Source organism: Dunckerocampus dactyliophorus, chromosome 16 (genome assembly GCF_027744805.1).
Source record: "Dunckerocampus dactyliophorus isolate RoL2022-P2 chromosome 16, RoL_Ddac_1.1, whole genome shotgun sequence".
NCBI classification, from domain to species: Eukaryota; Metazoa; Chordata; class Actinopteri; order Syngnathiformes; family Syngnathidae; genus Dunckerocampus; species Dunckerocampus dactyliophorus.
Window position 1 is genome coordinate 5,384,688 of NC_072834.1, and position 69,640 is coordinate 5,454,327.

The following is a 69,640-nucleotide window of genomic DNA, read 5'->3' on the forward strand; positions in this document are numbered from 1 at the left end:
CAAATATCTAAACAATCATACCAACATAAACAACACAAAAAAGGTTGTTTTTTTAACCACAACATAAGCAATTGTTATTTTTACATCAAAATAACAATTTATTTACAAATATAACACCACGAACTATTTACAATTTTCACATTTGGAACTGAACAATGTGTGTCATGTGTGTGCACGCATGTGTGTGTGTGCATGTGCATGCGTGAAAATTTCCCTACCATGTATGACCTTCTGCACGCTATACTCCTCCACGCTCTCTCACTTCCTCCTTCCTGTCATGTGTGATTGACGAGCTCTGCCGAACTCTTATCAAATGCACTTCTGCCACCTTGTGGCTGTTTTTATGGCTTAAAATTGCTCTGAAGTGAAATGCATTAGTGGAGCGTTGCGTCATCACCTCTTTTTGCCTCTCGCGCAAAAAAATGTAAAAGACGTACTGTATCAATACGTTGTCGCGATCGGGCGTTCGGGTTTATAAAAACGTATAACTACGTCTTTGGTATTGAATGAGTGAAAAAAAGAGCTCCAGGCTGAAAATGGCCCCCTGGCCGCACTTTGAACACCCCTGATTTACGCTATTAAATGAACGCATATCTCCACGCTTGTTATTGCGTCCTTTGGCAAGTTACGGTACACAAGATGAATCAGATCCATTCTCATGCTTTTTTTGGTTTTTAACACATTTAGCTTTCGTTCATTGTTTGCATATTTGCTACTGGTGCCGCTCTGCCGAGTCTAATAAAACACAGATGGCAAAGTCTGTCGATAATTCACAAGAAAATGCTGCAAAATTAGCTGTCTGGCGAGTTATTGATTCTGCACCAAAAAAAAAAAAAAGGGACTCATTTTCCTGGGAAGGGACTTTAATATCACCCAATTCCTCTCTCGCGTTGGAAATGAATGTGTTCATACGGGGCCTCAAGATTTGTAGTGAGTTATTAAGCTGAATGCACGTACTGTACACCAGGCTCCTCGGTCACATACGTTCTCTTGAAATGGACGAAATTGAAAATAATAAAGGCTCTCTACCATTGCACTAGTAGCCGGGTAACGTCTGTGTTTTGACTTTTGATGTTGGTTGATGTGACTGTGTGCAAGCTTGCGGTTAAAATGCTCAGGAACAGGTAACAGGTAAGCAGAATCCAGCCAGGCCTGGAGGCATATCAACAGAATAAGGGTCATATGCATTTCAGGGGACATCGACATCAACATTTATTAGAGGGGGAGGTTAACGCTAACGGTAACGGTTGTTGCTCCTATTAGCTCATGAGATCCCTCGCCTGTTTATCACCTTATTAGCATTGTAGATTAATGACATCTCCAATAACTTACAGGAATATCAAGAGGCGCAGGAGGTAATCAGTGCTGGTAATAAGCTGTACTTCAAGATAAAAAGTTGCTTCATTTAAAAAAAATATGTCAGTGCTGCGTGCGATTGACCAGCCAGGGTCTACCCCACCTCTCGCCCGAAGTCAGCTGGAATAGGCTCCAGCATACCTCTGACCCTAGTGAGGATAATTGGCATAGAAGATGGATGGATGGATGGATGGATGGATGGATGGATGGATGGATGGATGGATGGATGTCAGTGCTGCGTGACTAAATTCTAGACTGCAATGCTGCCCCCTATTGATTACGTGACCATGAAGAAGTAAGAAAAGGAAATAGTAAAATTCCGATGAAAAATGGAAAGAGAATGAAGTCATATTTTTTCCAACAAGTCTTCAAATTATGATTTTATTTCTTCTTTTTTCTTCTTGCAATTTTTCAACTTTGTTTCGCATAACTTTTCGACTTTATTCTCGTAATAGTTCATAATGAACATTTTTCTGGTACAGTTCGAGTGTTTCCTTCTTGTAATATTTTGACTTTATGTATATTATGTAGTAATATTGTAGTGCTACAAAACTTTTCTCATAAATGACTTTGTAATATTTCAACTTCATTTTTTCTTTGTAATGCTACAATATTGTTGTTCATAAATGTACAACTTCATACTTGGAATATTCATTATTTATACTCTAATAAACAAAATTTTGAGGCTTTATTCTCATTTTTTCCCTCCTACTTTATTCCTCTAATGTTATGTCTATTTATTGTAAAATTACGACTTTATCTCTCTTCTTTCTTGTAATATTTCAAAATTGTTCTCTCTCCGCCTGCTGCTTCTTAAGTGTGCTAGCCAATACTTTTGTTGCTTTAGGTCCAGCCTAATAGTACGATTGTCTTGGGAATCTTAATTTCCACTTGCATATTGTACATGCTTTTCAAGTTTTTCTTATAGTCCTGAACTTTGGGAAGAAGCCCAGGATCCTGGGTGCTCTTATGTTGTCGCTCAGTTATAAGTATCGATAGCTTTTCCTTTGCGCTCTCTTTTTTTAAGGGCTGCTGTTTTAGCAATGCATTTTCCTTTCACGACTGCTTTGAGAGCATCCCATAAAATATTAGCTTTCACCTCACCATTATCATTATCCTCCAAGTATATTTCAATGTCTTTCTTAGCTTCTTCCACAAATGTTTAGTGATTTAGGAGTCCAACATTTAGCCTCCATAACGGATTTTTCTCATCAGGCTGCAAGTCGACCATTAAATGTATCTCACAATGATCTGACACGTCCGCTACTCCGATTTCACACTCCTGTATTCGATGTAAATTGTTTTTTAGGTTGAAAAAGTAGTCATTGTAGCGTTTCAAAATTATTATTATTTTTTTTTCTAGTTTATCCTTGTAATTTTACTATGTTTTTTTAAACAATTACAGCTTTCTTGTAATATTTAAGTTTATTCTCATAAGACTTTTTTATATATATAAAAAAATCTTCTTACAATCTGACTCATGTATATTTCATTTCTCGTATACTTTATTCTTGTAAAATTGAAATTATTCTACAGCATTTTAAAAACAATTTTACTTTCAAGTTTGTCATACTACATTTATTTTCTAGTAAAATTGTAATATATGCTCGGCACCATTCTTTGTGCTCGTAATATTACTGTTTCTTTCTTTTCAATGTGGCCCTATTACCGCTACGTACCAGTCCAACACAGCACGTAATGGTAAAACACATATCCAAACTGCATTAAAGCCATTAAAGCCGCAGATTCACAGTGCGAGCCATTCATCACCGGCTGACCATTCAGCCACCAGCCCAGACGTGTTATTAAATATAATTAAGAGACTTGGGAGTAGAAATTATTGAGCTTCTATTTTGGTGTGCTTGTTTTTTTATTATGATTACCGCATGGGCTACTGAGAGCACAAATCACAATATTTGATGTAATTGCGTGTTGGACACAAATAATAATAATGTTGACGCAGGATGCAAGTCACTCTTTGGCTTAATAGTTTCAGTACTATTTGCTGTGACAGAGGACTCGTGCTATTGTGTTGCAGTTGTTTCAAACTCCATGACAGAAATCACGACCACTTCACTAAATACAGTATATTACAGACGTGCAGATGCCAACAGTGTTCCCGCTGCCCACGTCGCCGGCCACCGGCGTGTTGCGCAGGGAGTGCGATGCATGCTAAGCTAGGATGCATTGCTACGTTTTGGTTTTTGACTGAACGATCACACGCACAATAGGCAGCAATGTGATGCATTTTAAACGTCTGACAGACCACCCACTAACATTGTCGCCCCGTCTCGTCTTGTCAACCAAAACTCACTCACGACTCGTCACGTTTTAGTCGTCAAAGAGACATGTTTAGCTCGTCAACGTCTCGTTTTTGCCATGAAAAAAAGCTCTGCCAACGAAAACATCTTGTCATCGTCGTCGTGGCTAAGTCGTCTTCTCTTATGAAATGAATGTTAGGAGCGGCGCCATGACACTCCATGGAGACTGCCGGTCTGGTACCTTTTGATTTTACGTGAATAGGTGCTCGGTACTACCCATGAAACTTGGTCGGTGCCTATAAAGGTACCGTTTCCGGTATCCGTCCCTTGAGTCCATCAGGGTTCTGTTCTAGGACCACTGTTTTCCCCTCTCTAAATCCACGAGGGTCAATTTCTGGCCTCATGGCTTCTTCCAATAAAACTACACTGATGACATTCAACTCAAATGATTGTTTTTTCCCCCTTCAAGTAACATATATACAGTATAAGAACGAGAACTGGACTGTTTGGAGTTGTTGCGCTACCGGGGGAACTGATTGATGTGACAATGAGAGATTGGTCTGCTTTATGTTTTTCAAATGGATTCTAGCTGGTTGTAAATTATTTCCTTGAAGGAGACTCTGAAACATTACTTTTCCCCCCACGCCCTCCTGCCTCCTCCCTCCCTCTGGTGGTAAAAAATGATTCCAAGGACATAAAAAGTGAAACTAATGTTGGCAGAGAAGTTTGTTTTCCAGGGAATTGTTTACCTCTGGGTAGGCTGATGCAACTACAAAGCAGCAGGCAGGCCAGATTAGGCAGGTGATAATTTGATCAGCCTCAGCACCAAGCAGCTGTTCTACATGATGTTCCCCCAGCGGCAAAAAAACAGCTCCGTCCCATTATAGTGGATCTCTTCACATTCACAATTCAGCATTCGCAACCCTGTTTTTTTTGGCAAAAAAAGTCATTTTTTTTAATTTACAGTCATCCCTTCGCAATATTGCGTTTGATTAACGCTCCTTCTCTGTATCGTGGTTTTGCGGTAGATCGCTGTTTCGTGGTAGGCTACGGTCTATTATTAGTCAAAACATATTGAAATACAAGTGATTTAAGTCTAGCATTCTGGTCACTAGGTGGCAGTAATGATATTACCTTACCTTAGCACTGCATGAAGTCATAAAGTCAGCCACAGCATGTCTAACATGATAGAATGAAAAAGTTTTCTCCTCCCATTCTGTGTGGAAGTGGTAAGTTTTTGTCTTCTTAGCCGTTTAAGCAGGCAAAGCCAGAGACTCTAATGTTAATTTAATAGGAGGAGTTAATTGGTGCTTTGATGCCATTATTGTTATAAATTTTGTTGCAGGTTTGAAAAAGTAAGTACAAAGATTAGAAGAAAAAGTACTGTAATAAATAATTTCGGCGGAAAAATATAAAATTGCTTGGTTATCAACTGAATTGAAGACACATAATGTAAGAAAGTAAGCATGGCATCCTCACATTTAAAAGTTAGCATATTTTACAGAGAAGATGAACATAAACGTTTGCGCAGTTGTCAAATTCATCAAAAAGCATCTCCCATGTTCCCCAGGTGTTTGCAATAAAGGAATTAGCACATCACTTTTTTCAGGTGTAAGAAATCAGAACGTATAAGTGCTGCACCTGCTTCACTTTCCTGCAGACAACCGCCACCTGTCTCTCGGAGCTTCCGAAGGCCTGCTGTGTGCGCCGCTCATGTGATTAATGTTCAATCATGGCCGCCAGCGTCTCCCGGCAAAAGGCGAGCTCGGCGTGTGCGTCTCACGGCATCTGCAAGAGAAGCAAACAAAACCTGAAACGTTGTCATTTTCCATCTCTGGAGTTTTCCCGCCCCGCTTCGCCTCGCCTCGCTCTCCGCCATCCATCACGTCTCTTCTTCTACGTCGGTGTTGCAGTTTCGTTTGCACGTTAGTGTTTGTGCTACTAATGGGGAAAAAATGGTATGTTTGGTAAGTGAAAGGGCATGAGTGAACTGATGCATGTGATTGTTCCTCATTGTTAAGAATGCATTTTTTGCTTTTCACATATTGGAGGCACACAACATGAATAGAAACTGCAAAACAACGTAAAAGCCAGCAGGGAGAGTTTTCCAAACCTCGGCGTGAGTTAAACAACGTAAACTACATTTTATTGGTCATTAACAGTAATAAGCCATTAAATATTTTGACCAGAAAGATAACAGCTACCTGGTGTTCACCACCAAAGCAAAAAAGAAGGCATTGGAAGGTTGTCAAAGGGAATTTGTTAAACCTCCCCCCCGTCAATGGCTGTGAAAAAGCAATTTATAACATCAAAAAGATTTTGTCCTTGCTCGGAGTTCACGCTCACTCTCCTTACCGTCTGACATCTGATGTGGATGTAAAATCAAACAAAGCCGCGAGCTCTGATCATACCTGAATTCACACACTTTTGATTAAGTCGCAGCCAAACAATAAGATGGGTCTGCGGGTTCTTTGCTCATATAGTGACAACTTTTTTCAGTCCAGCCCTTGACTCAGACACAGCTTGTTTGTTGGAATGCCATGAGAGAACCTCTAAATTGCACTCAGAATGTCATAATTATATCAGTGGTGACATCTACAGTTATGTTACACTATCCAATTTAGTTTTGGGCCTTTTCGGTACTTTAAGCTTTGATTTGGTTACAATACGCATATTTAGCATTTCCCTTGTAGACGCTCCCTAAATATCTGACCTATGCCATCCCAATTTTCAGCCCTCCTTTGTATGGTTCCAGTCGCAGTACTTTTCTTTTGTTTAATTCACTGGCGAGTTACGTATCGCCATCCTGCCAACAATCTGACTTACCATTCTGAACCACACCGTCACAAACCCAACTGAACTGTACTGCAAGGTGGAAACTGTGACTTCTGGCTGACACAGAAATGCACTGGTCATTTTTTTTTAAATAAAAACGTATAAAGACCGTGATCAATTGGCAATTTGGCTGTACAACAAATTGTTTTGGAGCCTGAAACATTTGGAAACATGTTACAAAATATGACGTTTTTGCAATTTACACCACTCTGTCATTTTCAAGTAAATGCTGAAAATGGTTGTCTGATGCCTGTTTAGTGTTTAAGATAATGTCTGACAATGCTACTAGTGGAATTGTATTACTTTCATCCATCAAATTAGAAACCCCCACATACGGTATTCAGAACACGATTTTGGTTAAGACGCAGGAAGTTGTTGCGTATGCTTGTATTAGTGGAGAATAAGCTTGATCAATTGTATAAAAACTGACTTTTTGGTTGTTTCTACACAGGCTTTTTTAAAGTTGCTTGTCAATGCCGTCCTTCCATAGAGCGGAAAAGTTTGTGTTTGTTGTAGTTTTTGACAACAGCAGCACCAGCTGGAGAGCAGCAAGTCAAATGTGAGCTATTTTTATGCTCTGCTGAGTGAATGAATGAATTTGACTGCCAAAATGGAGGATTATATATCCGAGCTCAACGGATGGTGATCAGACTGTTACAAAAAGTATCAGAACTTTTCCTGGAGAAGGATAGGGTGCATGTACTTCATATACAAATAAAAGACCACAAATGTTTTTCAGTTCATAAAAAAATGAATAATTTATTTCCATCAGAGTTCAGTCAGCTGCCGCCATAATAGTTTCCAAGCAGAAGCTGTAATAATTCTACATTTGATCAAAGTTACTTATGATTTACCAGATCCAAACACATACAGTTGCTGTTCAGACTTGTTTGCAACCTTAATCACAGAGTGGTTCTATTTACGCTCGTTACATTTGACTGAGCGCCAACTTTACAAGCACCAGCAATCACTGGTTCCGCTTCATAACACACCTCGTATGTAGAAGAGATCCGTGGGTGCTATATTTAGCCAGTAGGGGTGCGCATTAAAAGTGAAAGTCAGGAAGTGTTTCTTGCGTCATTCATTTATTCCATAACTAAATACAAGCGATCAACAAAAGTGAAGTAAGTATCCGCCACACAGGCGAGTGGGAGTGGAGCTTCCCGCCCGATTGTACATAAGTATCGCCGTGCAATGAAAGCTGCCATTGGAAAAGGACCATCTGTGGAACGTGGCTCATTGCAGAAATAAAAAATAGAAAAATGAAGGGAAAATGGAGCAAAAAGGCATTATGTAATTAAAATGCTCAAACGTTGACATTAATAACTAATAAAAACAAAGATTTGTCTTTAAATATACTGTATGTATATCATTGTTTTTTTTATTATAAATTGATTTATTATTAGGTTGGTTTGGAGTTCTTCACTTTTGTCTTATTTTTTCTCTCATGCACATTTCTGCAGTGCCATCTATTTTCGTACCGTTTTTCACACCAAGCAAGATGCAGTGTATCCTGTTGGGTTATTTCCTAAGCGCTGCATTATTAAAGACTCTTTCTGACTGAAACGTTTTGGTCTGGCTCTGCATCTGGGATCCTGATTATCTTCATTAAACTTAACACGCATAAAGTTTCTTTACAAAGTAATATCGCCAGCTACTGGCCTGGCATGCATATTACAAATTTGTAGACGTTTTTACAGGTCCATGTGAACAAGAATCATTTAAAAAGTTTTGCCTTAGGAAGTTGTAGTAATAAAAAAGATTTGCTGCCACGGTGCATGTTTGGTCCTGCAGACGAGTGGTCCAACTTGTACTTGGGTGTAAGTAGTGTGTCAGAGGAGGGAAGAAAATACAACATGAGTGCCCACATCCTAACTAAAGCCGCATTTATAAACGTGTTATGATACTGCTACACTTGCCCAGCAGTGACGAATGGTAAGCCCGAAGGTTCTTGTGAGAAGAGCTGCATGGAAATGGAGGAGCCAGCCCCATGAGTTTGAAATGCATCATTAACAAACTCTCATCGAGACCACTGGAAAGACAGAAACCAGACTGGTCGGGAAATCAATAGATCGAATCAGTATGAGCAGAGTAGATGATGTGGCAGGGAACGCAGGACTCTACGCTGCAATACTGACGGATGGTTCATCACTTGAACTCCTACAGTGTTGTTTGCAGTGGGTATATAAGAATGATACAAATTTGTGTTTTACTTGACTTGTGGAGATATTTAAACACAAAAAATGTGAAATCTCCTAAGACTTTTTAAATAAAACAGCCTGGAAGGCACTAAATTATATTTAATTTCAATAAGACTTAAAAAATCATTTCCATGTTGATGATTTTATGAGAATTGTGTCAAAGGGTTGCTACAACTTCACCACTAGGCAGAGCAACTATAAAGAAATCCAGCCGATGTCCTGTGGGTTACCTTGTGGTTAGGGGTGTCACCGGACTCCCAACTCAGGAGACGAGATGATACAGGAGATTGGGTCCACGAGAAACGAGGCGAGATTTTAACATTCATTTTAGAAGAGTCACAAAACAATGCATGTTTACTGTCACACAAATTTACGCTAAACAACATCATTGTCAACATTTTTGGAGGCCAGATAAATGACTAATGTTATGATATAGCGTAGCAGTGTCACGAGATCACAACATGAAGAGAGTTCTTGTTTGGAGAAAAGCTGTCTCACAAAAACAGGGCAGCCAGAAGACAGACTGAACGATGGCATCGCTACTATGAATGATAATACAGTATAATATTAAAGTGACAGTGTGCGAGGCAGTATTGGGACTGTACATTAAGTGCCTTACGCACACATTAAACCCTGCAATCCAACCTACCTGGTGTTGTCAGCGTCAGCGAGTAACACGTGGCTGATTTTTTTTCCATCACAGTTCAACAGCTGCGGCGCCAATGTCTAAGCAGAACCTGTAGTAATTCTATATTTGATCAAACTTACTTGAGATTTGTCAGATCAAAACATGCAGATGTCCGGACTTGTCTGCACCCTTAATCGCTGCTACCATTAATCAACATCAACATTAAAAGGGATACTTTGGATTTTTTGACATGAAGTTCTATGACATCCCCATCAGCAGTGGAGTGTATCAACAGCGACTCACCCCCCACTTGGTCTCCTAAGTCTAGCTCTGGTCGGATTTCTGTGATCACTGGGGTTTCACAAGTAAGGAGTTTGGCTTCTCAACAATATGCGTTCAAAAGTGTAAAACATTTGCATCACAAAAATGCCTACTCAAAAAAAAAATCTGACTTCACTAATCATTCTATATTTGTCTCCCGCCGTATCCTTTGTCGCCTCTCCATTCTTGTGTATGTAAGGAAGATGCTCGCAGCTTGTTTACGTGTGTTCCACAGGGGAAGAAGACGAGAGCGTCTTTGTCACGTACACTAGAATGGAGTGTGCAGGGAAATGGCGGGAGGCAAATATAATGCTGAGCAATTTTTTTGGAGTAGGCATTTTTATGAAGCAAAAAAATCCAAACTATCCCTTTAATAATAATACTCTGACGACCATAACGCCGCTTCATAACACACCTCATACAAAGGGAAGATCCGTGTTGACAATATAGCGACATGGTCGCTATATTTAGCGAACAAGGGTGCGCGTTAAAAGTGAAAGACAGGAAGTGTTTCTTGCGTCACGCATTTACTTGGTAATTAAACACAAGCCGTCAACAAAGGTGAAGTATCTGCCGCGCAGTAGCTGCATAAACCCCTCCACAATGCAACACAACCCCTGACTAGCAACAGAACCAAGAAGGCAGAGCTTGGACACAATTCTCCGTCGCCTGGCAGCACCTCGGCCCCTGTCCAAAGCGCACAGGGACCATCTGTGGAACATGGCTCATTGCAGACATAAAAACGAAAACCCAAGGCATAATGTAACTAGAAAAAGCAACAATTTTGACACTAATAACTAATAAAAACACAAATATTTGTCTTTAAATATATATTTAACATTATAAACCAGCATTTCATGAACATTTGACAGACATTACAAATTGCCTGTGAAAAAATACATGTCATAAACGCCAATTCCACAACTTTACAGACAGAAAGATGATATATTAAAGGAAATATTGCATTATTATGATATTATTTATTATTATGTAATAAACAGTGGTTTATGTGGTCTCAAAAATGTTCGTTAATTTGTGGGACAATGTTTCAAAATGCACCTGCATTGTTTTGTCACTCAGTTCAATTAAAAAAGTATGTTTGTCCAGGCATATTTTTTCATTGGACTTTTCTTAAAATTAATGTTAAAAATTTCATCTCGTGCATCGTCTCGTCACTTGAGCTGGGTGTCTCGTGGCGCCCCTATTATTAACAAAAGGTTCTTCAGAGAGCCGGTGGAGTGTACTGTATGCCTAATGCTAGAGATAAGCTTTTTGTTCAATATGTGTGCTGGTTGAGTGTCGTTTCCACTGAGTAGCTTTGCTTATGATGGTGTTTGCGCAAGCTGTTGCTCCCGCGTGGTTGCCATCGCGCCATCTATTAAAGCCTTCGCCGAAGAAAAGTCAATCTGGTGAGAGTACTGCCAAATGAGCAAACACACATTGATGATGTTTGTCTGCGGCCGATAAAACAAAGCGGCAGATGAGACAGCTGCCAAGAGACATTTGGTTTTTGACGGTGGGATTTTTTTATTCCTCTAGTTCTGGATAAAAAAAAAAAAGAATGATTTAAAATGTCACATTCATGAGATTCATTGCAGGAAATTGCCACACAATTAAGTGGCACTTACAGAGAGAGGTTGGATGTTATGTACTGTGTGTTGTATAAAGTGCCAACGTCAAACATGAGCAGCCAGTCGACGGAGCCTAATGCGAACACGAAATGAACCCGAGGATGCAGATGTTCTCGCATTAACATGTAAAAGCGGAGAGAACGCTCGGCTTTCATCTAAGAACATGAGCGCTGCACGCTTCTCGTCTGCTGCCATATTCCCGACATCCTGTAAATACCATTTTTAGGGCCCCAGCACAAATTATGTCGGTACGATGCAAATTCCACTGATGCAAACGTAGCGCAGCTCATTAGAGCTCATTTCAGCCAGCATTAAGCGATTCAATGCAAAACCTACACGCACAACAAGCAACAAGGACGAGTGACTAGCTACCTAGCGGCTAGTGAGAGTAGCTAAGGTAGCAGTTTACTTCTTTATTCAGTTGCCGTACTTCTTCTCAAGTACCAAGTTCTCAAGCACATCTGAATTAAAAGCTGCCCTACACCGTCTAAGAGCCGCATCAAGCCAACGTCAATGGGAACATAAACAGGAAGTAAAACCATAATAAAACCAGTAACAGCACTAAACACTTAACAGAACTGTCTTATGTTGATGTCAAGTGTGATGGATTTGTTTCTATGGCTATATAAACATGGAACCTACCAGAAGAAAGATTAGATTAAAAGTTAGTTTCTGTTCTTTAGTAAGCAGCAGTAGAACGTAGGTAAGTTTCAGGAAAATTACCAACTAGAAAAGTTGTGACAGCTGAAATATCTAAACAACTACACCAACATAAACACAAAGAAGGGGTTGTTTTACATCAAAATAAGAATTTATTTACAAATATAACACCATGAACTATTTACAATTTTCACATTTGGAACTGAACTGTGTGTGTGCACGCATGTGTGCGCCGGTGTTGCGTTAAAATTTCCCTACAATGCCTAACATTCTACACGCTACACTCCTCCACGCTCTCTCACTTCCTCCTTCCTGTCATGTGTGATTTTTCCATCGACATGATCTCTCCCGATCTCTTATTCAACTTCTGCCACCTTGCAGCTCTTTTTATTGCTTAAAATTGCTCTAAAGTGAAATGCATTGGTGGAGAGTTGCATCACCTCTTTTTGCCTCTCATGCACAAAAACAAAACGTAAAAGACTTATAAATACGTTGTTGGGATTGGGCGTTCGGGTTTATAAAAACATGTAACTACGTCTGTGGTATTGAATGAGTTGATTACCAATAAATAAACCATTACCATTTTAAATGGAGTCTGCTTACACAAGCTAATGAAGAGCTGTACCTAGTGAACAAATGAGTGTTGCTGGTGTAGCGGTATCATGCAAGCTTCCTGTTCTTGTGACTTGGGTTCGATTCCAGGACAACACGTTTGCTTTGGTTAATTGAATCTAGCAGAAGACAAAATAAATTAGCTATTTGTTTGTTTCATTGAACATGGCCACCACAACGGATCCACAGGACACTGGACCTCACTCAGTTGTTCTACCGAGAGGGGAAGTCATTCAATTAAAGTTTCTATCTTAAATTTATCAACGCCATAGCCTATAAGTCACTGGCTAGTTGCCGTGACCCAAATATGACAGAATGTTATCACCATGCATTCAGTACATAGCTGATTGTGGGCCTTTGGCAGACCCTAAAATACCGAGCCTGGCTCTCTGACAGCCTGTCTTAGAGTGAATTATGTAAATACAACCAGATCCTAAAGCCCCATATTTGCATGGCGGCATGAATAGTAACAGCTATTACATTGATGTCACGCAGCCTTATATCACAGACAAGCACCTCCCACCTCCTTCCTACCTGTGTGAGAGAACATGGAGGACGTAGGTCAATACATATTCCATGAGTTTGAATACTGCATATTTATCACGTGTCTGCCATCCTGGGGAGTCCGTATGAGGCTATGCCACAGAGCGATCTTTGACCAATCGGCCAAAAGCGAGGCAGAGTCATCTAATTTGATGGTCCTGCCAATTGAAAATACTCAGAGCCAAGCCAGCAAAAGGCGGAATCACGCTGGCTGATCGACTGTTGCCTGATGATAAGCAAACCACAGCAAGTGCCAAAAAAACAAAGGGATTTAGAGAAAATCTACAGCTATTTTCACACCAGCAGCGATATTTTTAATCTAAACATGTATTATTATTTACATTTTAATGTATTTTTGGTACAGTGAGCTAATATTTTATTTTATTGGTTGAGCTAGGTTACACATGACAGATTGTTAGGGGCTTAAACAGGGGATTTTGTGGAAATCTACATCTATTTTAACATCAACAGCATCTGTATTTTAATACTGAATTTTATATTGATAATATTTGATTTTTATACCTTTTTGGCTGAATTTTTAGACAAAAAAAACAATGTATGTGCTGAAATTCTACAGGTGTTTTCATTATTAACACTATATATTTTGCATATTTAACATTTTATCGCGTTAGCTGGGTTTCACATTGCAAAAGAAAACATTTCTGGACGTAAACAAGACCAGTATCAGTAATTTAACAATATTGCATTTATTATTAATAATGGTAATTCATCATCCATCCATCTATTTTCTATACCGCTTATCCTCATTAGGGTCGCGGGGGTATGCTGGAGCTTATCCCAGATGACTTTGGGCAAGAGTAATGAATCATATTATTATTATTATTTAAATAATAGTGCATATTTTAGGAACATTTTATTGGATTATATGAGTTTCAAAAAGATCAAACATAAACAAGCTGCTTTGTGAATATCTCCAAGTATATTTATGGCGCTTGGCGCAGGTCTGCGGAGGAGGAGTTCTTCTCTAGTTTGAAATACATTTAAATACAATAAAGAGATATATAGAACGTGTAAAACAATTACAAATAATTATAGAGCTTCATTTTGCAGCCTTGATGCTGTTAGTGGCATTTTTTCAGTTCAGATAGCGTTGCTTACTCTAGCCAGCTTTAAAACCTTAACAGCAGCTGCCTACTGCCACCCGCTGGTGTGGAGGGTAGGATCATCTTACGGACACTGAGTTGAGTAAATTGTGACTGTTTTTTATATTGTTGCAAAAGCTCATAACCACAGAAGACTCCAAACATGTCTTCTTTCACTTGTTTGGGCAACAATTTGTACTATGATGGACATGACCGCCACCTACGGGACTGTAGTGGGACAGTGCGATGTAACAGCCTGCATGTGACCGCCATAGCGTGTTTTGCCGTCTGTGCAAGGACAACCAATCTTCTTCATACTTTACATTGAAAATAAAATAACCGAGTTTGTCCTACAGTGTAGAACTTGAAGCAAAGAGGAGCGTATTTGGGATGAGGCCAACAAATTACGGGAGTAAACACACACACACACACAATGATGCGAAGATACAGCTGCTGCAACTAATGAAGGAAAATGTCATCGAGCACATTGTCTCTTTGGCTCTCGTTGCTGTCCTCTAGCATGATTGTAAATACAATAAAACACAAAGCACAGTAAAGGCACGCAGGACAAACACATTTTCATTTCAAGTAATGACTCAGTCATTTATACATGCACGTGTTTTATTTCCAGTCCATGACATCCATTGGGTAATTCAAGTCCTTCAAATCTTCCTTCCCTCTGCTTGAAACTCGGGCTTGGTTTGATGAATGATCTGTAGAGCAGATCAATTCTATTTAGATAAGCTCCCCTCCAGAGACGACAGATCAGGGAATGGGGGATGGATTTTGGTTGTTTTTTTTTCCCTACTTCTCTTATTTTTTGGAGCGATTCAAGGTTATTGTGATTTGCGCTGCTGTGCAGCCTGATTTTTAAAAGCAATAGGGCAGACTTTAACCTCACTGTGGGAGTAATTCACTGGGTTTAGCCTGCAGCAGGGGTTTCTGTCAAACCTCTGATGGACTTCATATAATCCAGTGTTAATGTCATTTACCGATATATAAAACAAAGAAAGGCATAAAACACGCAAACTATGAACTGACTCACCATTCGTGAGCGTCTGTAGTTTGTTTTCCAAAGTGAAGAAGATAATAACAAGGTTCGAAGTGTGTTTTTACCAATTATTTTGTCTTGAGGTGGTGGTGGCTAACATCAAAAATCCAGTTCTACACAATTAACTGAATGGAAACGGCAACAATGCCATTGTAGAAAAGTTCTGGATGGTTCCTTGTAACTTTAATCCACAATGAACTTCTCCCCAAACACAAGACACATGAATTAGGCGTGCAAGCACCAAACCATATTTTAAGAAACTGCTGTCACAATTTCTTTAGAATTGTATTATTTTGTTTTCCTGTGTTCCGGTTATCATCACTGACCTCTGAGGGTTTTATAAAATAAAAAGCATGTTAACGTAATTTGTCTGTTCGTGTACGACGGTAATTTACAATAAATTGTTACACTCCTTGCTGTTAAGAAAATATATATCGCTTCAAAGGAGAAATATCTAAAAGAAGCATAAAGATATAAAGTTAGGACGTTATAGTTCACGAGTTAGGTGAATGAGTACATTTTCAGTTATGCTTTGTGTGTAATGGCGTCTGCTCGTCATAAGTGAAATTTTGACAGCAAAAAAGTCACAAGTAACTGATTTTTAACGCTTATAACGAAATGGCTGCAACTGTTCGACACACTCACCTTGTTTTTAAGTTTGCCTTGCATTGATGTTGAAGAAGAAGCTGTTGATGTCGTAATTGTTCTCAGCTAGGCTAACTTGGTTAAGCTAGTTTCGGCGTGTGACGTAAACGAGCTTGGACGTAAACTAACATGTTAGTAGAAAGGTGAGGTCGCAGACGGATATATGACATAATGAATAAACCTCGACAAACGTATTTGCTCGTCTCCCATATGGTCTAGCGGTTAGGATTCCTGGTTTTCACCCAGGCGGCCCGGGTTCGACTCCCGGTATGGGAACGACGTGTTTTCCTGTTCAAACAGAATTATACATCAAAATGCTTTTACACTTACACAAAACCGTCCAAAATCATTATACTTTACCTTAATGGGGAACTACTATTGGCTACAGGTAAGTACACCCGGAAATCCCACAGAATACACTGACCAAACATTAATTTAACTTCAATTACGTGGTGTCTTTGAACGCACCCCCACAATGCTCAATGACGTGTTAATGTGATTTAAGTGTTCTGCTACAAAAACGACTAGCGTTCAGCATTACCGTCGATGTATTTATTTTTATATTATTTATCGATTTATATTTATAGAGAAATATATGTTGCAAATTATGAATAGGCTTGAACTCTTATTAAAGACCGCTGTTGAACTCTTGGTTTGGCCAACACCGCCCCACAGAGGTTGATATGAGTCACAACACACCACTCGGTCAATGAATCACACTGAAAAACTATTTATAAATCAAGTGCTTTGTCTTCCATTGCTGCGCACAGCACAAAACACATTACAACGGAATAATTGTGAGACTTTTTCTATTACAGTTAACATGTTTTAGCGAGACTAATGTTAAAATGATAACAGTAATCTCTTCTGCAAAAGGTCACTTGGTATTGCGTATGTATTTTCTTGTAAATGGCTTTTTGTCGTGAAGCGCAACCTATAATTAAGTGTTTTGCTGAGTAAAACTGATGCAGAGATCAAATATGCGTTTCCCTTTTGTATGTGTCGGTGATTGACAGCACATGTCGACACAAAAACAAGTGTGGAGGGGGATGAGGGGCAAAGCGAGCACAAATCAACATGAAACAGAAATACAGCTCAAATGGGAGAGGAAAAGAAGTAGAGCTCAGATGATAATAACATGGCTTGGTTCCAGTAAGAGTAGATTTCCCCACCATATGAAATAATGGAGATGGAATTCAAATGTTCCAGGGTCAAACTGTGGCCATCATGAAACCTTTATACGGTATAAGATATATTTTAAGTGACTTTCTTATAAAAAAAAAAATACAAGTGTAAAAATGTGTAAAAAAAACCTTCTGTAACATTAATATGTTAAAACATTTCTTTTAAAGTTTCCTTTGCTGTACTTAATTTTCCGGTAAATAATCCAGCTCATAAAAATAGCACAAAACATCTTTTACTAAACTATTAATGAGCCTTTTAATTTGATTATGTTGTTCATCTATTAATATATCCCAAAGTATTTTTAAAATATATATTACAAAAATAATCAAAAGAGGCAAAATACAAAATGCATTTATTTTCATGTTTACTCATTTGTTTCTTTAAAGTTTTATTTATTTTATCATTTATTGCACTTCACATAAGACAAAAAATATGTATTTATTTTTATATATTGTTTTTCATGTATAAATGTTTTATGTACAGTCATTGTCTTTACTAACAATAATAAAATGTGTTAATCTACATATTAATTCTATGTACTTTACTTTGTACAATTTTCTTTTTTCTTTAAACAATTTAAAGAAATTACTGTATTTTCTTAAAGATTTTTGTTTAGTTTATTCAGATTTTAATATCTGCTATTAACAATCTAGCAGCTTTATTTTTTATTGTAAATGAGGTGCCTTATCTGCATGTTTTTGAATCCGTGAAGATGTTCAAGCTTCATGTGGAGCTTGCGTCGAGTGCACCGCCACCTGGACGTCAGCGCCACTGCTCCCTCCCTCCTCCCCTGATATCAACACCACCTCTTCTTCCTGTTTCTCTGGGAGATCTACTTCCTGCCTGCTCTCTGGAGACTCGGTCTCAGGGTTGATGGCGTCCTCCACAAATGTGCGGCAGTTGAGGATGAGCGGCGGCAGGGGGACGCTGCGTGCCAAATCCTCTATATGCCGCGCAAACTCCTTGGTCTTGAACTGCGTCACCTTGGCCAGCTCCAGCGTCTTGGCCGACGTGATGATGGGGATGTGCTTTGCAATCTCAAAGGCCTTCTGGAGCTTCTCCGCCCCGTCGGTGCGGAAGAACTCGTTGATGGCTAGCTCGGTCTTCTTCAGATGGCTGCTGACCATGCAGAGCAAGGCCACGTTGAGGACTAAGGTGATGGAGAAGGTCACCAGGCAAACGATGACGTAGTACAAGCCCAGGCCACTGTCGGTGTAGGCCACGCGCACCGTGATGGTGAAGTTGGCGTCCCGGACCTCTGAGTCATTAGAGGCGACACATGTGTAGCGGCCACGGTCCTCAAAGGAGATGACACTTATGTTGAGTTGTCCTGTCTCGTCAATGTTCCACTTTCCACCTAGAACAAAAAAACCCACACTAGTTAGTCCAGCTTTAGCCAAGTTATATCACTTGTGGCTACGCAGAACTCTTTAGCCACCATTATTTGCCCCTTTTTTTTTTAATCAACAGCATTTCTTTGGTGACTTGAAGCTCAGCTGGGTCAGAAAGCCAAGAAAAGACAAAGAAAGCCGTCAGGAACGTGGTTAGTCACATTCAGCTAAAAGAACAAGGGCAAGGAACCATATCTGGTAACTTCGCGATGCAACAGTGGTAACTTGGCCTCAATTTTATGCCTTTTCTTTGGTAACTCAAGGCTCAGCTGGACCAAACTGCCAAGAAAGGATAGGGAAAGTCGACAGGAACATAGTCATGCTAATTATGCAGTTAATGCAGACAGCAGCCACTTTTTTTTAACTCCTTAGCTATAAGTCATTTATCCCAATTTTTCATTTATTTGACAGCTTGGAGCTAAGCTGCCTCACAAAGCAGATAAAGGACAAGGAGAATTGGCAGAGAGTCATGTTGATTTATGTAGCTAACATCATCCTACATTTAATTTAAATCAGCACAGTTTCTTTGGTAATGTGGGGCTCAGCTGCCTCATACATTCAAGAACGCACAGGGAGAGCCGACAGCAACAAAATCCAACAGACAAACGCTTCAAAATCTTTATTTAAAACACGACTTAACTGTAATTTACGCATTGTAATTCACACAAAATTGCACTTGTGGTCGTTGCTGTTCCACTTAAGTCCTGTAGATGGCGGTAGTGTGCATTTTTATCAACAACACTGAGAAATCAAAAGCAGCACTTGCGTAATGCAAATTAACGTCAAAGCAGCACTGTTGGTAAGCGAAAAACACATTTTGTGCACTGCGTTTGCGTTTGTTAGTCGGCAACTTCCTTCAAAATGGCCGCCTACCTGGGTCGTCAACCAGCAGGCGTCCGCTGGGGCTGTACCACCTGACGTCATCGCGGACTCCCGTCACGTTACACTCAATCAGGACACTGGTTCCTTCCCTCACCACAATACTGGAGGACGTGGACACTGCTTCCGAGCGCTTCGCTGTGCCATCTACCATCCAGATGCAGAATAGCACGAGTGCTAACTGCACTGGGCTGTTTTTAGCTGTGGACATGCTAATGTTCTAGCTTGACTGCACGTGTAAATATGACATACCTGCAGAAGATGAAGAAATAGTAGTTTAGCAGGTTAGGCAACATTTTTTCAATCATTACCTGTATGTTTGCAAATACTCTAAATGATTTGAACAAAGTTTAGCATACTTAAATGTGAACTCATATTGATTTAGTAAGTTATATCTGAATTCCCCTCAATTTCTAAATCGCGTCAAAAATTGCAAAGGAACACTTGAAAACATATGCCAGTAAATCAGGTCTTCTCACTCCTCCGGCGTACTGTAATACTTTTAAGTATCTGTTTAATTAAAATGCTTACTAATTGTACTCGTATATAATAATTTGGGATTTTAGCGTTACCGTCAAAACCGCTGGAAATCAAAACAACCTTCGGTGCTTCTACTTCCGCATGCAGGTATGAACTGGAGCGAGTGGGTGTGGCTTGCTATCAGGTTAACGCAGTACATTTTTAAGTAAGATTAAATTATGATTGCAGCATCATGGTTTTGCGAATAAATAAATACAATTTAGACAACAAAGAAGACACCAGAATTATGTAGGTTTCATGGATGAAGCAGCGCTGCTTACGGAAATTGTTTTATTTTCAGGGCGGAAGTAGTGTTAATTTTACGGAAGTGTCTTTGACATACGGGCTTTTATTGCGAAGTCTTCCAACCGGATGAGTTGTTTTGCCTGTACACAAACAGGAGCGAGTAAAAACAATGTGACGTGGCTAATCCATCCGTGGAAGACAAAAGACAGAAACACAAATATGAAGAACCACTAGACATTCCACCCCAGATTAGAAGAAGAGACGTGGACTCCGAATTAAACTGCAGTATACTGTAGCCGCGTTAAACGGACAAGGTAACTACTAACCATAAAGACTGAGTCCACTGCTAGCATCAACACAACGCCATTATGGTCACATTGAGATAGAACCGTTCGTTCACTATAACTTCAATATATCAGCTGTCCTATTTCTTTGCATTGAAATAACACATCAGTTAAAAGAGCGAGTTTAGTAAACAACTTGTCTTACGACCGCTTTAATGTCTTCGATAACTCAAAAGATAATGAAAGGACAAGGAGAAGCGACATTAAAGTTGTCAGAAGTTATGTGACTTCCAAATGGAAAGTGGACTGCTTGTACAGGTATAGTCTAGACTTTGTATCTCCACGTATAAAGATACTGTGTGTCTTTTTGTTTATGATTGGCGTTGAGTAAACTAACATCCAGCCATGTTTCTGTTTTTATTTCATTATATTAAGTTGTTAACACCATCCTAAAAGTAGCATAATAATTAAATAAGTCCAATAAAACATCTAATGGTATACTTATTTTGCCTTAAAACAATCACATATACCATATTTCCCAATATAGTAGCTGGTGGCATGTATTTACTTAGCTGCGGACAGTACCAGGCGTCCATTAGGTGTAATGACTTTATTTAGTCGGAGGCTTTGAGTTGTTTCTAATCACAATAATATAGACTTGCCATGTGTCGCTGAGGTTTACATAGTTTGGGGTTGGAGGTCAAACACGTGAGAAGCGTGGCCGAGAATGACAGTAATGCGATCACCCTCTCCAGTTAGATGTGATAACCTACACCTTTTTATAAAGCAAATCAAAAGAAATATTCCGAAATCATCCAGAAAGTCTATACTCGCAGCACGCTCGCTCAACTAAGGATGCGTCATACAATGAATGCGATCAATCCACCCCGAAACACAGCAGCTGTTCAACTTAATGGTGATTTTGTAGTTGTTTAAGGTAATGTGCTAAAGAGCGGACAATGTCGGACTGCAAAGCTAACGCACCTGAGGCGCCCGAGGTGCCGGACACCGAAACAACCGACAGCGCCCCACCTGACGTCATGATGGACGTGGCCCCCACGAGAAAAGCCAGGAGGAGGGTGGAGCCTAAAGCGGAAGTGGAGGAGACACAGAAAGTAGAAGAGCAGCCTCCAAAGGTAATAGTAATGAGAGTTTAGTTTAAGAGTATGAGTAATTAGAGCTTTTCGCTTAGGCATCCGGTGAGTCCACCGTTTCCCAGGGAGGGTGGGGTTACTGGGGCAACTGGGGGAAATCCATCCTGTCCACTGCAACAGCCACTGTGGCCACTGTGGGTAAGTATGGCTGGCTGTCAAAAGACCACCAAGCCGGCTCACCTTTATTGCCTTTAATGCTCCTGTTTCTTGGTCAGGTCAGGGGTTGACCCAGGTCATCGAGAAGGCCGAGACATCGCTGGGCATCCCGAGCCCTACTGAGATGTCCGCTCAAGTGGCGGAGGAGCAGAAAGAAGAAGGTGCAACATCCAAGCACCACCCCGGTCCTGCAAATATCCCTTTAACCTAACACGACGGTGTGGTCTTCATATTCCAGCAGGGGAAACTCCTGCTCAGACTGACCAAGTGGTGGGAGATGGCGCGTCAGCGGTCGGGAGCGCCATGGGGATGTTGACATCGCTCACCAGCGTCGTCCAGAGCACAGTAAGCCTGAAATAAAGCACTGTTTATTTATCTGTACTGTACAAATGGAGCTCGGAACTGAAACCAGGAAAACAAGTGTATTCAAGAGTCAAGTTGCATGTTGAGTAAGATAAATTTGTACATGTTGGCAGGTCTGCACTGACATTGGCTTAATAAGAGTAAGCTTATTCTTTTGACGCGCTTCTTCATTTAATGTCAAGACGTTTAGCTCAAATCGTCAGCTTCTACCGCCTGAGGCGTACTTGATGTCAGGCGCTCGATCTCCTAACCATGAGGACATTTTAGCCAGAAGTCAGAAGCCTCCAAAAACTATGGAAAATGCCACACTTAAATGATCATTAGTCTGTGAAGGTGTCTACAGAGAGTTCTAGCTCACCGATATTGTTTTGCTTGCAGGGCAAGACGGTCATCAGCGGTGGTCTGGATGCTCTGGAGTTCATCGGGAAAAAGACGATGGACGTGATAGCAGAGGGGGACCCCGGCTTCAAGAAAACCAAAGGGCTCATGATCAGGAACTCAACTCTCTCGCAGGTAAACAAACGAAGCAGGTGACTGGGGACAGAGCCCGGCCGATGTCTCCGTCCTTGGTCGTCCAGGTGCTGAGGGAGGCAAAGGAGCGAGAAGAGCTTCAGACATCCAAAGAGGAGTCGTCGGACGCAGAGAAGAAAGTGGTGGCTCATTACGGGATGCTGTTTGACGAGTATCAGGGTCTGTCTCACCTCGAGGCTCTTGAGATGTTATCTAGGGAAAGCGAGTCAAAGGTTGGACTTCCGAAAAGATGTCCCCTTCTACGAGAGCGATGGCGACATGTGTTTATGTTTGGTTCCCTGCAGGTGAAGTCAGTGCTGACAACGCTGTCTGGAGATGAGCTGAGTCAGCTCAGAGAAGAGATGGAGCGCATAAAGGAATCGTTCTCCCTAATGGAGTTTGATGAGGAGGAAGTGGAAGAGAAGAAAGGTAGCTTAACACCAACTGTTGGGAAGGCTGCACAGTGGCCTTTTTTTTCCCCCAAAGAATGTTTTCCATCAGTCTACCCCAGGACAGATGTGGCTACAGATGTAGTTTACCACCACTGAGTGAATGAAGAATGGGTTCACTTCACTGTGAGGCGCTTTGGATACCTTGAAAAGCGCTATATAAGATGTAATCCATTATTATTATCTGTTGTTGGTTTTACACTTGCGTTCTGTTGCTCCTTCGTGAATCAACAGAGCCATATCTGGATTTTCGTTTGTCAATTAACACATACCATTAATTGAGTGGATGGAGTGAGGTTCCCCAGGCTGGCAAAGTTGGCGTGTAAGCAACTATGCATCCCCTTAACTTTGTTGCCATGCTCAAATGCGTCAAGAATTTTAAGAATATTTTATTCTGGCTAGTTTTTGATTTAACATGCAGAGGGTTTGGTCAGAGCCTCAGCTTCTTCTGCTTGGTAATTCCAGACCACGATGGCTCAGAGTTTGAGACGGAGCTCACAGAGGCCTTGGAGGGCCTGGGTGTTTCTGCTACAGCCAGCAAACTCAGCAAGGTACAGCTAATTACACAACACCGGCTTCCACTATTTAACAAATTGTGACCTCTGACCCCTACCGCAGGCCTGTAAGGACGCCAGCAGTGTGATCGTTGACTTGGGCAAACCAGCGGAGGGCGACGGCGAGGAGGACGTGAGGACGACGTTCACCGTGGAGGTATGGCCCTATCTGTTATGTCATTCCTTTTAGCTGTATTATACAGTGGTTAACTTAAGCTTTTATGATGGCGGCAGTCATAACTGCATAAGTAACGAGTTAAGTTTGAGCAGGAGGTGAACGCCGCAGCCATCAGGAGCCTGGCCCAGCTGACCGCGCGATCCATCGAGCTTTTCCACAAGCTAGCCGAGAGCATCCTCATCTCAAACGCCAACGTAAAGGCGGACGTCCTGTCGCTGTAAGACCGCATGAGGTTGTTGCCTCTTTCCCCGCAGGAATTTTTTTTCCAAACACTTTCCCCCTGCCTTCAGGTTGACGGTCATCCTGTGTAAAGAAGTATCGCTGCTTTCCAAGAAGTTCACCGCTTGTTTAACAGCAGCCGGGGTTAGTTTGCTTAGTTAGTATGACGATAGACACAAAAGGCTTAAACAAATGATTCAGTGATGTTGATTTTTTCTCAGTCAAACGAGAAGGGAGAAGTCCTCAACCCACTTATAACTGGAGTATTCCTAGAGGTTTGTACCTTGAGCTATCACAGTAAACCCACAGAATAAGATGTGTCATTTTAAGTAAAATGTCATGTCTTCGCAGGCGTCCAATAGTGCCTCCTACATTCAGGACGCCTTCCAGCTCCTGATGCCCATACTGGAGATCTCCCACATCCAGAGGAGAGCCGACATGTCAGAGCAGTGAGAAACTGCTTTTTCTACGTGGCGTATGCCATCAAGCAGTGTTAACAATTAAAAAAAAATGTATTCAAAGTGTTAAACTGCAGAATAATTCATACCGTTGCTGCTTTATTGTGAACAATCATTCAACAGAAAGACACAATCAGCATCAGCGGACCTTATTAGCATCCATAACCTCAGGTGGTCATACTGTACATGAAGGAACTACAGTAATATACTGCCAGCTTTTGGTTGTGATCGTTTTGCAGCATAACAATGCGGCAGTCTGTAATATGTGCTTTTGAATAAAACATTTTAAAGGCACATTTGCTTTGTGGTTTTCATTCTATGGCACTACACAAAACACCAAAATCCATTAGTTCCACTGCACACAGGTTGGGAATCACGCATGTAGAGTTGACACGCATTTGTGCACTATGTTCTTAAAAACAGCAAAGTGCCCTTTGTCATATGAAGGATCTTTGATGAGAAATGTTGCAGTAGATTCCTAAAAACAGTGCTCCTGTCATACAGAGGATCCATCCATCCACCCATCTTCTATGCTGCTTATCTTCACTAGGGTTGCGGGTATGCTGGAGCCTATCCCAGCTGATTTCGGGCGAGAGGCGTGGTACACCCTGGACTGATCAACAGCCAATTGCAGGACACATATAGCCAAACAACCATCCACTCACATTCATACCTATGGACAATTTAGAGTCGCCAATTAACCTAACATGCATGTTTTTGGAATATGGGAGTACCCGGAGAAAACCCACGCACGCACGGGGAGAACATGCAAACTCCACACAGAGATGCCCAACGGAGATTCGAGCGCAGATCTGGATCTTTGACTAGGGTAAGCATATTACTTGTGTTTTAATTTATGTCTTTATTTATGACTATTTATACATTTGGTGAGATTACGTGGAGAATAAGAATACTTTTGAAGGGAGCTGTCCTTAGTTGAAAATACAGAATGTTGGCGACCCCTGCAAGTGTGGCAAGGTTGCTGTTACACTCCGGAACGCTAGGGGCCAGTGTCCACATTTAAAGCGCTGCTCTACATGTACAAAGACGGAAGTACAGGCACTGGCAGACGCAAACGGAAACCACGAACAAGTCCGGCGCGGCACTTGCTAGTAGCTCGACTGGTAACGTCGAGGAATTCTTCTGGTAAAACTATTTTATTTATTTAGTAAACACTGTGACTGTCTTTGTCTGTGGCGGCGTGCGTATGCACTGTCGTTTATGCATAAGATCTGTTTCATGACAAAATAATATCCGTACTGTCGATAGCGCCATGATGCTTCTAGATAACAGCGATTAGCCGTTTGATGCTAAAAGACTCAGCGCCGTTACTTAAAGAAACATAACTCATTAATATCTTAACATGTTTTAGTATTTAGCCTTTGTAGGAAAGTAATTAATTAATTTTATAATATTTGGCGGTTTTCGAAATAGCCACACATGTTAGCGTGACTGAGATTGTAAACAACACAGATATGACCCATCATGCAACGCGCAACGTAAAGTTGCTGCTTTAAGATTTGATATTTTGTCCAATATTTATTCACACCCAATGAGCATTATTCATGTAAGGAGTGTTTTACAGTCAAAGCGCAACACCGAATTGTCTCCATGATGTTTATATAACTGTCTTCTGTCTTCCCTCTCAGATATTTTTTATTTCCTCATCACACCATCCTCCCTCCCTTCCTTCCTTAACGCCCCCTACCAAAGCGCCGCAGAGTTGTCGAGGTCTTCAAGCTCTCGCCACCTGCCAACATGCCGGCCGCACTTACTGATGCCAGTCAGATAATCTGCGAGGTCTGGGCCAGCAACGTGGAGGAGGAAATGAGGAAAATACGCCAGATAATACAAAGCTACAACTACATCGCCATGGTACGACTTATAGGAGAATGGGTACGGTGGATAGTTGTAGGACGATAAACACAGAAACCCTTTGTCCTTCCAGGACACAGAATTCCCTGGAGTCGTCGTGCGGCCGATCGGCGAGTTCCGCAGCACGGTGGACTACCAGTACCAGCTGCTGCGGTGTAACGTGGATCTCTTAAAGATCATCCAGCTGGGTCTCACGTTCATGAATGAGGACGGCGACTACCCGCCAGGCACGACGACGTGGCAGTTCAACTTCAAGTTTAACCTCACGTATGTACGACGCCCCCACTCTCGTGTTTTGACTAGATCCTAAAGGCATTCGGTGCCATTCAGTTTATTATTTTCAAGCCATTTTGGCTGTGGTGAATGAACAGAGGTTGGATTTGCTAGAGGATATTTAATATTACGTATTAGAATTGCCAATTGTTCTTTAATGTAGTCTAAAATCACAAAGCTGCCATAAAAGTGACGCATTTATTCCTCATGACCAAAAATGGCTCATTGAAAATGCAGTTTTGACCTGTATTTATTTTAGCATAAACTAATGTAATCCTTAATGTTAATATTTCAAATTGGATTGCTGACTTTCCGTTTTTAATTTCAATATTGGTCCACCACTAGCTACTTTTTTTCCCATTCAAAGCATGCAGCAACATTTCACACCTTGTATTGTTTTCTAGCTTTATAAATGTACTTGTCTTGATTCGAGATGTATCATTCAGTCTGAAGTAGTTTTAAAAGACTGACTGACTCACTTAAAAGTGAAAATTTACAGCGGTTTTTGCTAAGCTGCCCGGAGGACCCACAGTGTGAGCTTCTAATTATGCAAGGAGTAAGCAAATACTCCTTCAAATGTATTTCATGAAAAATAACATTTATTTCCCCCAATAAAAGTAGTTCTGTATACATACGGGCCTTTTTAAAGGGTTAAAAATCCAAATTACTATTTTAAATGTATATTTCAGGCTGAAGTACTGTCGTCCCTTGCCACATTGCGCCTTAAATTTCGTGGCTTCACTCTTATCACGATTTTTAAAACATTAATAAATCACCGCTGTGGTTGACTACTGCCTATTAGTTAAAAAAATGCATGTTTCCGCAAAATGTACATACTGTATGTTTGGACAATTAATCATTTTCAAGCATGAAAATGACCAAACGAACTAAAATACAAATATAAGGCATTCAGAAAATGCACTGAAAGACACGCGGTGGTATGTAGTATTCTACCGCGGTCACTAGGTGTCAGTAACGTTACATTGATGAGACAATAGCCACCGCAGGAAGTACCCGAAGTAAATACAGGAACATCAAGGAATGCTTCCAATGCTAACATGTCTTATTTTCTGTGACAATGTCTACCATATTGGGTTGTACGAGTGTAAAGGTGACTATAAGGGCGTTATTTCATGTCTAGAGTACTCCAATACTGTTGAAAAACGTAAACAAAAAAAGGTTTTAGATGATTGATTTGTTGAAAGTGGGGGAAAATAAAGAATATATTTTCACTGAAGTTTTTGGGAAGCATTCCATTAGATGGGCCTGAATTTACATATTGAAAAAGCAACGCAGTCTTAATACGAAAGGTAGATTGAGTCCGCATGATGGATTATAATTGTACTTCTGTCATTCCAGAGAAGACATGTACTCACAGGACTCCATAGACCTGCTGCAGAACTCGGGTCTTCAGTTCAAGAAACACGAAGAGGAAGGCATCGACACGCTCTACTTCGCCGAGCTCCTCATGACGTCGGGACTGGTGCTGTGCGAGAATGTCAAGTGGCTCTCCTTCCACAGGTCGGCTTAGTGTAATGACTCAGAGTAATGGCCGTAGCATTTTACTTGGAATGAATGAATGAATGAATGACCGTCTTCCAGCGGGTACGACTTTGGCTACCTGGTGAAGTTGCTGACAGACGCCCGGCTACCCGAGGAGGAGCACGACTTCTTCCAGATCCTCAACCTTTTCTTCCCCGCCATCTATGACGTCAAGTATTTAATGAAGAGCTGCAAGAACCTCAAGGTAAAAACACCATTCTTATTTGTAGAAAGTACCAGACTTCTATTTGTGCAAATACATTTTCAGAACATAACCCTTTGATTCAGTACAACTGCGTACCGATGTCCTGTACAGTAAACATTTCATTGGGCATTGGGCATTATGATGCACCTCCACAAGCTTGGGTAGTGCTCTTGAACGCAGACGAGGCATTCGACGTGGAAGCGGAGATCGAGAAGGAAGAAAACGGTACGGCTCAGCCTTTGGCAAGAACGGGGTTGTGGCTAGCGATAGTGCCAAGGAAAATCCAGAGCTGAGAGACCCTCTTGCATTGTTAGTCTTCTATTTTTGATCACTTTGCCACCTGGTGAAAGACATAAACGGACAAAGACAAGATCATAAGATAAAAGCAGTGTGCCGTCAGTGTTCAGTAGAGATGGACTTCAGCTAATAAGGAACTGTAATTTGCTAACCACAAAATAATACACTGTTTAAACTGTTACATTCTAAAAAGAAACACTGTAAACCGGGGTGTCTAAAGTGTTAAAGAAATATTTTATTCAATATTACACTAACTTGCTTTGTCACTTATAACACAAAGCATATGTACTGTAGCTAATAATAATAATTCGCCCTGGGAATTGGAAGTATTGAAGGAAGAAGCCTTGGTTCCACTTCATATAACCAATGCTTTGCAGTCATTGCAAGTTTAAGGTCCGAAGGAGACACCACAGACACAGATACATAATGGTAGTCGGGTACAGGGCGAGCAAGCTTGTTCCTAGCTAAACAGGGTTGTTTACACGCTTTAGACATGTTTTGGTGAGGTCATCATTTGTGTGCTGGAAAATACGGGAGCCCATAGGCCTATATACAGCAGTTAAAAAAACAAATCTGTTTTCATTATTGGGGGAAAAAACCTGATACCGATATGACGTTTTTATGCCGACATCAGGCTGGTGAGCCGATATTATCAGACATCCCTAATTTGTTGTTTAATATTCATATCTCATTGTACACCATAGGTTACAATCATGTTTTTAAATGTACAATATTTACCCCATGTATATTGTACGCATCCCATTTCTAATCTACATTTTTTTTTTTTTACTATTTCAAATATACCTGACAAAAACAATGACACCATTGTGTATTATGAAACCATGTATATAAATTAATTTTCCCCAACCAAAATAGCCAATTGGCAATTTTTTTCTGCGACAGTAACAGTAAATGTTAAGCAGTTGGACGTCACCATAAATGTCAGCTTTACAGATGCCACATCAGTGACACTTACCTCAAAGAAATGTAAATTAAAGCAATCTTATGTTACCGCCTGTTATTTTTTTCCACCAAAATGAAAAATCAAGGCATCTGTTTTTGGGTGCAGCATTCATTTCTCTAACCTTTTTAATTCAGAGTCCTCCAGGTGGAACAAGTGGTGATTTTGTGGAAAAACGTCCAAACAAAATGTTTTCGCACTCAGGGCGGGTTACAGGAAGTGGCGGATCAGTTGGAACTGAAAAGGATTGGGAGGCAGCATCAAGCGGGTTCTGATTCGCTGCTCACGGGGATGGCGTTCTTCAGGATGAAAGAGGTAAACTCAAGCGCATCCCATTTTGCTGCACTACACCCTTCCACCTGCAGAGGGCCTCCTGACTCTGTTCTTCTGTTCAGCTTTTCTTTGAGGACAACATTGACGACGCAAAGTATTGTGGGAGGTTGTACGGCCTGGGCTCCGGCTCCAGCCAGCCCCAGAATGGCATCTCCAGCTCGGGTCAGGAGGAGACCAACAACAAGCACTGACAGTTGCACTTTTTAAAAAAACAAAACAAAATCTTCACATGACCAACCTGTCTATTCAGGTCTCTTCACAGCAGACACTTTCTGGGATCAGCACACGTTTTTCTTTTAGAGGCTTTTACCGAGTAAACAGTCAAGTATCCAGAACCCTTTTAAAATCTTTTTTTTTTTTTGGATGTAGCAGTGTGGGACCAGCGCCTGTTTTTTCCACCAGCGGCACTCACTTCTTTTTAAAAGTGAACACGGCCGGAAAGGGCCTGTAAATTAAGAAACATTTTTTTGATGCAAAATAAAAATGTTTTAGCATTTCTCCACAGCCCTTTACATGAAAGGTTTTAACAGTGAGCATGCTTCCTCCTTTGGACAAACTACTGTTCTCATTCATTGTCCAGCGTCAGCTTCACGATGTTGTGGTTACCGTTTGTTTTACGTTCTGCATTGTTTTAAACAGTTGTATATTAAATTGTTTTCTATTTTACATGTACACTTTTTTGCATTTTTTTTCTAAAACTATCAAATGCAGCAAAAATTAAGTCCAATTTTGCCACTTTTTGACTTTTCATTTTAATTCAACAAAGAGCTGTACAGTGGAAGTGCGGGGTTTTTTTGGTGGGGTTTTTTTTTTTGTCAAAAGACTCAGCTCAGGAATCGATTGGAGGCCTTCCGGAGCGCTGGGCTGGTTGCGTATTTTCGCAGCAGGTCTTTAGCCTCTTGCTGCAGAGACTGAGGGACGGACAGGGATGACTGGCTAAGGTGAAGGAGGATCAGGCAGCACTCGGTGACATCTGGATGAGGATACAACTAGAAAACAAAGACAATGTTAGTAGAACTTTGGTTAAAATGGACTGGGTTCGTACCTTGATGGTGTCGGGAATGTTGGCCAGCTGCGTTTGGTGCCTGGACATCTTTGTGGTCAAGGAAAGGAAAGTGTCCTCCTCTTTAGACCTAAGAGTAAACAAAGACACTTGTGTCTCTGAGCCGTTTCCAGCCCTCAATATAATAGCTTACTGCTGGTTAGTCTCCTCAAGATGGTGCTCTGGAGCATCCCCATTGGTGGCGTTGATGCGGCTGTGCTGCATCACCATAGCAGCCAGGTGCTCCTGGATCTCTCTGACTGACCTCTGCTCGGCCTGACAGGCAGCGTGAGCATCGGACAGAAGCAGCGACACATCAAAGCCGAGCTGACTGAGACCGTTGGTGACGATGGCCTCCTGGTGGTGGTCATCTGGGCGGCGCCACCAGTTCTTGTACAGCCTGTGGTAGAGGACCCACGCCTGCAGGCTGTCGGCAGCCGCTTTGGCGTCTTCGGACACGAGAGGTTTCGTCTTCACCAAGGCGCTGACATCACCGCCAGGGATAAGAATCCTGCAGATTTCAGCATAGACAGCGAAGTCCGCAGCCTCTCTGAAACATGCCACTGCCTGCCACAGCTCCTTTATCAGCTGGTCTGCGTCATCCAGCGACCAGCTGAGGACGCTGCGAGCCACGTGGAGAGACGATGACAGCAGCACCTAAAATGGAACCACCATTACTCCATCATTGTAGTCCTCATCTGATGGATCCAGTACTGAGTTTGCACCTGTGTGAGAGGAAGACTGGCGGTGACCCTAGTCGGACTCGCCACGCTCTTGAGTTCCTGCAAGAGATCCTCAAGGTTACCCCGACCCCCCGCTGACTCCACTTTAGAAACGCCAAACTGCTCGGACCAGATTTCTTGTGCCTGCTCCAGGATGTGGTTCTCGCTTGACGGTGACGCCCATGCATGACCTATGATGCCCGACTCGGGGACAAAGCCCGTCTGTGTCAGAGCGGCGTACAGCAGCTCGGTCATGCTGAGGTGAAGTCTGTGCCCCTGCAGAAAGCAATCACTCAAACTCAATTTACAATTATTGGTTTGCAGTAGATTAGGCATACTCAAAATATTAGGTATAGCGGAAATGTGTGTGCACATGAGGCTGAAATAGTAGAAACACCCTAAATGTTAGGGACACCAAATAAATGGTCATAATGCTCTTAGAACTGCTTTTCCTATCTTTACCTGTTAACATACCAACTGTTAGCATGTTAGCATTCTGCTTCAGCACTTCTCCATGAAAGGAGGCCATTTTCACATACTGAATCCATACAGCGATTATCATTGTTTTTGTTAAGCTAGTTTTAACACCCACACACTAACAGAGGTCAGCAACAGGTAGCAGGCCATGGGAATTTTTCTAGACAGTGTGATTAAAGTGTTGAGGCACTGACCAGCAGGCTTTTCTGTGAGGCGAGGACCTGCTGAGCGGCAATCCAGTCCCCCATGGAGGCCAAGTCTTTGGCGCATCGCAGAGCCAGCGACTGGGCCAGCGCGTCCTCGCCCGAGACACTGGCTAGAGCGGTCGCTGTCCTCAGCGAAGAGATGTCGCTCTTGCGGGCAATGACCTTGGCGGCGTCGAAACTGGCGCCGACAGCGATGTAACTATGAGATTGTATTGTAGTTGTAAGCATTTTTAAACTGAAAAGACAGGTTGTGAAAGAAAGAGTGGAGTCACCATTTAGCGGCGGCAGAGAAATGTCCGTCCTTTTCCAGCATGGAGGCCCAGCAGGTGTACAGCTCCTTTAGGACCGGATCTTCCAATGGCAGCCTGGCTTTGACCAGAGCGATGGCCTCCCTACAATACAATATATTGATATTAGCCCTGTCAAATGATACATTGAAATTGTAGTGTTCTTATTATTTGTTCTTTTGTCACCTGTAGAGCTTATGAGAGCGCAGCAGGTCGATGGCGTCGTACAGCTTGTTGATTGACAGCAGGTGAGATGCCGCCTTCAGGTACTGCTCCTGCAGACACAGCTGCTTGACGTAGCGCTCCACCATGCTGTGCCACACCTTGAAGCCCCCTACGAAAAGTGTTAAAAGTAAGAATGAACATAATGGGCGAATTAGAATGTTCTACAGTGAACAACCAAGTCACCCATTGGCGCCATGGAGAGGAGGTGGTCGTTGAGTTCTCCTCTCTCAGCGGCCAGCTGCAGCGCCCCCTCCAGGTCTCCGCTCCACAGACGTAGGTAGACCACCGATTCAAAGTGGCCGGACTCCACGTGACTCTCCTCTGCAAGGACAAGACGCACACAATTCATAACAAACAGACTTTGTTGAGTCACTTCTTCTGTGCGTCGGAGCTAAGAGGGAGCATAAACCAAGCGCACCTTCGGCATCAAACATACGATGCAGAGCTGCTCTGTCAGAGAAGAGGCCCAGGTGGACGTGCTCACCCTGGCCTGGGACACAACCTGCAGGGGGCCCTAGAAACAAAACATATATGACATAAACAAATGGAGCATTGCTATCCAGGAAACTATGGCTGAATCCCATGTATCATACTGGATGCAAGGATGCACACCAACATGCCAATACGGTATGTATTAAATACATTTAACAGATTCCATTTATAATATTGAAACCCAAACTGTGATTATACGTACTCCATTGTGCTACAAATTAATTCATCGGATCCGATAAATAATAATATTAATATTAATATTGGATATTGGGCCGATATCAGCAAATACACATTGGACATCGGATTATATCGGCCTATATAATGACGATGAGGATTCAGATGAATGTCCAAACACTCACCGCTGCCGTGTGTGACGGCCGCCAGGGTGAGGCAGTCCTGCAGGAGCTCCTCTTTGGGCCGATGATCCATGGCGGTGCTGACAGGCAGCAAGGAGCGCGCCTTCTTCCTCTTCTGCAGGTTTGAGTCTGCACATGTAAACACATGTTCATATCTGTACAAATCCATCAATGCATGTTAAGTTATGATCTAAAAATACCTGGTTTGTCTCTGCACTTCACTAGACTCGAGGGTTTCCTTTGAGCTGCTGAGGAGGCTAAGTTGATAGGAGGTGTTAGCGTAAAGGTACAAACCCTTTAAAAAGGTGTGATGTTTTTTGGGGGGTTTTTTTACCTGTTGGAGGCACAGGACTGCTTGCAGAGATGACCTCCACCTGTTCTTCATCTTCATCCGAAGGTCCCTGTCCTGTGCTGGCCACCTCAGCCACAGGCTCACTGTTAACCTCTGGCGTTGGCTTCTTGGTCTTCTTCTTCTGTTTGGCCTTCTCCTTCAGGTCCAGCATCTTCTTTCCTGTGACGAGTTGTACATTAAGTAAACAAACACGCACTTTTGGTTTTGTTGGCTGTCACCTTTGGGGGGCTTTGTGAACTCCTGCTTGGAGACTCTCCACTCCTGCACGGTGAAGTCCTTCCCTCCGGTCCAGATGACATCCGGGTCGACGGGGGACCAGTCCACGCACAGCAGGTACCCCACATGACCCCGGTAGTTGGAGACCTCCATTTCCTGCTGCACGTCCCACACCTGAACGCCACAAAAAAATTCCCAATAAAATGTCTCCATCTTAAGTATTTGACCTACAAAGGGCGGCACAGACCTGGGCGGTGCCGTCGTAGGACACAGTGACCAGTTTGCCGCTGTGGTGAGGACTCCAGGACATCCCAGTGATTTTGGAAGTGTGACCACACAGCCTGCGGTACGACTCTGTCAACACCAGGGGGCTCTCTGGAGGGTTCTCTGTGTTAAGAATCAAACAACCAACACAACCAGTGTACAAACAACATACAGTACATGTGACTCATTGTATTCAGTTGTTTATAAGCCTGTACCATAAAATGCTGTCTGACTATTTGATCAGTTAGCTTTCATCTAACACACATAAACACACCAATTAGCATCGAGGTGTTATTTAGTTCAAGTGCAAAGACTGGTTAGTAGGAAGCAAGCAATAATTGGAGAGCGGCCGTTATCTCTGAAATGGGAAAACTCAATATAACTTAAAGGGGACCTATTATGCTTTTCCTCTTTTCTGACCTATAAATGTTGTTAGAATGTTGGATTCTTGTGTTAAATGATGCTAACGTGTCAGATAATGAGCTTTACACTGAATTGCTAGAACTGAGTCAAAAAAGGCCATATTACGAGAAAAAACAAATTTTAAGAGAATATTGTCCGTGAGATTGAGTCTACCAGAACAAGACGAGACACGATTTTAACATTGCTTTATGAAAAAGTACAATGAAAAAATATGACATTATATTGCAATCTACTAATTTAATTTCTGCTATGTTACACTCATCTGCACACTGTGTGTGTATGCTCGCAGTCCCGCCTCCACCCACTAAGAGACTGTATGACGGACAAAAGAGCTCACTCCGTTAATGCCGCTGTTCTATGGAACAAACACGCCAAGGTGCTGAAACCAATGCACAGAGCGAATCCTCCACACACCTGTTTGGAGGCGAGAGATGAGGAAAACAGAAAACAGACGCATGCACATGGCAATATAACGAGGAAAAATGATCAAGTTCCTTGTCATTTTTGGTGTGATTCATTCATTTTTATGCCACCATCCCAGGCCTAGTGCCCACGAGAGTGTTTTTTCTGAACAAGAAATCTTGTCGCATAGCTGAAATATCCTTTCATAGAATAAGATTGAGGAATGTATTGTGCAGAGTAGAATTGAATTTGCATTTGTTAATTTCCTCGGACAGTTTCCTTTTCCTAACCAAAATTTTGCATTTTACCTATTACAGAGCGTAGGTCGTGCACGTAGACGATGGCATTGCTGGAACCCGAGGCCAGCAGGCCGTGCAGCTCTGGGGGCGCGTTGTGTTCGGGGTGCCATCGCAGCGTGTTGATGATCTTGTGGTGCTGCTGGATGCTGCACAGGAGCTTCAGAGACGGAGCCTGATAGACGTCGATGCACCTGAGGGGGAAAACAAGCGGGATTGGATGAGGAGGACAGATGCTCAAGCACTATATGGGGTCGTCCTTCACGTTACCCGTCCTCGTTGCCAATAGCGACCACTTTGCCATCCGGCTTCCAGCTGAGGTCAGTGTGTGGAGACAGTTTGTGCTGTTAAAAAAACACGTCACCATTTATAACCTCTTTAAGTAAAGTAGCAGTTATTGTTGGACAGGTTTTGCGTTTGGCGCCTGCCACCTTGATGTTGTTGGTCTCCCGGATGAGGCTGTTGATATCGCTGGCGTCGCCACTCAACTTGTACGGGTCATGCTGCAGAATGACGCCCTCGCCGGCGCAGCTGTACAAGCTGTAGGATGGCTTGCCCTCTGCTGACCCTAATAAATCATATTAAAGTCACAATAGGTTTGATTTAAAAACAATAAAATAAAAAAAAAGTCATACTTTTTGCCCTTCTCATGCAACTTCATAAATCTGGACGGTTCAAAAATACCAGGAGATAGTCCGCTGTTATTGTTCATGTTCACAGTAGAGACGTAACTGCATCAGATAGTGATACGGTTATTTTCCTTTGGTAAATTATTAGTCTGACTTTTTAACGTGGTGTGATTTGGGAGTGGGACAAAAATTGATAGTGCATCATTATCGTTCGCAGTACAGTATCACATCAATACCACCCTTTAAGACAAGTTGATGTGAATTTATATAATACAAGTAAGGTGTAAGGTCATATCATATCAGAGTCTGAGTTATCTATGCAGGATTCAGATCAGATATCAATAGTGACCTCTCAAGCTACAGTATCGATACAACCACCTCAGATAGAGCTATACAGTCTAGTCGTGCACTAAATGACTGTTTAATAATGTGAATCGGGGATGGTGAAAAATATCGATATTGCGTTATTATCTCTCAGGCTTCAATATCGATGCATCAGATACTGAAACTCTCAACTGAATTAAGGGTGGGACAAAATATCAATATTGTGATCGTTCCCTCTCAGGCTCATCAATACATCTGTATCAAATATCAATACTGTCCTTCATCCAAGTATGTGCACGAAATGACATGTTAGACATGTGAATCGGGGGTGGTACAAAATATTGATATTACGGTATATCACGCTATCGCTTAGGATGCGATATCGATACTGCATCAGATATTGATAGCCTCATTTTTCCAAGTTGTGCCCAACAAGTGCTGTAATCATTTATAATCAAATTAGTACCTTTCAGACAACCAAGTCTTATGATCGTTAGAAAGGCAAAACTCATTCATTTTATTGCATTTGTAGTCAGTTAGAGTTCGGCAGCTGTTGGACGATGTCCACTCAGCAAGCAGGTGTTCAAAAATGTAAAAGAAAACAGAATGTAACACTCTTAATAAGACAAATGACCTGCCCTGACATTAAAAGATCGTTTTGCTTCCATTAAAAGCCACCAAGCAGATGGTCGGCATGGCAACACTCAGTTGCTTGGACTAATTACAACACCGTCTGCCCAAAGCTGCTTTCAATGAACTCCGCTAATTCAGTAACACCGTCAATTACAAGAATGGCAGCCAGTGTTTGTGTTGCTTGGCTGTTCAAAAAGGCGCTTTACCAAATGACATCGGTGGCAGCGACGGTCCCCAGGCCAGAGAGTACACCGTCTTTTTGTGGTAGGAGCTGGAGATCTGCGGAGGCCTGTGAGAACATGAAGAAAAAAAAAAACAGTAAGTAATGTGCACTAAATAATACTCGACAACAAAAAACAGTTCTTACTTATTGGAGAAGACATCGTAGATTCCAACTTTCCCGTCGTCGGTGCCAAACGACAAGGTTCCCTCTCTTTTCGGGTGCCAAGCCAGCTGCGATTTGGAAACAAAACCTCTTTTATGGGCTTCAACACGTACACAAAATGAAAAACGGCGCGCATTGTGGGACTACTGCGCTAATGACTGCACTTCTCTCGACAAATTAAAGCACTCTTTAAATCTCATTTTCGAGCATTTTCAGCACCCCAGAGCTAGAAAAAGAAAATATTTCAGGCATTATCACAACAAACATGCACCAAAAAGCCCTTTGCCATGAAAGTGCGTGTCTGCTTGATGATAAATAAAACTGCTTATATTTTATTATCATATATTACTACTCGGGCTGTCAAAAATAGCGCGTTAACGGCAGTAACTCATTTATTTCATTAATTACGTTAAAATTGTTTAGCGTAACGCACCATGGAAAGCCACGGCTCTCTGTTATGACGATAGCCGGCAGCATAGCTCCCCACAGAGTCGCTTAGTGTCTGACGCTCTTTCATAACTTTATTCCTACCTGAACACATAAACAGCAGTGCTATTCCGACACCAAACAGTCCTTGCGTCCTTGTCATTGCGACGACACTTCCTTATTGTCACTGGACAGACCACGACATGCATTCATGGACACGCCGAACATCGCAACGTCGTCTTTATTATGCACGCGTGTGTGTGTGGTGTGAATAAACAGCGAAGCAAAGAAAAACAATAAGTGGATATTCTCCATCGCTCACTTGCGGAAGTACAATTTGCTGCATTTAGGTGTGCTCGGAAATCCCAGAAAATTCACTCAAAACGCGAGTTCAGCTTAAATGACGAGGTGTCTTTGAACGCAACTCGTCATAACACAGTTCAAGTCTGATTCCAAATATTCTGCTATTAAAAAGGTGTATAGATTTTCACACGTGTGCCATCTCTTCATTTGATATCAATTTGCAGTTAATGTGGCGCTAATATCTACAAATATATATAATCCTGCCAAGAACCAATTAAACCCATTTTCGAGGGTGATTAACAAGAATGACACAGTTACTCATTACGGAGTCCTTTATATGAACATTTTGTTTCTATTTCAGGGTTTTTTGGTTGTTTTTTTTTATCTCCATTTCTTCTTTTTGCATTGTGAAGCTCTACTTAGAACCTCCTTAAAGCGATAGTTCGGATTTTTTGACATGAAGCTGTATGACATCCCCATCAGCGTTGTAGTCCGATAACAGCGACTCACCCCCCAGTAGACGCGAGCATCTTCATCACACACACGTGAACGCACAGGCGACAGTGCGCAGGGATACGGCGGGAGACAAATATATAACGCCAAGCGTTTCCAGAGGTCTGATTTTTTTTTCGAGAAGGCATTTTTGTGACGCAAATGTATTCGTCTTTTGAACACGTATTGTTTTGAGAAGCCAAACTCTTTACTTAATTGTCCCCAGCAACTACGTGGAACTACGTTCTTCATCACAGAAATCTGACCGAGACCGAGACCCAGTTTTCATACAGAATATTATGAAAAATATGAAAGCTTGTCTTCTTACCGACGTGACCTTGGACTTGATGCCCTGCCAGAAGCAGCGTGTGTCGTAGTGGTTCTGTGTGGACAGCGTGTTCCACACCCGGATCATGTTGTCGCCCACACCCACAGCGAGGCAGCCAGTGCCGACGGGCGAGAAGGTGAGGCTGTACACGAACCCGCCCAGCGTGGGCAGCGTCCAGCAGCAGCTGAGGGACGCCAGGTCCCAGCATTTCACCTTGAAGAAGACAAGGTTATGACAAATACAGATGTGATGTACAGTGAGACATGAGGGACACCTCTCTGTCCAAAGACGTGCTGAGGAGCAGCTCACGGCCGTCCCACAGGGTGACGGACGCCGTGTTGAAGACGATCCTGCTGTGGTTTTGTCCCTCGGAGGACGAGCCAAACAAGGTCCACTTCTGCTTCCCGGTCCTGGTTAAGTCCCACATGAGGAGCTCCCCACTGCACACAAACACGTACGTTAACCACCTCATGAGAACGCCGACCTCCAGCAGGTGTCGTGATGGAAGCACCTGAAGCAGCTGGACACCAGTTGCGTGGGACGTCCTTTAGGCCAAAGGACGTTGAGCCAGAGTCTCTCTTTGAGGGTCGGGTCGACGGCAGAACCTCTTCTCTTCAGATAGGGCAGCTTCAAGGTCGACACACCTGCAAAGGGAAATTTAATTGGTGGATTTATTGGCGTCTTTGTTGTAAATTTTCTTATAACCGACAAGTTTTAATTTTGACAAATTATTCTTTTTGAAGACTTTTTAAAAATGTTTTTCTTCTTTTCCAGGCCGTTCCAACATCAAGGCATTCAACTAATTAAGGACATGTCCTGCTATTTTGCACACACCAAAAATTCCCACTTTTCTTGACGTTCCCATTTTTCGGAATGCAAAATGCCTTTGATCTGAAGAGTTCTAACTACTTCCACATTTTTCAACCGATTCAGACCGTTCCAAAGTTCTGTTCTCAACTCATTCGGGACATTTAGCCTTCCCGGTACATTGCGCTATAATCTTATCATGCTAATGTTAGTATTGCTAGCATGTTAACATTGCATTTTTGGCTATTTTCATGGGTAGACACATAGATAAACACTTAGCACTATCATGCCAGGTTTTAGCATGCTAACGTTAGCATATTAGCAATGCTAGCATGTTAACATTAGCATAGGAGTTTTTTTAGCCATTTTCATACCTAGACACATATGAACACTTAGCACTATTATGCTATGTGTTAGCATGCTAACATTAGCATAGTAGCATTTTTAGCCATTTCCATAGCTAGACACTTATATAAACATTTACCACTATTATGCTAGGTATTAGCATGCTAACATTTAACATTAGCAATGTAAATATGTAGATAAAATATTCATATGGTGTAAATCACAATATGGGGGGGAATTATGGCACTTGGCGGAGGTCTGCGCTCTCCGAGTGTTTTTCTAGTTCATATTTGAATCCGTAAATTATCAAGTTATTTTTCTCAATCATTAATCATGGGCACAGAATTAAAAGCACTGTAGTTCCAGCCATGTACAGCTTTATACGCAAATAAAACTGCTTCAAAAGCGCCTCACCTTTCCCTGTCGCCGTGCTCCAAATCCTCACCGTCTGGTCTTTGCTTCCAGAAGCAAGATAGCAGGCTTTCTCTTCACCTGCACTCATCCCATTGGATGCTGCAAGATATGTCCGCATCACGTGTGAAATAAATGAAATTTAAAAAAAACACATCATTTACCTCGGAGCTCACCGCCACCGTCGCTGGGCTCTGTTCGGCAGTAGAGGGCATCCTCGCCGCCGAGGGGAGACCACGCCAAAGAGTGGATGTCGTCATCGTGCCCGCGAAGACGGTGCGTCACCTCACCTTTCTTGCTCACGTCAATCAGCACAATCATGCCATCTTTGTACCTTTGGAAGAGCGCAACAAAGCGTGTGACTGTGTGCATACATTTGAAAGTACATAAATAATCATACCCGACAGCCACTGTGCTCCACGTGTGAGGGGAGCAGGTGAGGCAGACGATGCTTCTGGGCTCCGGGAAGAAACTTGCTGTGTCCCCTGTGTTGTACCAGTGGCACACCACGATCCCCTTCTCATCCCCCGACACCACCAGGTTCTTGTCCAGAGGGGACCAGTGCAAGGCCGAGATGGGGTTCTGAGGAGGAAACGGGTTTTAAAACAGGCCTGGGATTGGACGTGGAAAGTGACAACCTACCTGATGGTCCGCATCTTCTCGTAGAAGAGCTTGGGTGTTTGTATCCCAGAAGAGGACCACGCCATCGCCAGAGGAGGTGGCGCATAAGTGAGTTTGTGTCGAATCCCGGCAGAAAGAAACGCCCGACACCAAGCCTTTATGGCCCACGAGGACACCTGAATCATGAAATGGCATAGTTAAATGTCACAACAACAAAACTGAGAGAAAACACGTGTCACAGCTAATAGTGGATTGGCCACCATTTAAAGAAGGTGTGCACGTTACTTGACTTTTACAATAAAGTTTTAAGTAATTTTTGTGGCAGTCTTGGACATAAATGAACCAAAAATTAGCTAAGTATGCCATGCTAGCATGCACAGCAAACTAATCATCCCACCTGAGGATGCCAGAAAATTGTGAATTTATTTCACTACTCCAGTCAACAGGCACGAGTTATGTAAGACTCTTAAAATGAATACAAATGACGCTCGCTCACCTACAGTCCTGCAGGTGGATGCAGACACGTCAATCAAATAGAGTAAGTTTTTGGCTCCGACGCCCAGTAAACCGCTGCTGTTGACGTCACAGCACCGCGAACAGTACCAGTTCGGAGAGGCAGGAAGCAGCCTTTCATGCATGTCTGGACTTTATTGGTTAAATAATTAATTGATAAAGTATCTGAAAAGAACTGTACAAATGAACACGCCTCACATGTTTCCCCAAGAGTTCACAACAACGACCGTATGACGGCCCGGTGTCGTAAATACAGCTTGTACGGAAGCTGAGCTAGCCCATACAAGAGGCAACTACAATAACAAGCACAGCACAATGTGCGTGATTTGTTGTGATATATGTCTTTGATTTAGCATTTCATACGACTTTATACAAATATTATTATATTTTAACTATGCGATGTATCACTTATAGTGATCATATAAAGTATGCCGGGGTTCTACATGTAGTGGTTTCAATGACGTCACGACAAACACAACATTGCCGTAAATCGATTCGTTGTAGGAATAGCCATCATGGCCGCCGCCATAACTACGAGCGGTAGGGAACATGTCCATAAAATACTTATTGTGACATTTGAACACATGGTTAACACTGCTGTGTGTGTTTGCAGGTTTTTCGTCAGTCAGAAGTATATTTGGTCGTTTTCATCCCAGGTAAGAATAGTTATTTGTAACGTTAGCGTTGAAGCTAATCAGAAGGACATTGGTGTGAGACAGTAGTAGAAAGGCTTTGCTAGGGTCTGTTATTTCCGGCATTTATGCAGCAGTGGGAGTAAATTAAGTCTTCGGAACAAATACAAGTAGTTATTACAATTTCGCCGTTGTGATAAGTATTTATTTTATTGTGTGTCCAGGTTAGCAGCAGTAGCAGGCGGACCCCAGCAGATGTCATGCCTCCACACCAGCACTCCACTGGAAGCAAAGAACTGGGAGAGGAAGAACAAGATCGTGTATCCACCGCAGCTTCCAGATGAGCCCCGCAGACCAGCAGTATGTCCCCCTGCAGTCTATTATTTGTACAAATATTAGTTGAAATATAAGGGTGGAATCAGCCTCATTCCACCCAAATGACATGTCATTGGCATAAGGTCTCACTCCACTGCATCTTAACGACTGTTGTTTTGCACCACAAAAGAGTGAAACTAGTCCTGGTTGGGGTGTACCTCAACCTGCTTGAATAAATGTTTGGAATTTGTTTGGATCCTGCTCAGTTTAGTCCTATCTAGTCTTTGAACAAGAACTGATGAAGCCTGCTTGGATGAGTTTTCTGGCAGTACAGTTGCGCACACATTTCAGGCAAAGCTGTGGACCTCTGACGGCATAACTGTGATGTGGCCTGTGGTGAAAAAGAGTCTGACGCCTCTGCTCTATTTTGTTTTTCCTACAACAGGAGATCCATCATTCCAGAAGACAGATAAAGTACAGCAAAGACAAGATGTGGTACCTAGCCAAAATGGTGAGATCCAACAACGTCACGCACCCAAATTCTGCACGGAAATCCAAATAAAAATATGATCAAATGTTGCCATTTGCAGATTCGAGGCATGAGCATCGATGAAGCCATCGCACAGTTGGAATTCAATGACAAAAAAGGGGCCAAGGTTATGAAAGAGGTCTGTAGCGGCATATTTTGGCCCGCTTATATATTTAATTCCATGTGCTGTTCATAAAAGCAAAAAAAATGTCACAATTGTCATAATTTCCAATCTTCCAATGCAGGTCCTCCTGGAAGCTCAGGAGATGGCGGTAAAGAACCACAACGTGGAGTACAAATCCAACTTGTATGTAGGTGAGTGTTTGCAGGACGATGATATTTTCAATCATACAGCTAGGAAGACCAGTATTGGGACACTTCGCTCTTACACCAACAAGAAGTGAAAACGGCACGAAAAAATAAGAACTAACCATTTCGTTGCTTATATGGCAGTGGAAACCTGAAAGATGGAAAATTATATAATAATACTAAAATATAATATATAAATATAATAAAATTATATATGATATAACATTTATATATAATATATAATCATTTAAAATGATAATATAACATAAAATAAAAATGCTTTACTGCTTTAGGAATATTATACATTGAAAATAAATAATTGAAAACTTTGTAAAGTTGATAAAATAAAATTAAAAAAAAAACACTTAAAGTAATATATTCCAATACAATTATTGGGTTAAAATTTGGATTTTTTTTTTTCAATGAGTTCCCTATGTGGATATTACGAATAGACAATAAAAACTTTTTAAGATAAAAAACAATCTTAATGTAACATTCTGCAGTAATGCTCTGGGGTTGAAACAAGTTCCGGAATGTGCATGTTTTGCAATATCATTTCTGTCCACTAGAGGACAATCCAACACTACCAACCAACATGCATTTTATGTCCTGTGCGGGGCACTCACGTTTACATCAAAATGACACATGAAAGTAGGTTTTATAATCCCACAAGTATGTAACATTAGTTGAGGGAAATGTTCCTTCACCCTGCCTGCAGCCGAGTCTTTCTCCAGTAAGGGGATGTACCTGAAGCGCATCCGCTACCACGGCAGAGGGATGTTCGGCATCATGGACAAAGTTTACTGTCACTACTTCGTCAAGCTAGTGGAGGGCTCGCCACCCAAAACGGAGGAGAGGACGAGCCTGGACCAGGCCAAGGAGTATGTGCAGAGCCTCAAGAGAAGAACCGTCATACACAGTCTGTAGACGGGACGGGCCGTGTAATACAAGTGTATGTGCGTGTCAGTCATATTTGTAAATAAATTTGTGAAGAGACCCTCTTAGCGCTGTTTGATTATTGTGGCGACTGTTGGAAAAGCCGCAATGTAGCATTGAAAGAGGGCTGTATTGAAAATATGAAAAGACCCGAGTAATTATGCAACATAAGCCGAAATATTACAAGGATGAAGTTGTAATCACGCATTTTATGTGAATAATTAATTTGCGATGTTACATACAAAACTAGATTTACGAGTAACTTGCTATACTTGTGTGGAAATGTCAGTCACTCGACATCATTACTATGACTTCCATTTTCTTCTTGTAACAAACATTTTGCTCTTGTACCTGTAATCTTCGTAATATTAGTTACGAGTTTATCCTTGCGACTTTATAACGTGCTCCATTTTTCTTGTGAGACTTTTTTGTCTGTTTTCTTGCAACATCCTCGTAACATCACATCTCTGTTCCTAACATTTTTTTATAGCATGTGTTTGATGCTTTAAGACCTTTAGAGTGGCTACACAATGTTCTTGGAACCTTACATGTTGGTAACATTACAGCTTTTTCTTGTAGTATTTCAACTTTAACTTACTATCGTTACGCCTTTGTTCCTATGAGTTACTTTTTTCTTGTGACATTCCGACTGTAGCATGACCAGCTTTGTTCTTACAGCATATTTATTGTTGTGTAACGTGACTTTATTCTCGCTGCTTTACGTTTTTTCATAGTGACTACATCGTTTCTCTTGTGGCATTGCAACGTTCGTGTAACATGACGACTCCACGGCTTTTTCCTTCTAACACTGACTTTTTCTTGTAACGTTACAACTTTTTTTTTGTAACAGCCAAACTTTATTGTTGTAACATCACAGCTTTTTTGTAACACTGCTGATTTGATCACAACTTTCTTCTCAAACCTTCCGCTTATTCTTGCTTTCCGACTTCTCGCAACAGAACATTTTTCTTGCAACATGACCTTTGTTGTAACCGTTGCTCGTTACTTCAGTTTTTTCCTCGTAATTGTAATTTTCCCGTATGCCTATGACGGAGTATTAGGGCCACAGTGGGGGAAAAACTTTATTTTCGTCAAATTACGACTTTATTCTCGAAATCTTGGATTATTACTTATTATTATTATTATTATTATTATTAAAGTCGTAAAAAGAAAAAAGTCGTAATATTCCAAGAATAAAGTCCTAATGTTATGAGGAAAAAAAGTCGTACTATTACGAGGGTAAAGTTGTAAATTTACAAGAATAAAGTTGTAATATTACTTGTCTGAGGGAAAACAGAGCATAGCTCATCAGGAAGGAAGGAAACTTTATTCTTGTTTCAAAACAGAGCAGTTGAACACAAACTGATAAGCACGTCTAGCGCTTCTCACTTCCGCCTCCCTTACCCCGCCCTCTCCGCGTGCCCAAGGCCACAGGTGACATAAGTTCTCCCTTTTCATAGCTGTCTCAGGCAGTGCCTGTCACGACGGTGTATTAAAATCTGAGATTTCTAGAATAAAAAAATAAATAAAGTCGTAAGTTTACGGGAAAAAAGTCGGAATATTACGAGAATAATATTCTCGTAAATTTATGACTTTATTCTCTTAATATTACAACTTTTTTTTCTCGCACATTGACGAGAATGAAGTCGTACATTTACGATTTTTTTTCTTGTAAATGTACGACTTTATTCTCGTAATATTACGACTTTTTTTCTCGTAAATTTGCGATTTTATTCTCTAAATAAATGTAGTCCTAATACTCCGTCGTACATGCCACCCTTTTAGCCTAAAACTTTATGGAAAAAATAACTGAACCCAAAGAAGCTGTGGATGATTTATTTATTTGTTTTTTTACTCGTATTAATGTGGTGACCATTTCAAATGTTATTATATCAGTGAATAATGCATGAGTCTGGATGACAATTTTAGGCATACAAAATATTTGATGTATTACTTGTGCAGTTCTTCAGCTGTGCATCATCATCATCATCACGCAAGTGCTAACACTTCACATGCAATGCCATTCGCTGGCATCCAATTTCAGCGAGCAAGCGCTCTCAGTGTCGGGTTGGAAGGTCGGGTCGGTCCCGCGCGGCAAAAGGCGCCAACGATTTCTTTCAAAGTGCAAAAGGTTTCATCTTTTTTTTTCTCCCCCACCTCTAGAAATTCATGACGTGGCTGCCGCTCCCGTCTGCTGCCCTTGATCTGTCTTGCTGAGTGCAAGCGCATACACGCCATTTAGTGGAATGTTAATTAGCCCTCAGCGCTTTGTGTCCACCTCCAAGGTCATGTTGGATCTTTGGGGAGGGGAATTTTGGAAGTAATGGAATATTGAAAGAATGACAGCTCTAATTTTTTTAATTCTACATTTGAGCCCTCTGCATTTTTCATGTGTACTGAATATCATCAATAAGTGGCCAAGGTTTTTTTAAGGACTAAACTGCAGAGAGCGCAGTGTTTATTCATTAATTTAATATTGTTTTGAGAAGCCAAGGTCTTTACTTAAATGACCCAGCAACTAAGCAGAACTACGTTCCTCGTCACAGAAATCCCACCAGAACTGGACTCGCAGGACAAAATGGGGGGGAGCGGGAGGGGGGGTTTAGCATCTGATATCAGACCCAAACTGTTAACAGCCACAATGTCACATTATTATTATTGTTGTTATTTTTCAACATCACACTCCCCACATTCGGGCATTATACATGTCCCCAAAATGTACAGGCAAAACAAACTTTTTCCCTCTAATCAAAATTACCTTTGACAGAAGTTTGCTGTTGGCGGTGAAACATTTATGCGCAGTGGTTTTCATGAGAAGCCACACACGTGAATTATTAAACGGTAGACAAGCTTCTGCTGGCCTCATGAAGCGGGCCACAAAGGACGCCACGGCGGCGCCTGGCTTGTTGCTTGTCATCAGTTGTGTACCGTCTCTCATCTGACAGCAGGACAAGAAAACATGCTGCAAATGTCAGTAATTAACCTGAGGAAAGATCCAAATAGTCTGGGCTATATTATTCATGAGCACTGGAAATACTTTGTATGCACCCCACACACCTGGAGGAACGACTGCGAGGATGCTTCTTTTTGTTGGTGCAACTGTGGTAAGTGCCTCCGGTTGTTTTCATTTGCTTGCAATCTTTCCACGGGGCGTTGCTACGCGAGAATCGAAACGCCAACAAAATGCTGTTTCAAGCTCCCAAATGGAATCTGGGCCTGCGAGCGGCATGTAAGCAGTTGGTGGTCATGTGGGTGCCCTTGAGAAACAAACGCTAAGCAGCTTGTTTAGCTCTCTTGGCAACTTTTAATAAAGTCCTGTTTGCCTTCTAGTTTGCCCGAGTGACGCTCACTGGCGTTTAACTCTTTCTGCATCTGTTTTTGGAAAAGAGGAGAAAAAAAAGCATGTCCAGTGTGATGGCCTTTTCCTATGACCTGCAGGGGCGGTTCCTTCTGCAGGCAGTGTTGGGCTCTTTGTAATTGGAACCTGGGCTCACTATATAGACTTACAACAACTAAAATGATCAATTGTGTTAGAAGTGGGATCACTGTCTTCAAAGGTGACCCCTGTGCAAGATACCCGACAGATGGGTGAGGAACTAAGGTGTCAATGTGATCTGCTTACCATGCTAAGCAGTCACCAGTGTACAGATGTTTTAGCCCAGAGGGTGTGGAGTCGAGGGTACTACAGTTTTGTGACATATGGTGTCAGAGGCGGGATTACCCTTGAGACAGGTGACTCCTGCGTGACAGACCCTGGAGATGGGTAAGATACACAGTCTGGTTAACCTTTTAACAAGTGGTCAGTATCTGGGTTCATATCCAGGTTCAGTGTGCTAATTGCCAGAGCTTTGTGTCAAAATGGTGTCAGAAGCAGGATGACCCATGGGACAGGAAACCGCTGCGCTTCAGACCCTAAGTGATGCAGTCAGATGCAATCTGGTTACCTTGGTAAATCCAGGTTGAAGTTACTGTTTGCTGGACAAGTCAGAAGTGGGGTGACCTTTAGGAGAGGTGACCCCTGCTCTGCAGACTCTTGCGTGAAAGACCATGGAGATCAGTCAGGGACTAGAGCGTCTATGCAATGTGGCTACCATGTTAATGAGGGGTTAGTGTCCATGTTTGCTTGTTTTTTTGAACCCAGTAGAACAGTGTTCTATGATAAATGGTGTCAGAAGTGGGATGACTCTTGAGACAGGTGACTGGACATGGTTCACACTGTATTTATAGCCTTGTTGCACACATTCTTTTTGTCCATTGGTGGTCCAAGCATGTCCAACTCATGTTGATGTCTTGGCGATAGCTACCTGCAGCCGTATAGATGCCAGAGATCAATGAGCTTCGAAGAAAAAAGGAGCTCATAAACCAATAGAACCAACTAGGGGGGATAGACGTGACAGCCAGGTGGCAATCAAGAAACATCTTTATTAACAAGCCCCACAGTTCACTTAATGAAATATTGACTTGCAGATTTGATTGTAAGACCACCGAAAGCTTTCAAAGCACTTTCTCAGAGCTCAACGTCGGCAGTTTTTTTTCCTGATAGTATTATTTGATTAAATAAATAATGAAGAAGGGCGAAGTGACTTTCCGCATACTTTCTCTGACTCCGCAGGCTCAAATCAAGTGGATGTCGGAGCAGATGTTGTTGTGTTATCTCAAAGTCACCCACATCTTCATTAATCACGACACCCGAAAAACCACCCGTCTACAACGCTAAAACTCAGCGCCCGCCCACTTAATCAAGGATCCGCGTGATAAAACAGCAACAGAGTGGCTGATCTCCCTCCAATTTATTAATGATAAGCATCACCTGTTGTCGACGTGAGCGCCGGCACACTCGAGTTGCTTTGTGACTAATTGGTCTGTGCCTTTTTCTTGATTAATTTGATTGCCGTGTTTTTCCACTGTCCCCTCCCTTATGATTGCTCCTGTGCTACAGGTGCAGGACGTCATTCATTAGCTGCTTAATTGCTTTGGAAATGTTGCACACAAATTTGCTTGGAGTGAGAGTGTTTGTTCCCCTCACTAGAAAAAGGTAAGGAAATGTAATATTCTTTCACGCAAATTAAACCGAAAATATGTAAACATGCGGGTAATTTTAAATTGAAATGTTTTTAATGCGGCAGCATTTTTTTTTCCATAAAACATTTAAGATCTTAACCCATGTATCGAGATGCGTATCGATTTGTTTACCACAAAGAGATTTATATCCCTACTTAAAGCTTCTATCTGTGATTAATTGCGATTAATTATCAGTTAACTGTGGACAACACGCGATTAATCACAATTACTTTTTTTTTTAAACGATTGACAGGCCTAGTTTGACTAATAATAGACCATAGTCTACCACGAAATGGCAATCATTTATTAATTAGTTTCTGAAAAAAACACGATACAGCGAGGGACGACTGTATAGTTTCTTTTGTAATTTTCTATTATTCAAATTTTTCACTGTATTGTCTTGTCGGAGGTCTGCATTCGTGCTATTTTGTTCCCCTTTTGTATTTCCTTTCCTGAAAGGCAGAAGCATGTACCATTACATCAATAGGGTTTCGACAGTAGTACTATTGCAGTTCCTATCTGCAGTTATACGTCTTAATGAGGCTTTTCTGTGCCTTTTTTTTGACAGAAAAAGACCACTATCTAATAGTATTGCTCTGAAAACACCTTCCTGTTCCCTCAGCGACTTCAAAGGGTGAGTTGTTTTACTTTATTTGAGTTTTATTTAACTGCATTACATTGTCTTTCTGGACTATATGACAGTGAAGCATGTTCACATCGCTTGTACAGTTAATAAAGGTGATGTTGACAGCCTGGGACAAATGAATCCACTTCACATTTCTACGGGAAATGTGAGTTGTTGGTAGACGTGTCCACCGCATAATGTAGCACACCTTTAAGTTTTTGTCACTCCAGCCACATCTGCAAATACAGAACTTATCTTCTATCAGGGACATTTGGCTTTGACCTCTGTCACTACATTTTGTGGCCTTATTTGCAATAAAACTTTATATAAATGAGGTACTGAATGAAATATGAGTACGGCTGCATTTTTCATTCCTGTGACTTAAACCTGGATGGATTAGAAGACCATAATAATAAAGCAACAAGTTTTGCCTGCACACACTTGACCTGTGCTCCATCTCAACTCCCCTTAATCATGTAATGCTCTCCATGTGTGGACACCCGCAGCCTCTGCAGGCTGATCTCAATAATGCATCTGTGCCCTGCAACGGTTGACCCCCTCCCATAAGTGTTAAGTCTGTGTGTACGCGCTCATTTGTCTGGCCTCGCCTGTGCTGACAACATGACCGCTCTCTCGAGAGGCGAGGCGAGGCGACCAATTTGCTGCTCGCACACTCAGTGTACACAAGACCTTTGGGCCACGCTGCTTGCATTTACCTGTACATGGAGCTAAGAAGTTAAATATCAAAATCTAAATCGCTGACACCAAAAAGGGCAATTCTGAACAGCTAAAAACGGCATCAACACACCTACAACCGTAACTCAAGACTCACCGATCCATCGTCCACTTTCAAAACAGAATTAACTGGTCCTCACATTTCCACCAGCCAGTTCGGTTCACCCCGGCATGATTCGGATTAGTTCATTCTGATCAAGGTTGTGTTTCCATTGCAGTGGCTGGGCTGCATCAGCTACTACATAGCAGCAACATATTGTGTTCTATGTTAGACCCATTTGTGAACTAAAATCTGAGATATTTGTGAAATGAGCAAAAAACAGTGACTTCTAAAACGCCATTTTACTTGGGTCAAGCATTTTGGCCAGTCAGTTTCTTTTTGTTCTGTTGACAGATTTTGTATTTTTGATATTTTGTTTATTTTAAATTATATACAGTAGTAGCTCAAGTCAAGATCAAGTTTTTTTCTAACAAAAATAGATAAGAACACCACCACTGATCAGCAAATGTTACCAATAGCAGGTTAAAGGAACAGATTGAACAAAAAAAATCTGTAAAATTACAAATTAAACTGCATAAAAAGGTACGCGACATTACCCGTAAATAGGCCTGTAACGGTTTTGATCCGTTTCTCCGTTGTCATTTTTGTTTACTTACATCAAGACAAAGTGCTGCTGGAGAAGCTCAGTTTGGTTGATTCATTTACCAAAGTTTTGACACGAGGTATAGAGTTTTTTCCACCCCCGACACTGTCAATCATTCGGTGTACCGAAGTGTACCGCCAGGACCGGCACCCCAACAAAGCGGAAACTGTGGTGGTTTAGATTTCAGTTATATGGGGGAAAATGAAGTGTACCAAAACGAAGCGCTGGGTGGAAGCAGAGCTTTAATAGAAGAACTGTAGGCAGGGCATTGATTGGTTATCGATTCTACAGCAGGTGCAGGAAGACCAGCTACTCTAGAAGAACAAGTACACAACCAAGGACTCAATTTAAATGGCGACCTTGCACAAGAGAAATCCCTCACTGGCAGAACCAGGGTGTGCAGTCGAAGGCAATTTCTGTCATTCAGAGTACAATTAACAGGAACGTACGACATGGGGATAATTCTTGTGCTCCGTGGTAAGTGTTTGTCCCTTTTCAAAGACCGGCAAGGTCCAGGTACTGTATGTTCCCATACTGTGGTCAGTGGTACAATGGTACAGAACCTTTTGAGAATACCACCCATGTGCTTTCAAGACTGATTGGTGCTCTCGGAGCTAAAAGAAATCAATGTAGTGTCCTGCAAGTTCAGCTCGTTACATTTTCCCTATTTTTGTGCAGATATTTGTTATTTTCTCAGGTGTCTTTCCAGGCTGCTAACTTGTTTTTGTCTTGACTTTGTGGTTTACTGAGCAAAGTCATTATGTGGACACCTCGCTCGGGTGCCCGCTGTTGCACGTAGCCGTTAACTCGGCCGTTAGTGGCTCTGACATTCAGGATTCAGGGGGAAAAAAACAATGGAGTGAGGGGGGGTAAAAAAGGGGCTTGTTCTGGAGAGCTAGGTTTATTTGCATCTGACAGCAATCGAGACTTCCAGAGCGGTGACACTACAATCACTGATTTCTGAAGGCACCCACCGCCGGGTTGGCCGGACTCTCCAGCCCGTCACAAGCTGTTTAGAGGGCGACGGATGGCGCCGACCCCTAATGAGCTTTAGGGTGTCCATCGTGTTAGTCGTGACACACTCATACAGACAATCCAATCGGCCGTAATGGACATCAGAAGGCGAGGAGAGGTCGTTTGTGTTGACTTTTTCTGGTGTCGCATGCTCCCAGTAATAAATGTGTGCAGTTGATCTCAGACGCCTCAAAGAGAACAATCACAACCTACATTTATCTTCATGTCTGCCAACAACTTTGACACCAGCCTGCTTTTATTTAGCAACACATGCACCAAAATAATATGATCTTTCAACAGCCACTATATATTTTTCTCTTGGGGTGGGAATCACATAGTAAATTGCAATGTATGTGATATTATTGTGATATTATTGTGATATTTTGCCAATGATAAAAATAATACAATGCAGAATATGCAATAATCAATATATTGGAAAAAAACATCTGCAATACATCATAAAAGCAATATATATATTTATTAATTTTTTTATATTGTGCGAAAGCTAATTCACGTGTCCCCTGCCTACGAGAGTTCCAAATTAGGCTAATCTAATGGTTCGCTGCTGAGAGTATTATGGGTGACACTTAAAAATGACACTTAATGTATTTAAAACTGTAGCCTCTTTTTTGTTTTTTCCTCTTCACCCCTTGTGCATTGATAGATTTTTGTACACTGTAGTATTTCCACCCGCTATTATCCCTGTCCCACCTGCTGTTCCATTTCTCCATCATTAGTTTTTGATAATTGCCTCAACTTCACCTCGACCAGCAGCTACATTTATAATATCTGTCATTCTAATTGCTCTTTTAGCGATTCTATCCGCTCCCTCATTCCCTTCCACCCCGACATGTGCAGGCACCCAGCAGAACCTCATTTCTATTTTTAACATAGTTCAAAGTTGTCGTATCTCCAATAGTAAATCCTCTCGACTTGATTCCATATTTTGAATGCTGTACGGGGCTGCCAGAGAGTCCATACAGCACACCACTCTATCTGCTTTTACTTCCTGTAGCCGCTGTAGGCCGATGATCATTGCCATCATCTCTGCTCTTTACCTCAGTTTTAGGAAATAACCAAATAGGAACATTACTGTGTTTGTGTTAATATTATATTATTCAGTTTGTATTTTGCTGCTTTAACTATGACTTCATGGCTAGCTAAAGGTCGTAACGCACAAGTCCCATCTTTCCGGGCCTGTACAGGCCGTCGGCCGAGACCGATACGATCTACGCTCTACAACTCGCCAATCAAAAGCCAAAAACTTAGCAAGCTCATCGTCAAACGTCAGCTTGCTGCAGCCGAGGTGATTCAAAGGGTGGCTAATGAGGGACGGCTGCAGGGGTCCAGTAGCCCCGCCCAGCTGAGGGTGTGCCAGCATTTGAAACGGCCAACAAAAGAGGCGCGTAAGGAAGCGGCACCAAACACAAACAATAAAGACGAAAACACAAAAAACAAAGAAGAAATGAACCTGCATCACAGCAGACGGTTCCAGATCCGTTACCAGTTCAAACAGATACTTTGATAAAGCATAAATAAGTAACGCTCCCTTCTTGATTTCTTATGCTATTTAATAAATAAGCAAAGCTTCTTGTACATTTTTTTTTTTTTTTACAAATAAACTTATACTTAAAGATAACTGAAGACATATGTAAGTCTGGCCAGCCGTATATGTTTAGTACCGAAACATTGTTTGCTAACTGACCTCATACTTGATGCTAATTTACTGTGCTAGCACCTACAGTACACGCAATACTTCATTGAGTCTGGATAAGCACTGAGGTGGAAGCAAAAGTAGGTCCTGCCAGTTTAGATGAATTCAAATTGTATTTAGCGCAGCTAGAATTGGACAATGTTACATGATTGATTCTGTTTGAATACACATCTCCCCCCGCATGTGTCAAATTATGACGTCAAAATACGTCCCCCAAAATACGTTCAATCAATGAATTACTTCATTGATTGAAGTAGGATTCAATATTAATAAATGCATTTTTTTTGTAGTTAGAGCATCGAAAACCCGTTTAGGATTTTGGAAATACGTTATTTACCTTTTATTAGAGCCCTGTAGACATGAAATAACACCCCTATAGTCACCTCTACACTGGCACTACTCCTTGTTCACATCACAATGCTAATGCGCAAGATACGGGATCACTGCAGGGACACAAGAGACGGCCACGGCTTTAAAAATACAGTAGCATGCTAGCGAGCTAACTAGTGAGCCTCCAATTTATGTATTCTAAACTTAAGAAAAGGGTTTCAAAGGGAGTGGGGAAGATGGACAAAGTAAGACACCAAAAACTTACCACTTCCACACGGACCGGGAGGATATTTTTTTTCCACTCTATCACGTTGGACATGCCATGGCTGACTACATGCAGTGTTAAGCTAATGTCATGTCTAATCAATCTCTTGTCATTACTGCCGCCTAGTGACCAGAATACTACATATGATTTGTCTTTCAACATTTTTTGACTAAAAATGCGCCATAGTCAACCACAAAACAGCAATCATTTATGAATTCATTAATTGTTGAAAAACCCCAATAGAGAGTGAAGGAGCAATGTTCGGACCGCGATGTAGCGAGGAATGGCTGTACTGTAATGCGAGAATCAGTACCAGTATCGGAGTATCAATTTTGGTATCATCCCAAATGTAAAACTGTATTATTTGGACGTCAGTCTATATAACACACCTTTTCTTCCACCACTATTATCTGCGTAAAAGCAGATTTACTTCCTTTGCTCTTGGTTTATCACTTTGAATAGTCATTCCCAACCACAATAACCTTGCAGTTAAAGGTCAATGTCAAGGCCTGTTTTAAACAATTGTGTAATTGTCTTAATTGGTGTTAGGGAGGGAGTAAATCGAGGGTCGGTAATAGTACCATCCAGGCACTCATAGCTGTAGAACACTTTCGACCGATTATCTTAATGGGAAGACCTTTTTCACCAAATGCGATGTGAAGGTGAAAATAAAAATGCATAAAATGAGTTCAATATTTGTACCGTTCCACCAATTTCTAGACCAGTTGCAGGAAGTCGCTATGTTCCATCTGACGCTTGAGGAAAGACGACTGGTAAACAATTGCAACAATCCACAGCGATAACAAAAACAAAAAAACAACAACAAAGAACCAGTGGACCATTTAAGTGTTTTTTCTTGGTTGCGGAGAGAGACCACAATCTTCATTAACAGTCAAGTAAATAATATGTGATAGCAGCCCAAGGCAGCCAGCGGCTCACACAAGGAGCCTTTGTCGCCCGTGGCAGACAATGAGCCCATGCATGTCAAATAGATTCCACTACGTGGAATTGGTACGTCCTTGTTGACGGTTTGCAGCCTTCAAAATGTTGATTATCTTCTGGGATTGTGTGGCAATTTGGACATTCGCTTTTATCTTAATTCTCGTAACATTGGGAGTTTTTATGCGGAATTTTACTCTTTTTTTCAGTGTGACCCTAATATTCCTTTGGGGTAATGAGGAAAAAGAACAAAAATAAGTCGCAAAGTCAGGAAAGTTGTAGTAATCATGACATGAACGTGCTGAAGCGAGGATTAGTGTAGCATGGCGTGAATGCGGGCCAGTGGATGGCGGGAGAACGGGGGATAAAAAAAAGAATAAAATCTGGAATTCTACAAGAAAAAAAACACACTTTTAGGAGAAAAGAGTTGCAGTATTACAAAAAAGATAACATCATTTTACGAGGAGTTGAAGTATTTTGTTTATTTTAGTTTTACGAATATGAAGACAACATAATACGGGACTTAAGTTTTCAGAAAAAACTGTAATATGAGAAACAAAAACACATTCTAGTTGAATTATTGTATTTATGATTGCAGTTGTTGCTGCTACGGGTGCCCCAACCAGGTGTACACAGGTTTAGGGGGGCAATCACTTTTCACACAGGGCCATGTAGGTTTGGATTATTTTGTTTCTCCCTTAATCATAAAAGGTTTCTATAGAAACTGCATGTTGTGTTCATTGGTGTTGTCCTTGACTCGTATTTAAATTGCGTTTGATGATCTGAAAGAAGTCAAGTGTGACAAACATGCAAAAAAAATAAGAAATCGGGAAGGGGGCAAACACTTTTTCACGCCACTGTAGGTTTCGTACGTTATTTCCTGTGTGTTTCCTCGCAACAAAAGGAAGTGTCACGATTGCTCACTAAGTTGACCGGCCGGGAAAACCCTACTCCCTGGCGCTTCGGCAGAGAATTCCACGTCACGCGCCCAACCCCAGTGTAGAGCTACGAAAGGACGAAGTAGACGGCGTGGTGACTACACGGAAGCATAATCCCGGCTTTAGTGCAGCGCAGTGTGAGTGCGGAGAGGCTAACTGTGCTTCAGCGTGGCACAAGACGACTGTGATTCTCTAATCTTTTACCTTCCTTGAGTTGACTCATCCTTGTTCCTCGGCTGGCTTGTTGTCATTTTAAAGGCTCTCAGTGGTTTAGCGAATAGCAAGAGAGACGCATTCAGCATTATCAAGCGAGTCGAACTGATGCTGACCCCCCCGCCCCCGGCCTGCCCTCTCTGGGCTGTCATGTGACAATCAACCACTTTAATGTGGTCGCCTGACACGTTAATCCAGGCAACGGCGATAAGGATATCATCTCCTCGCCGGATATTTTCCATGAGTTTGATTGAGCGTCACGGTTTGACCTCTGGACCGCTACCTCCCACATATGTTTGTTTGTGTGTGTTTTATGTGCCACCGTGTCCTTGCTTTGAACTTCACACTCACCTGGTGCATCAATCCTGACTCCAGGGTTATCTGGCAGTAATGTAGGCAATTGCGTGTTTGTCTGTGTGTGTGTCTGTGTGTGTGTGTGTGTGCGTGTGTGTAAGAGGTGAATTAAGGCTGGCCAGAAAGGTATTAACCTCTGATTGATTCATTTGGCTCTAATCCACCTCTTGAGTGAAAGGTTCAGCTCTGCTTCGTCCATTTAAAACGCGATATACTCTCCGTGCAGACTCGCAATTTGAGCTGCTTGAGAAATATGGAAAAATGATTTCAGCTTTCATGGACGCATTTCGCGAGGAGCACCTTTTAAAACAGCTTGCTAACTTAAAGAGGGCGCTGTTGCCCTGAGAAAATAAATCAAAATAAAGTGTAACTTTGCAAATATAAAGTAAAAAAATAAATAAAAAATACTACGAGAAAGAAATTGTCATTTTAAAATAATAACATTTTTAGAATAAAGTTGTAATTTTATTTCAAAAACATGTAATATTGTAAGAAAAAAAATCTGAGATAAAAATGTCATTTTGTGAGGATAAAAGTATTAATATTACTAAAAGAAAAGTAATAATAAATAAAATAAATATTAATATTAATATTAAATAAAGAAAAAAAGAAATTGTAATTTTACAAAATAAAGTTGAAATATTACAAAAAAAATTTAAATAGTCTTAATTTTATTAGGAAAAAAGTCTTTATTTTACAAGGAGTTGAAATGTTTGGAGAAAAAAAAAGTAAGGATGAAGTTGAAATATCATAAAAGGAAAGAAAAAATGTTCATTTTCCATGGAGTTCAAATATTACCAGCAAGAAATTGTCATTTAAAAAAAATATAAAGTCAAAATATACACTACCAAAAATAAAGTCATCCTTTAGTGAGAAAAAAGTCGTAATATTAAAAGAAAGAAGAATCTGAATTCTACAGAAAAACAGCCTTGATTTTAGAGGACTTGAAATATTACAGGTAAGAAAATTTACATTTTTAAAGTGAAAATATACAGAGAATAAAGTCACACTTTTCTGAAGGGAAAGTCACCATATCACAAGAAAAAAAAATCAGGATTTCAAATTTTTTTTTAAAGATTTTCCCCAAACTGAAGTCAAAATACTCCAAGTCATAATTTAGTGAGAAAAAAGTCGCAACATTACAAGAGCATTACTGGTACGATTTAAGACCCTAAACTGAACTTTAGCAGACAGAAAATGTGTTTAGAGCCAAAATAATGTCACTTTTTTGGTAAAGTTAAGTCAAAATTGTGTCAGTCCACACGCGTCTTGACGTCGTCTTATGCAACACACGGAGGCTGCAGTGAACATGAGTCGTGTCGGGAGAGAAGCCACATTTGTAACGACCTTAAATTGCCATTGTCTTTCTTCTCTCCACATCTCTGTAATTGCTCTCAGTGAGAGGAGAGTGAAAAACACAAGCTGCTATTTGCACTTCATCAGCTCCAAAGCTCTTTGCTTTGCCGCAGCTAGCCGGCACAGCTAGTTTGGCTTTATTTTTCTATTTCTATCGGCCTCCACGTTGCAGGGGTCCATGGGAAGATTGCAGCTGTTTTGCTTTCAAGCATCTTTTCATCCTTTGGTTATTGATCAGACAGACCGGTCCACAAAGGTTCAAACTAATTTTCGAAAGGATGTCTGAGGGTTGTGAGTGGATTCCTACCACAAAAAAAAAAAAGCTATTTCTGTCCAACTATAAAAATACACCAGGATACAGGACTTGCCGTTAGACTGGAGTCCAGTCATTAGTCTAGAATGAAATTCATCCAAAAAACTAATTACAACTTGTTCCTCGTAATATTCTAACACTTTTCTCATGAATGTTTTTTTTTTTAAACATAACAACGTTCTTCTCCTAAAGTTAAGATTTGTTTCCCATGTGCTTATTAGAGTTATTTCCACTCTAAATGATACTCTACTGTACTGTACTATACTCAATTACTTCTCGGAATGTAGCAACAACATTTTACAACTTTTCTCTCGTAAAAAATGATTTGTAATATTACAACTTTTTTCCATATTATTTTGACTCTATACTAAATTGCAGCTTATTTCGCGTAATACGTCAACTACTTTTTGCGTAATATTACAACTTTTTTAAAGTAGTTTTTATATTGTGTATAATAATAATAACATATCCATTTTCTGTGCCGCTCCTCCTCATTAGGGTTGCGGGGGTTATGCTATTTTTCTCCTAAATTGATTTTTTCCCCTTGCAATCTTACTACTTTTTCCTCACAAAGCTATGACTGTATTCTCCAAAATTTTCAACGGTAAATTGCAACTTATTCCTCACAATATGTTGACTACTTTTCACTAATGTGGCTTCTTTGTCGCAAAATGATGTTTATATTATGTCTTGCACGGTGCACGGGTTTTGTGTTAACATTCTAGGGAGGCTACAGCTGAGGACGTCATACACGGGCGACACACCGTAGCTGGCTTCCGCTTCCGGTTACCATTTTGTTCGCAAGCTGAGGTTCGCTAACAGGACATTTTGTGGTAAAAATACTTGAAGAACACAGCTGGACTCACACAGTGTATAAATAACATGACAATGTGCGCAAACCAAGGCAAAGGTTTGCCGTACATTTTGTGACGTTAACCGAAAAACATGCTAACCGGGGCGAATGCAAACTGAGGTTCCGCTGTGTCAATACGAGTTTATATTGCTTATCACATTTTTCTCCGGGTACCCCGCAAAATGTTTCATTACGTCGCGCTTTGCAGTGCCCGTCTCGTTTTACTCCCCCCAAAATGCCCATCAAACACTGCGATTATTTTCTACAATTTTATTATTGCCATTTGTGATTTGTGTTGTCTTTCACGTTTCTTGAAGCTTTCGCGTCAGTTTCACGTATCACAACGTACTGTGGGTAGTTTTTACCATTGTTGATACGTTCCCGTTACCACAAACGATTTACAGGATTGAGATCAGATTTAGTTCAGCGTTGCAATGAGGACAAACTCAATCGATGGCAACTGGACCGTTCAGGTTGTCTCGGAAGACGTTCCGCCTCTCATCCGAGCAGGCTTCATCGGTTCATGCTCAAAGACTAGGTGGGACACACACCAGTCAGACTAGATAGGACAGCTCTAGTCTGAGAGCAAGCTGCAAGCTCCCGGAGGGAAGCTTCACTATAAATAAATACCTCGTGTGTTTTTCCTGGTTTCGTCCAACATGACGGAGGCGAACTACAGCCAGCGGCAGGTAGCTACGTGGATCCGTTATCTCGTCTTTGACCCCGGGAGAACAAAAGAAAGGGGGTGATCACAGTTGCGTTGTAGTCGAGTCCTGCAGCGAGGCGAAAAGACGGCTGAAAGACATCAAAGACAGGCCCGACAGAAAGACATATTTCTCATCCAGGTTGATTTTTTTCCGCCTCCTGACGAATCACTGCACTGTTGGACATCCGCTGCTATCAATAGACGCGGAAGCGCCACAGAAAGCGGCAGGTCCAGATAAGATCACGTTCCTTTTAGGGGAAAATACGCTGATGCAAACTACAGCAAAGGGGTTTTGTTGTAGAAGCACTACATTTTGGACTCCTGGTCCATTTTGCCCGTTTGAAATAACTTGAAAAGTGAGCTACTTAACTACAAGGGAGTATTAGCACATACCGCTGTATTCCCTGAGAATAAATGTATGTTTTTCTGAGAAAAAAAAGTCAACTTACAAAAATAAAGTAGCACAGTCGCCCCACTTATCGTATGATTCGGTTTTCAATAAAAATGTTGCCACAGTTTTCGTATACCGTCTCAGTTATTGTACGGCCAAACATAACTCGTGTCGTTCCGTGCCCAAACAAAGCATCCCACGCGTCGGTGACTCAGTCTCTGCTTATTTTCTTGATGACAACTGCAAAATAAAGTGCAAGTGCAAGTGGCAGTACTTTGCTAAAGTACTTGGGGAAAGAAATAACCGTTGGAGCAAAGTACGAAGGGACCTCTTGGAATAGGTTACTAACTAAACCGAGGTTCCACTGGATATGTTTGAGACAGCTACGTATTTTTGTAAAAGAAAGTTGTCTTATTTCAAGAAAAGGTTGTATTTTGGAGGAAAAAAAGTAGGATTTTTTTATGAATAAAGTTACAAAATATGTACTTTTTAACTTTTACCCTTTTCTTTTACTTTTATGTTTAAAATGGACGTAATAGTAGGACTTTATTTTGTCTAATTAAAGAAAATAGCCTTGTTTGCCAAAATGAACAAAGTGGACAATAGCTTTAAATTAAATCAAAGCTAGCATTAGCAGGCTAAGATGCTAATTATGACACGTCTAGCTTTTTTATCTGTGGCAAAGTCGTAACTCCAGCTTGTTTCTTTTTAAACAATCTATCTTAGTATGACTAATAGCACTACTTTATCCAGTGTAATCACAAACTATTTGCAAATAAGACATAAACTAGCTTTTTCTGCCAAAGTTAACTTGAGCAGCTTTAAAGTAAAGCAAAGCTAGCATTAGCAGGCAAAGATGCTAATTATGTTCTTTCTGCGCATATTTAATGAGAAAATGTACATTGAATCTATGACAGACTTTTAAAATGTATATTTTGTCACATATAGTGCTCCAGTACTGGTAGTTTATTCTGTTACAAACTTGGAAAATTAGACAAAAAATATATATTAAAAAAATAAGGAGAACTAGCATTTTCTCCATAAGGAGAACAATTTTAAAGTAAAGCTAACATTAGCAGGCTAAGGTGATAATGATATGATATTTTAGCCCAATATAAAATGAAAAACTAACCAAATCTATGACAAAGGGACAATTGAAGCTTCGTTATTCAGCATTATTTATTCACTACAAACTGTTAGCCAATTAGCTCATCAAATTAGCCTGCTACTTTTCGCCAAAATAAACAAGGAGGACAACTTCTTTTGGATTCTTTGGCACTTCTTCTGTCGTTTGGTATTACTTGAACAATATTTTCAGGTGGGGGGGAAAAAAAATGATACAGAGTCACAGCACATCATCAGCCCGCTGGAGCCACATAAATTTGAAATGACAGCGACTCGGATACACGAGGAAACTCATCTTCTTAAATATGACATCTCTACCACAATGACAAGATCATGATTTAAATGATACCACCATCCACTTGCCTTAAGTAAATTATTTTTGAATTATGAGACTGGGTGCTGGCACTTATACTATCAAGCGAACATCATTGGCGGCGCACAAATAAATAAAAAAATAAGACAGAGTTGGAGATAGCGAGTATCAGCGTGTCAAACCCCAATATAATAATATACTTGCTGTAATTCATGATTATTTCAGTGATTTGGGGGGGTCTGGTCTGAAGGTGACTTCATTGCATTACAGGTTATTGCCTCATACATCAAATCTGGGCAGGCCTCAGTTTTTAGGCAGACTCACAAAAAGAGTCTTTTGCTGTGAAACTGACCGGTCGCCACCAGCCGGTAATTACATCAACCTGCTGCGTACGTGGAAAACGAGAGGACGGCGTTAACTAGCTAGTGACTTGCGAGAGCAGGGGTGTCCACACTTTTTCCAGCCGGGGCCGCATAGTGAGAAATGAAAGCACGCGAGGGCCGCAAGGCGACACACGTGGATACGCTACCCACTTACGGATATTTCAAGAAAAAAAACTGCATCTCAGCTTTGCGATATCAGTGAAGAAGCCTGTTATTGGTATCATCTTCATTCTGTGCTCTTTTTCCCCCCATTTTTGCTGTACATTTTGAAAATATTTCAATTGTAGATGTTCTTCTTATAATATTATGTCTTTATTTCCTGAATATTTTGCCTTTATTCCCATATTATAACTTTTTCCCCAACCTTTAAAAAAACATTCTTCTTTCATATTCCTACTTTACGCTACTCAAGTGACATTCAGTTCTTCCATATTACAAGCTTATTCGTGTAAAACTGTAATTTTTTCCTCGTTACAACTTTTGTCCCTTAATATTTTGACTTTATTCTTGTAAAATTGCTACTGATTCTTAATAATTTAGGCTGTTGTTGTTTTCTTTCTTATTTCCAAGTGTTTCAGCTTTCTTGCAAACGTTCTTGCAGTATTATGGCTTTATTCCCGTACTACTTTGAATTTATTTGCATATTTACAATAATTTTTCCCGTTAAAGCCTAACTGAGATGAATTAAACTCTATCAGTCTGGAAGAGGTTATAAAGCCATTTCTAAAGGTTTGGGACTCCAGCAAACCACAGTGAGAGCCATTATGCTTTTTGGATAACAATGTCTCAGAATTGGGAGTTGCTTTAAAAAAAGAAAAAAAGAAAAAAAGTGAAACACGAAGAATCTGTCGCTTTTTGGATGAAAAAATAATACATAAAAATTTGGAGTTGTTTCATTTTTAATCTGAAACACATTTTTTTTTTTTTTAACCATGCATTATAAGCATTTTGAAAAGTCTCAGCATTTTGATTTGGAAAAAGGCAACATGTCAGAACCAATAAATGGGAGTGCTGAGAAACACACATGTAATTATTTTGGTGTTTGTGCAAATGCTTGTTTTCCAAGCATGCTCACTATTTTAGTGAGTTACAGTTTCAGAAACGTGGCTCACATTTTACACAGCATTTGCTTTATGCGTGTTTATTTCTACTTTATACTCACGGCTGCTGCCCAAACTTGATCTTGCATCTAAGTGTGTCACAGTCAACAGCAAGATACAACACCGATCACGCTGCGAAAACTTTATGAGCTCGACATAACAAAATTCACAACAATAAACCACGATCCGAACATCTTCAACTTCAGCTCACGCATCCGGACTTTGCTGCCCCGTTGAAAGAACCCAGAATAAATGGATCGTTAAGCTGCTGTGGCTGGGATAGAGACGTTTTATTTGTTGTGTTTTCATGATGTAGACGCCTGCGTCTGGTCATTAAACTTTAAAACAAAGTCGTCTGCGCTCTCCCGTCCTGCATGATTCATCCAACGGTTTGCAAAACAAACACCGCTGAACGCAAAATCAGCTTTTGTGAGCGGTCGATGTAAGCTACATGATCAGCAATTTGTTTTAATTTACTGAATTAAACGGAATGCAAGATCACTCATATTTTGTCGTAGCTGCTAATTATGATAGCTAATTCCCTGTAGTTGCAGTATGTTGACATGCTAATATCATATAAATATCTTAGGTGTTAGATATTATTACACCTATAGGTCCTGTCTAAGGGCTCATTGCATTTTGAGTCTAATAGCTTCTCATGGAAGGCCTTCTTGATACGCACACTCACATAGCACAACTAGAGTTGCACAATAGAAAAGTACTAAGAGGAGAAGATAGTAAACAGACATGCTATCAGCATATTGTGAACCAGTTCGATCAAGTCTCTCTCACACAATCTTAACTTTCACTTTCCAGTCACACAAGCTTAACTTTCATTTTCCAGAGGGGCGTGGCAACCGCTTTATAGAATCTGTGTACTTTGAAACATCGCCTTGTGTGTTTTCAAAAAATAACGCTGTTTTGTGGTTGACTATCGACTATGGACCGAAAAATATTGAAAGACAAGTTATATGCGGTATTGTGGTCACTAGGTGTCAGTAATGTAGCATTGATGAGACATGACGTTATGCTACATTACCTTAACACTGCATGAAGTCAGCCATGGCATGTCTGACATGAAAGTTCTCCTCTCACTGCATGTGGAAGTGGTATGTTTTTGGCTTCTTACTTTGTCCTTCTTGCCCAATCGTTTGAAACACTTAAAATTTAGAATAAGTAAATTGGAGAGGCTAATTAGTTAGCTTGGTAGCTTGCAATGCGAGGCAGCTGTCTCTTACAGTATGTCTGTAGCCTGTACAATGTTGTATAAGCAAAGAATAATAGGACCGTATACTGTAGGTGACTATAGGGGTGTTATTTCATGTCTACAGGGCTTTAATAATGTTAAAAACCATATTTAGAAAATCATAAACAGGTTTTCTATGCTCGAAGTGCAAAAATATTCCGTTTATTAATATTAATCCTACATTGCGGAAATTCACTTAGCGCGGTCGGGCCTGGAACCAATTAACTGCGATAAACGAGGGACGACTACGTGATAATACAGGTCAAATGTACAGAATACACGTCGCATTGTTTAGCCCGCAGTGTTTACATGTTTATGTCTTTATGCTTCACTGACCTTGTTTTTTTGTCAAGTGTTGAAATTGCGCACTTTGTTTGGCGGTGCTCGAATGCACCGTAGTTGTTGTGAGCCGCAAAAGTGAAACTTCTACATAACGTCTACACGGTGACCCCAATTCCATCTGTTCGTCTATCATCTTCCTATCATTATTTTGCGTTCAGTCGGTAAATAAATAGACATGATCAGTTTCTCAATAGCATTTCAAATGGGGGGGGCTTTTTGAACATTTTGAGCAACTTTAGACACCAATTTTTCAGTCGAATTTTGCCCTAAATTTCAAAATGTTGTGACGTTTAACTTCAGGCTGTTGGATTTAGCATAACTTCAAAGCAGTCAAAGTTAATGTGTGCTGCTTCCTTCCTCCACACGGCAATCCAACATTACATTTTGGAACATAATCCTGTGCTTCCTTGCTCTCTGGCCTCCACGCAAAACGGCTCAAAGCTTATTCGCCGCTTTCCTGGCCAGAGCACACCACCATCAAGCGATAAAGGCAAGCGGGGAGGGCGGGTGGAAGAGCGTATTAGTCAAAGGAGGATGGATCAGATAGAAATCAGTCAGAGTGGAGCTCGGCGTAAACGACCAATTTTCTGCATGAATCAGCGAGTCCCATCAGTTCTATCGGGGGTGAAATATACAGACGAGCGTGTGATATGGCAAACCTATTAGCTTAGATTTTCTCGGCACATATCAATGTCATATTAAATTCATCGTGATTATTAATATGAACTGCTTGTGTCCGCATTATTTTTTTGCAAACTATGCTGGTAGTCGTAGAACGGAATCCCAGCGAGTCAGCTGAATCACATTCCGATTAAAACTGGACCAGATTTGACGCAGGTAGAAATTTTATAATAATAACAATAATAATCCAGTCCGCTGGTGAAAACAAACAAATTCAATTCAAATGAAAGCGCATTGCAACACACTGTAAACGCCCAATTCTAGAGGATGGGGCGTCATTTCTGAATTTTGAAAGCTCTTTTTTATTTCACGACTTCTTTTTTTTTACTTTTAATCATGATTTGGCGTGCATAAAAAAGTGGAAAGGAAAACACAGCTCTTTTTCACCACATATTCGTAATTTTCTTACTATAGCACTGACATTTCTGCGGAACGAAAAGTGCGTTATAAATAAAATTAAAAAATTATTATTGTATTGAACAGCACAGCAGCAACAGAACCAATGTTGTAATAGCGGTGAGGCGCAAACTGCTCAACTAGCATGAATACTGCCGATGAGTTCATTGTGAACAACAGTTTACACGCATGAGATTCACACCGACAGCTGAGTCGCAACATTTTAAAGCGCATGCGGAGCTGCATGCTCCTTGATACTTCAAATGTAGCTTCTGCCATCTTGTAAATAAGTACAACAGGAGCCTGCCTACAGCCACAAGTGTTAATTTCAGTCCGTGGCGGGTCCACATGTCTGTCAATGCACCTCACGTTCTTGTCTGGGCTATCGTGCGAGCCATGTTCCTGGGCGACTTTGTCAAGCTCGAACGGAAGAGGAAGGACATTGAGTGGAGACTTTACGTGCGCTCTGTCTGACACACAGCTGCAGATATCTGCTGGAGAAGAGTGCACTACAAAATGACGGTGTCTCAGCGCTTTAGCGCACACTGTCCCTAAAAAAATAAGATATGTGAGAAGTTTGAGTTGCAAAATTCCTGCAATTTGGGTCACCACTTGCCATTGAAGGGTGACAGTGGGTCCCACAGCCAAACCAGTTGAGAGCCACTGTTGCAGACCCCGCTGCCGATGACTACTGTGTAGGAGACTCGGCGGTTAACTGAATAGCGGCGTCAATTGGAGCATTAATGGTAAACAAGACGAGACAGTTGATCAAGACAAGCAGAGAACAAGGTGCATATGTAAGCAGCGCTTCAGCAAGTTAAAACCACTCCACGTGCGTGGTCGTCTATTTTTCTCTACTCAAATGTTCCAATGGCCTTTGATTTATTATTTTTTTTGCTTGGTCTGCGTTCAGATGAGACGCCGTCGTGTTTTCGTGACTGCTGGCGAATGACGAAACCTTTTTGTGCCTCCGCTCCAATGCGGAATTCAAGAGTCTCCAAAAGAGCACAAAATACGAGGCTCAAAAGAAACTAAGGGAATGAAACAAAAGGCGGCGATGGATGCAACAATTCCCTCGCCGGTCTTCTCTAACATCAAACGACAGCTGTGGAGAAATTATTTGAAGTCCATTTTGCTTGCAGAAAAAAAAGAAACATTTTGGCTGAGAGGAATGAAATGCCTTCCCTGTGACTAGCCAAAAGAAGGACTAATCTGAGACTTGAGATGTAAAGCATGACAGCGCCTCGGAGCTCAGTCACTAGTCAGATAGCTTAAAGTTTCATTTTAGTGCTGCTCGGCATCATGTCAGTGCTGTTTATTTCGCCTTCGCCAGAAAGCCCCGTAGAGCATGATCGCTATAAATCCAACATGCATTGCTTGGGGTTCCAAGTATTCCATCATTCTGCATCACTATGAATGTTATATCTATTGCAGCCGCTCTCCTTCGTTTCTTCTCATGCTGTGATTTCATTTCTCTTCTGCAAGGTTTTTTTTTTTTTTTTTTTACTGGCAATGATGCAACGGATCATAACTTTCAGTAAACACACTGCCTGGCCGAGCCTCGGGGTCTGATATTCCAGTTCCAAAAACCTCACCTGCACATCTCCAAGTGTTTCCATGTTGGATCGGTAAAAGTCCCATATTATATTTATTTTTCAACAATTTCAGATACGTTTCATAGGTCCCGCACGAGTGTTTTGGTGGTGTCTTGGCCAACATCAAGCCTTGATGGGGAAATTTTGATTTAAAAGTGTCACTCGGAACGCGCCATTTCCTGTGTTGGTAGCTTTAATGCTTTTAAGCTGTGTGTGTTCATGCCTGCCACTCATCCCACCTGAACACATGCCATGTACAGCGGTGGGATACATGCCATGTACCCTCCCCCTGTTAAAACATAACTTAACTGAGATTACTTGAGATCTATCAGTCTGGAAAAGGTTATGAAGCCATTTCTAAAGCTTTGGGACTCCAGCGAACCACAGTGAGAGCCATTATCCACAAATGGCGAAAACATGGAACAGTGGTGAACCTTTCCAGGAGTGGCCAGCCAATCAAAATTACTCCAAATGACAACATCCAAAGAACTGCAGGCCTCACTTGCCTCAGTTAAGGTCAGTGTCCATGACTCCACCATAAGAAAGACACTGGGCAAAAGTGGCCTGCATGGCAGAGTTCCAAAGACAAAAAGAACATTAAGGCTTGTCTCAATTTTGCCAGAAAACATCTTGATGATCCCCAAGACCTTTGGGAAAATACCCTGTGGTCTGACGAGACAAAAGTTTAACTTTTTGGAAGGTATGTGTCCCATTACATCTGGCATAAAAGGCCACATTTCAGAAAAAGAACACCATACCAACAGTAAAATATGGTGGCGGTAGTGTGATGGTCTGGGGCTGTTTTGCTGCTTCAGGACAGCGCTGTAAGAGACTCATCGCAAGTTATTGCAAACGCTTGATTGCAGTTGTTGCCGCTAAGGGTGGCCCAACCAGTTATTAGGTTTAGGGGGCAATCACTTTTTCATGTAGGTTTGGATTTTTTTTTCTCCCTTAATAATAAAACGTTTCATTTAAAAACTGCATTTTGTGTTCAGTTGTGTTGTCACTGACTAATATTTGGATGTGTTTGATGATCTGAAGCATTTAAGTGTGGCAAACATGCAAAAAAGTAAGAAATCAAGAAGGGGGCAAACACTTTTTCACACCACCGTATACGTATGTGATGGATAAAGTTCTATAATTATTATATATCATATAGCGACTGTGTATTAAGCGTAAACCATATTGAAAAGGCGCTTGAATCTGAATATATCAAGGTACTGCCACCTGCAGTTGTCGCCTGGTGTTTTCCAAGTGCCTGCTGCTTTTTAATGTGGTCTTGTTTATGTGTTGTCTGGTAGCTTTAGCACTGTCTGCGCTCTTGCCTGAGCCTGAGGAGTTGAGCCCCTGAGGTACTTTTCATTCTGTCAAGACGGTGCACATCTGCGGTCCCATTGTGTGTATATATGTGTGGGTGTGTGTGTGTCTGTGT

The 69,640-nt window shown here is 41.3% G+C and overlaps 5 protein-coding genes and 1 non-coding gene across 15 annotated transcripts; 4 read left to right on the forward strand and 2 right to left on the reverse strand.

Annotated features, from left to right (window-relative positions):
• Positions 1-5,258: 5,258 nt before the first annotated feature.
• LOC129168679 (microfibrillar-associated protein 3-like) lies at positions 5,259-19,938 on the reverse strand. Of its 5 annotated transcripts, none has more exons than XR_008566312.1 (4): positions 19,875-19,938; positions 19,297-19,554; positions 15,848-18,389; positions 5,259-5,405 (listed from the first exon to the last, which is right to left on the reverse strand). XR_008566312.1 is itself a non-coding variant. In XM_054754213.1 (3 exons), exons 2-3 carry the CDS (start codon positions 19,511-19,513, stop codon positions 17,749-17,751), a joined length of 858 nt encoding a protein of 285 aa, XP_054610188.1. In that variant the 5' UTR covers positions 19,514-19,554; positions 19,875-19,938; the 3' UTR covers positions 14,883-17,748. The 5 variants fall into 5 exon arrangements, 1 of the variants encoding a protein (XP_054610188.1); XR_008566314.1 differs by lacking the exon at positions 5,259-5,405 and adding an exon at positions 8,222-8,484; XR_008566313.1 differs by lacking the exon at positions 5,259-5,405 and adding an exon at positions 13,924-14,864.
• trnae-uuc (transfer RNA glutamic acid (anticodon UUC)) lies at positions 16,052-16,123 on the forward strand. Its single transcript has one exon. It is a non-coding gene; the product is annotated as a tRNA-Glu (tRNA).
• Positions 19,421-24,680, forward strand: fam114a2 (family with sequence similarity 114 member A2). 5 transcript variants are annotated; one of them, XM_054754210.1, is made up of 14 exons: positions 19,421-19,586; positions 21,289-21,487; positions 21,544-21,643; positions 21,721-21,822; positions 21,900-22,006; positions 22,403-22,537; positions 22,603-22,767; positions 22,840-22,963; positions 23,449-23,534; positions 23,602-23,694; positions 23,808-23,932; positions 24,006-24,078; positions 24,156-24,209; positions 24,286-24,680. In XM_054754210.1, the coding sequence occupies exons 2-14, from the start codon at positions 21,311-21,313 to the stop codon at positions 24,385-24,387; spliced, it is 1,443 nt and encodes a 480-aa protein (XP_054610185.1). In that variant the 5' UTR covers positions 19,421-19,586; positions 21,289-21,310; the 3' UTR covers positions 24,388-24,680. The 5 variants fall into 5 exon arrangements, with proteins under 5 accessions (XP_054610185.1, XP_054610184.1, XP_054610186.1 ...); XM_054754209.1 differs by having other exon boundaries at positions 19,422-19,586; positions 21,280-21,487; XM_054754211.1 differs by lacking the exon at positions 19,421-19,586 and adding an exon at positions 20,170-20,381 and having other exon boundaries at positions 21,280-21,487; positions 21,903-22,006.
• Positions 24,681-25,449: 769 nt separating this feature from the next.
• On the forward strand, positions 25,450-30,550 carry cnot8 (CCR4-NOT transcription complex, subunit 8). The gene is made up of 7 exons (XM_054754212.1): positions 25,450-25,538; positions 26,042-26,267; positions 26,341-26,534; positions 27,900-28,061; positions 28,143-28,287; positions 29,750-29,860; positions 29,941-30,550. The coding sequence occupies exons 2-7, from the start codon at positions 26,151-26,153 to the stop codon at positions 30,067-30,069; spliced, it is 858 nt and encodes a 285-aa protein (XP_054610187.1). The 5' UTR covers positions 25,450-25,538; positions 26,042-26,150; the 3' UTR covers positions 30,070-30,550.
• gemin5 (gem (nuclear organelle) associated protein 5) lies at positions 28,284-42,076 on the reverse strand. Of its 2 annotated transcripts, none has more exons than XM_054754203.1 (27): positions 41,839-42,076; positions 41,364-41,518; positions 41,122-41,303; positions 40,886-41,055; positions 40,725-40,823; positions 39,670-39,802; positions 39,433-39,598; positions 39,159-39,371; positions 37,592-37,677; positions 37,431-37,513; positions 36,070-36,206; positions 35,909-35,982; positions 35,651-35,832; positions 34,501-34,640; positions 34,256-34,427; positions 34,020-34,196; positions 33,886-33,942; positions 33,689-33,814; positions 33,256-33,351; positions 33,021-33,158; positions 32,799-32,946; positions 32,598-32,717; positions 32,314-32,524; positions 31,646-31,918; positions 31,075-31,577; positions 30,924-31,011; positions 28,284-30,867 (listed from the first exon to the last, which is right to left on the reverse strand). In XM_054754203.1, the coding sequence occupies exons 1-27, from the start codon at positions 41,978-41,980 to the stop codon at positions 30,703-30,705; spliced, it is 4,236 nt and encodes a 1,411-aa protein (XP_054610178.1). In that variant the 5' UTR covers positions 41,981-42,076; the 3' UTR covers positions 28,284-30,702. The 2 variants fall into 2 exon arrangements, with proteins under 2 accessions (XP_054610178.1, XP_054610179.1); XM_054754204.1 differs by having other exon boundaries at positions 28,287-28,627.
• A 272-nt stretch (positions 42,077-42,348) lies between these two features.
• mrpl22 (mitochondrial ribosomal protein L22) lies at positions 42,349-47,143 on the forward strand. Its single transcript, XM_054755293.1, has 7 exons — positions 42,349-42,395; positions 42,469-42,511; positions 42,712-42,847; positions 43,248-43,313; positions 43,393-43,470; positions 43,577-43,646; positions 44,359-47,143. Exons 1-7 carry the CDS (start codon positions 42,371-42,373, stop codon positions 44,565-44,567), a joined length of 627 nt encoding a protein of 208 aa, XP_054611268.1. The 5' UTR covers positions 42,349-42,370; the 3' UTR covers positions 44,568-47,143.
• The last annotated feature ends 22,497 nt before the right edge of the window (positions 47,144-69,640 follow it).

What these genes read in the sequence shown, in the direction of transcription:
- gemin5 (XM_054754203.1), bottom strand. Translation starts at nt 41,980, where the DNA reads ATGCATGAAAGGCTGCTTCCTGCCTCTCCGAACTGGTACTGTTCGCGG. An exon ending in ATCCACCTGCAGGACTGTAG is followed by an intron (nt 41,519 to 41,838) that starts GTGAGCGAGCGT and finishes TTCATGATTCAG; the next exon opens with GTGTCCTCGTGGGCCATAAA. An exon ending in GCTGCCACCGATGTCATTTG is followed by an intron (nt 36,207 to 37,430) that starts GTAAAGCGCCTT and finishes ATGATTTATTAG; the next exon opens with GGTCAGCAGAGGGCAAGCCA.
- mrpl22 (XM_054755293.1), top strand. Translation starts at nt 42,371, where the DNA reads ATGGCCGCCGCCATAACTACGAGCG. An exon ending in TGTGGTACCTAGCCAAAATG is followed by an intron (nt 43,314 to 43,392) that starts GTGAGATCCAAC and finishes TGCCATTTGCAG; the next exon opens with ATTCGAGGCATGAGCATCGA. An exon ending in GGGCCAAGGTTATGAAAGAG is followed by an intron (nt 43,471 to 43,576) that starts GTCTGTAGCGGC and finishes CTTCCAATGCAG; the next exon opens with GTCCTCCTGGAAGCTCAGGA.
- cnot8 (XM_054754212.1), top strand. Translation starts at nt 26,151, where the DNA reads ATGCCGGCCGCACTTACTGATGCCAGTCAGATAATCTGCGAGGTCTGG. An exon ending in AAGTGGCTCTCCTTCCACAG is followed by an intron (nt 28,062 to 28,142) that starts GTCGGCTTAGTG and finishes ACCGTCTTCCAG; the next exon opens with CGGGTACGACTTTGGCTACC. An exon ending in AGAGCTGCAAGAACCTCAAG is followed by an intron (nt 28,288 to 29,749) that starts GTAAAAACACCA and finishes TTTCGCACTCAG; the next exon opens with GGCGGGTTACAGGAAGTGGC.
- fam114a2 (XM_054754210.1), top strand. Translation starts at nt 21,311, where the DNA reads ATGTCGGACTGCAAAGCTAACGCACCTGAGGCGCCCGAGGTGCCGGAC. An exon ending in TAGAAGAGCAGCCTCCAAAG is followed by an intron (nt 21,488 to 21,543) that starts GTAATAGTAATG and finishes CTTTTCGCTTAG; the next exon opens with GCATCCGGTGAGTCCACCGT. An exon ending in CTTGTTTAACAGCAGCCGGG is followed by an intron (nt 24,079 to 24,155) that starts GTTAGTTTGCTT and finishes ATTTTTTCTCAG; the next exon opens with TCAAACGAGAAGGGAGAAGT.
- LOC129168679 (XM_054754213.1), bottom strand. Translation starts at nt 19,513, where the DNA reads ATGTCCACAGCTAAAAACAGCCCAGTGCAGTTAGCACTCGTGCTATTC. An exon ending in CCTGCTGGTTGACGACCCAG is followed by an intron (nt 18,390 to 19,296) that starts GTAGGCGGCCAT and finishes TTTTTGTTCTAG; the next exon opens with GTGGAAAGTGGAACATTGAC.